Source organism: Loxodonta africana, chromosome 2 (assembly GCF_030014295.1).
Source record: "Loxodonta africana isolate mLoxAfr1 chromosome 2, mLoxAfr1.hap2, whole genome shotgun sequence".
Classification (NCBI taxonomy): Eukaryota; Metazoa; Chordata; class Mammalia; order Proboscidea; family Elephantidae; genus Loxodonta; species Loxodonta africana.
The window spans coordinates 162,266,221-162,338,309 of record NC_087343.1 but is presented as its reverse complement, the minus strand read 5'-3'; the positions used below and the strand labels follow the sequence as shown (position 1 = coordinate 162,338,309).

The 72,089-nt window shown below is 36.9% G+C and overlaps 1 long non-coding RNA gene across 2 annotated transcripts; it reads right to left on the bottom strand.

The window, feature by feature from the left end:
- Positions 1-23,243: 23,243 nt before the first annotated feature.
- On the bottom strand, positions 23,244-50,163 carry LOC135228841 (uncharacterized). 2 transcript variants are annotated; one of them, XR_010319721.1, is made up of 3 exons: positions 50,007-50,163; positions 49,526-49,602; positions 23,244-23,579 (listed from the first exon to the last, which is right to left on the bottom strand). It is a non-coding gene; the product is annotated as an uncharacterized LOC135228841 (long non-coding RNA). The 2 variants fall into 2 exon arrangements; XR_010319720.1 differs by lacking the exon at positions 23,244-23,579 and adding an exon at positions 45,809-46,141 and having other exon boundaries at positions 50,007-50,156.
- Between the last annotated feature and the right edge of the window lie 21,926 nt (positions 50,164-72,089).

Below are 72,089 nucleotides of genomic sequence, written 5' to 3'. Positions count from 1 at the left end.
AGTTGGTGATTTGTTTCTCCATCTCATTAAAGAATGTCCATGGGATTTGGATCGGAATTGCATTAAATGTAGAGATCGCTTTTGGTATTATAGACATTTTTTTTTTATTAACTTTTATTGAGCTTCAAGTGGACGTTTACAAATCAAGTCAGACTGTCACATATAAGTTTATATACACCTTACTCCGTACTCCCACTTGCTCTCCCCCTAATGAGTCAGCCCTTCCAGTCTCTCCTTTCGTGACAATTTTGCCAGCTTCCAACTCTCTCTATTCTCCCATGCCCCCTCCACACAGGAGATGCCAACACAGTCTCAAGTGACCACTTGATATAATTAGCTCACTCTTCATCAGCATCTCTCACCTACCCACTGTCCAGTCCCTTTCATGTCTGATGAGTTGTCTTCAGGGATGGTTCCTGTCCTGTGCCAACAGAAGGTTTGGGGACAATGACCGCCGGAATTCCTCTAGTCTCAGTCAGACCGTTAAGTTTGGTCTTTTTATGCGAATTTGAGGTCTACATCCCATTGATCTCCTGCTCCCTCAGGGGTTCTCTGTTGCGCTCCATGTCAGGGCAGTCGTCGATTGTGGCCGGGTACCAACTAGTTCTTCTGGTCTCAGGATGATGTAGGTCTCTGGTTCATGTGGCCCTTTTTGTCTCTTGGGCTCTTAGTTTTTGTGTGGCCTTGATGTTCTTCATTCTGCTTTGCTCCAGGTGGGTTGAGACCAACTGATGCATCTTAGATGGCCGCTTGTTAGCATTTAAGACCCCAGATGCCACATTTTAAAGTGGGATGCAGAATGTTTTCATAATAGAATTATTTTGCCAATTGACTTAGAAGTCCCCTTAAACCATGGTCCCAAAACCCCCACCCTTGCTCCGCTGACCTTTGAAGCATTCATTTTATCCCGGAAATTTCTTTGCTTTTGGTCCAGTCCAATTGAGCTGACCTTCCATGTACTGAGTATTGTTCTTCCCTTCACCTGAAGCAATTCTTATCTACTAATTCATCAGTAAAAAACCCTCTCCCTCCCTCCCTCCCTCCCCCCCTCGTAACCACAGAAATATGTGTTCTTCTCAGTTTATACTATTTCTCAAGATCTTAGGTATTATAGACATTTTTATAACGTTAAGTCTTCCTCTCCACGAGCAAGGTATGTTCTTCCACTTATGTAAGTCTCTTGGTTTCTTGCAGAAGTGTACTGTAGTTTTCTTTGTATAAGTCTTTTACGTCTCTTGTAATATTTATTCCTAAGTATTTTATCTTCTTGGGGGCTACTGTACATGGCATTGATTTGGTGATTTCCTCTTCTATGTTCTTTTTGTTGGTGTAGAGGAATCCAACTGATTTTTGTATGTTTATCTTGTACCCCAACACTCTGCTGAACTCTTCTATTAGTTTCAGTAGCTTTTTGGAGGATTCTTTAGGGTTTTCTGTGTATAAGATCATGTCATCTGCAAATAGAGATACTTTTACTTCTTTCTTGCCAATCTGGATGCCCTTTATTTCTTTATCTAGTCTAATTGCTCTGGCTAGGACTTCCAGCACAATGTTGAATAAGAGTGGTGATAAAGTGCATTCTTGTCTGGTTCCCGATCTCAATGGGAATGTTTTCAGGCTCTCTCCATTTAGGGTGATGTTGGCTGTTGGCTTTGTATAAATGCCCTTAATTATGTTGAGAAATTTTCCTTCTATTCCTATTTTGCTGAGATTTTTTTTATCATGAATGAGTGTTGAACTTTGTCAAATGCCTTTTCTGCATCAATTGATAAAATCACGTGATTCTTGTCTTTTGTTTTATTTATGTGGTGGATTACATTAATTGTTTTTCTAATGTTGAACCATCCCTACATACCTGGTATGAATCCCACTTGGTCCTGGTGAATTATTTTTTTGATATGTTGTTGAATTCTGTTGGCTAGAGTTTTGTTGAGGATTTTTGTATCTACATTCATGAGGGATATAGGTCTATAATTTTCTTTTCTTGTGGTGTCTTTACCTGGTTTGGTATCAGAGATATGGTGGCTTCATAGAATGAGTTTGGTAGTATTCTGTCCTTTTCTATGATCTGAAATACCTTTAGTAGTAGTGGTGTTAATTCTTCTCTGAAAGTTTGGTAGAACTCTGCAGTGAAGCCATGCGGACTAGGGCTTTTTTTTTGTTGGGAGTTTTTTTATTACGTTTTTAATCTCTTCTTTTGTTATGGGTCTATTTAGTTGTTCTACCTCTGTTTGTGTTAGTTTAGGTAGGTAGTGTGTTTCTAGGAATTCATCCATTTCTTCTAGGTTTTCAAATTTGAGTATAGTTTTTCATAGCAATCTGATACGATTCTTTTAATTTCAGTAGAGTCAGTTGTAATATCGCCCATCTCATTTCTTATTCGGGTTATTTGCTTCCTCTCCTGTTTTTCTTTTGTCAGTTTGGCCAATGGTTTATCAATTTTGTTGGGTCTTCAAAAAATCATCTTTTGGTCTTGTTAATTCTTTCAATTGTTTTTCTGTTTTCTATTTCATTTACTTCAGCTCTAATTTTTACTATTTGTTTTCTTTTGGTGCCTGTGGGTTTCTTTTATTGCTCTCTTTCTATTTGTTCAAATTGCAGGGATAGTTCTTTGATTTGGGCCCTTTCTTCTTTTTGGATGTGTGCATTTATTGATATAAATTGGCCTCTGAGCACCGCTTTTGCTGTGTTCCGAAAGTTCTGATAGGAAGTGTGTTCATTCTCATTGGTTTCTATGAATTTCTTTATTCCATCCTTTATGTCTTCTATAATCCAGTCTTTTTAGAGCAAGGTATTGTCCAGTTTCCAAGTGTTTGATTTCCTTTCCTGCTATGGATTTCCACTTTTATGGCCTTAAGGTCAGAGAAGATGCTTTGTAATATTTCAATGTTTTGGTTTCTGCTAAGGCTTGCTTTATGACCTAATATGTGGTCTATTCTAGAGAATGTTCCATGTGCACTAGAAAAGAAAGTATACTTGGTTGCTGTTGGATGGAGTGTTCTGTGTATGTCTATGGGGTCAAGTTGGTTGATTGTGGCATTTAGGTCTTCTGCGTCTTTATTGAGCTTCTTTCTGGATGTCCTGTCCTTCACTGAAAGTGGTGTGTTGAAGTATCCTATTATTATTGTGGAGCTGTCTATCTCACTTTTCAATGCTGATAGAGTTTGTTTTATGTATCTTGCAGCCCTGTCATTGGGTGCATAGATATTTCAGCTGGTTATATCTTCTTGGTGTATTGTTCCTTTAATCATTATATAATGTCCTTCCTTATCCTTTCTGATGGATTTAACCTTAAAGTCTATTTTGTCAGAAATTAATATTGCCACTCCTGCTCTTTTTTGATTGTTGTTTGCTTGATATATTTTTTTGTATCCTTTGAGTTTTAGTTTGTTTGTGTCTCTAAGTCTAAGGTGTGTCTCTTGTAGGCAGTGTATAGACGGATCTTGTTTTTTAATCCATTCTGTCACTCTCTGTCTCTTTATTGGTGCATTTAGTCCATTTACATTCAGGGTAATTATGGATAGGTATGAATTTAGTGCTATCATTTTGATGTGTTTTTTTGTGTGTTGACAGCTTCTTTTTCCCATTTGATTTTGTGTGCTGAGTAGATTTTCTTTATATATTGTCCTTTCTTCATATTTGTTGTTGTGGATTTTTTTTTCTGCTGAGTCTGTTTTTTTCCCTTGTATTTTATTTTGATGAGTAGGATAGTTTGTCTCCTTTGTGGTTACCTGATTATTTACCCCTATTTTTCTAAATTTTTAACTAACTTTTATTTCTTTGTATCGGTGTATCTTACTCTCCATATGGAAGGTGTATGATTACATTTCTTAGTCCCTCTTTATTATTTTAATGTTGTCTTCTTTTATATAATAACATCGCCGTTACCCTGTTTTGGGCTTTTTTTTTTTTTTTTGATTTCCCTGTCTGGGTTGACTTCTGGTTGCTCAGCCCACTGTCCTAGTCTTGGGTCGATAACTGATATTATTGATTTTCTAACCAAAGAACTCCCTTTAGTATTTCTTGTAGTTTTGGTTTGGTTTTTACGAATTCCCTCAACTTGTGTTTATCTGGAAATGTTTTAATTTCACCTTCATATTTAAGAGACAGTTTTGATGGATATATGATTCTTGGCAGGCAATTTTTTTCCTTCAATTTTTTAAATATGTCATCCCATTGCCTTCTTGCCTGCATGGTTTCTGCCAAGTAGTCTGAGCTTATTCTTATTGGCTCTCCCTTGTAGGTGACTTTTCTTTTATCCCTCGCTGCTCTTATAATTGTCTCTTTATCTTTGGTTTTGGCAAGCTTGATTATAATATGTCTTGGTGACTTTCTTTTAACATCTATCTTATGTGGAGTTCGATGAGCATCTTGGATAGATATCTTCTCATCTTTCACAATATCAGGGAAGTTTTCTGCCAACAAATCCTCAACAATTTTCCCTGTATTTTGTGTTATCCCTCCATGTTCTGGTACTCCAATCACTCATAGGTTATTTCTCTTGATAGAGTCCCACATGATTCTTAAGATTTCTTCTTTTTTTTTTCAATTCTTTTATCTGATTTTTCTTCAAATATATTAGTGCCAAGTGATTTATCTTCGACTTCAGAAATTCTAGCTTCTAGTACTGACTTTCTATTGAGTTGTCTAATTCTGTAATTTTATTGTTAGTCTTCTGAATTTCTGATTGCTGTCTGTGTATGGATTTTTCTAGCTTATTAAACTTTTCATTACGTTCCTGAATAATCTTTCTGAGTTCTTCAGTTGCTTTATCTGTGTATTCCTTGGCTTGTTCTGCATATTGCCTCATTTCCTTCCTGATGTCTTGAAGGGTTCTGTATATTAAACTTATATATTCTGGCTCTGGTAATTCCAGGATGCACTTTCATCTAAAAGATCCCTGGATTCTTTATTTTGAGAGCCTGTTGAGGTGATCATGGCCTGTTTCTTTATGTGACTTGATATTGACCATTGTCTCCAAGCCATCTATAAGTTATTGTATTAGTTTATGCTTGCTTACTGTGTCACAGCTGGTTGCTTTTTTTTTTGTTTTGGTATACCCCTATGGGTTGCTTGAGTGAGCTAGTTGATTATTTTCTCCTTTGGAGCTCTGGTGTCCTGTCCCCAGCTGTCTAGAGCTGTTAGCAGGTATATCAATCTAGGAGTTCATTCAGTTTTTTTGTATGAATTCAGCTCAGGTTTCCAGGTAGCTGATCATCAAGTGTGTGGTACAGGCTCTGTCCTACAGTTTTAGAGGGGTGATTGGCATATATATCAGTATCTGATTGTAGCAGGGGGTCATGCTCTGAACAAGGCAGGGGGCTGAGAACCGACCCCTAAGTATCTCTAAGGAAAACATGTCTCTGTTCCCTAGAGCATGCTGGTGGGTGGGCTCTGCAGTGGGACCATAGGCACCAAAAGTTTTTGTTGTAAGGACTGGGAGGTACCAGTTATCCCTGGACCCCTGTCGCAGGTAGCTGGATGACCCAAGTGGAGCCACCAGTCCTTAGGTCCCTCTTGTGGGTAGTTGAGGACCTTTAATAGGCAAAGCAATGTCAAACTTCAAATACTCACCTCTCCACCGCACCGCTGAAATGGTTGGAGTTTGCCAACAAGGGCCTATTCTCCTGAAATAGGCCCACACAGGTCCATGCAGAAGGGAAAGGTGCTCAAGGTCCACAGACGGTTTATGCCTGGACAGGAGCTGCTTCTGTCCTGAGCTCCCCCAGTTAATGGAGCTAGCAAATTATCTTTTTCCCCCGGTTGCAAATTTTTTCCTTCCCCAAGGCCGGGAGGATGGCTCAAAGTGCTCACCAGGGTCTATCTCAGGCCTAGGGATTCAGCTGCTGAAGCTGGCTTGGGGGTGAGGGGGAGCGCTGTAAAATATACAGAAGTATTAGCTTTTGCTGAGAGCACGCCGTTCTCATCAGGTTCCTAAGGTGTGATGGGCTGTGTGGCTGGCTGCTTCTCCCTGAGCCAAATACTAGTAACAGCCCACCGCCACCACCACCACTGCTCGGGGAATGGTGCCTGAGGGCTCCCCGTGATTCAGGGCGGTAACTCCTCTCCGCTTTTGAACAGTCTCTTCCTTCCCCTGCCCCTCAGTTCATTGTCTAAGCTTGCCTTTGATACTCAGGGCTCCTAGCTTGTCACAAATATACTCATTTCACTTGTTTTTTCGGGTCTTTGTTGTAAAGAGGGCTCCACTGAAGCGTCTGTCTATCGCACCATATTGGCTCTGCTCCGGTTTCTTTGTTTTTATATTTAAAGTGAATTTCTTGAAGATAGCACATAGTTGGAACTTTTTATTTTATTCATTCTGTTGGTCTCTGTCTTAGTTATCTAATACTGCTATAACAGAAATACCACAAGTGGATGCCTTTAACAAAGAGGAATTTATTCTTTCACAGTCTAGTAGGTTACAAGTCCAAATTCAAGGTGTCAGCTCCAGGGGAAGGCCTTCTCTTTTTGTCACCTCTGGAGGAAGGCCCTCATCTTCAATCTTTCCCAGGCCGAGGGGCTTCTCTGGTGCAGGAACTCCAGGTCCAAAGGACACGTTCTGCTCCTGGTGCTGCTTTTCTGGTGGTATGAGGTTCCCAACTCTCTGCTTGCTTCTCCTACCTTTTATCTCTTGAGAGATAAAAGGTGGTGCCACCACACCCCAGGAAAACTCCCTTTACCATGGATCAGGGAAGTAACCGGAGTAAGGTTGGTGTTACAATCCTACCCTAATCCTCTTAACATAAAACTACAATCATGAAATGGAGGAAAACGACACAATACCGGGAATCACGGCCTAACCAAGTTGATACACATATTTTTGGGGGGGACATAATTCAATCCATGACATTCTACCCTTCTCTGTCTTCTGAATGACATATTTATGCTGTTTGCATTTAAAGTGATTACTGATACACTTGAACGGATATTTGTCATATTTGTGGCTGTTTTCTATTTCCTGTCTTTGTTCTTTGTTCTTTTTTGTCTTCCACTATTTTTTTTTTCATTCCTTTCTCTTATTTAGGCATTTTGTATGATTTCATCTACTCTCTTCATTAATATATCAATTATACTTCTTTTTAATTTTTTTTATTACCCTAGAGTTTATAAAATAAATTTATAAATTATCTAAACTCACTTTCAGATAACACTGTACCACTTCATAATTAATTAATAGGGGTACCTTAAACAGAATATTCTCAATTACCGCATCTTGTTTCTTACAATACTGCTGTTGTACGTATCACTTATTCATGAGCTATAATCATCTAATACATTGTTGCTATTAATATAAACAAACTATAAAATATTTTTACTTCCATTTATTTATTTTGGATGTTCATCTTTCTTTAGAGCTGAGTTTCTGATCTATATCATTTTTCTTTCCTCTGAAGAATTTTTTTTTAACACTTCTTGTGGGGCAGGTATATTGTTAATAAATTCCCTCTATTTTTGTTTTTTCTGGTGAAATGTTTATTTCTCTTTCACTTCTAAAGGACAATTTTAATGCAGTAAAGAATTCTAGGGTTTTTTTTTTTTTAATCTCCCCAATACTTCACATATTTTATTCTGGCTTGAATGTATTTCTTATCTCACTATTCAGCCAAGAAAGAAAGGGAAGTTTTAAAAAGATATCATTATTGAACATTTTATTGAGTGAAATGTTAATGATTTTTAACTGCATTAAGTTTTACGTTATTGAACATACAATGAAGATAATAGTTTTTCACGCTATCATAGAATAATCAGACATAGAAATCCTGAAATCCCAGGATATTAGGATTGGAAAGAACTTTAAATATCCTTTATTTCATTATGTGTTTGATAGATGATACACTGATTATCTCAATATTTAAGGCTCTGATTGAGAAGACTGTAATTGACTGTAGAATCTACCACACAGTGGGATTATAGTAAGCACCAAATGGATGTGCAGCTTGATCAAAATTCAGCATGTACCATAGCAATCAAATCCAAATCTGTTACCATTTTCTCTGTAGAGAAAGGAGACAGAAAGTGAGAAAATAATTAAAGCACACATTAAATGCCCTAGAAATGTGCAAATGCCCTGAAATTGCTCAATGAGGAGGATTTGAATTCGGAACACAGTGGAGAAGTGCTCCACTTCTCCAAGCCACTGGGTCGTACCTGCTTCCAGGGCCCTGCACATGTCCTTCCTGCTGTGGGTACACTTGGCCTTTCCTATAAGCTCAGTATTGACTATCTTAGGACTTGCACTGACTGGGAAAAGAGAGCATTAGAGGTTATCTTGGTGGTTCTCCAGAATCATATTGCAATTTGAGAATTAAATCGATGAAGGATGTTTGACAGGAAACACATGTGAGAGAAAATGGGGTGGGCAGCAGGAACTGTGGACAAAACTTTAGACTACAAGCTCCTTCAGAGTGAAGAAGGCAGAGAGGGAGGCTGGGTGGAAGTGTCCTAGAATGCACTCTAAGGAAGATTTGCAAGGTTGTCATGGAGGTCATGAGACAAAGTCTACCATTAGAGGAGTCTGCTTAACATGAATCGGTCCATAGTGATGGATTCCACAGTGCAGCAGTCAGCCAGGGACTTTGCTCAATTGCACTCCCTGTAGCTGCAGATCTCCAAGAATCATTTTCAAGGCCATCACAGAGATCAAGACCTTAAAATTACCTCATATTGATCACTAGCCTGCCATTGAATCAAAAAACCCAGTGCTGTCGAGCCGATTCTGACTAATACCGACCCTACAGGACAGAGTAGAATTGCCGCATAGAGTTTCCAAGGAGCACCTGGCGTATTTGAACTGCCGACCCTTTGGTTAGCAGCCATAGCACCTAACCACTACGCCACCAGGGTTTCCAGCCTGCCATTAGTAATTCATAATTAAGTTAAATCAACTGATGTACATATTTGCAGAATATCCAGCATACCCGTTATCCAGCATAGTTATATTGAAAATCCAAATACAAAAGGATTTTGAGAAATGAGAACTTTGTCATGTAACTGTTATTTTCTGTATTTGCTGTGCCTAGGATATCAGCTACACAGATTATGCTATCATTTTGTGATTCGGTCTTTGTTACTTTGGAAGAACAAATATTTACTATAGTTTTCTTACATCTTTTCACTGCAGAATGTATGTGCATTGCTATAAGTTTGACCATTGGTTACACAGACTGAATTGCTTTCTGTGGTGCAAAAATGGTGCTGACAGGCATACACAGTACAGTCTGGCTGTTAAACAAGAGAGGCAACATAGAATTTATCAATCAGCCTTTAATAAAATCTTAGTACTAAAAGTCACACATCAAAATGGACAAATGTATTCTATACATAAGTTTAAAAACAAGCACCTGTGTACACATAAACCACCTACAAAATAATTGATATATATTTTAAATTCTGATTATTAAAAAAAAAGGGCCATACACTGACTGAATGCGAATTTATAATTTAACCACTACCACCCATGCCTTCTCATGCTGCGATCATAACTTCCCCCTTCCATCACACAAGAAAAAAATCAAGAAACCGAATTCTCTATTGATCATTCCCTTGTCCTTCTTGATAATTTCACATATGTATTTGCGTCTTTGTTTAGGTGTGTATAAATAAATATATGTGTGTGTGTATGTGTGTAGAGAGAGTGTGAGAAATAGAGAGAAATGTAATATGTTAAGTATTTTCAGTTTTAGTAACTTACAGAAATAAGTGATGCTATGTGTATTTTTATATCACCTGCTTTCTTTGTGATTGTTATCTATTATTCATTTGTTTGGATTTTAGAGTAAGAGTTCCTTTTTTTTTCCCTCTCTGATGAAATATACTACTATGTGGGCATTTTGTTTTTATGATTATTTTACTGAACCTCAAGCGGATATTTGGGTCAACCTCTAGACTTTATTTTTTAGAGTATTTCTATGTTTACAAAGAAATCATGCAGAAAGTTCCCATAAGCTCCCTCTGCCCCTTGCACAATTTCTTCTATTATTAATATCTTGTAATCTTGTGGTACAATTGATAGACAAATATTGATACATTATTATTAACTAAAGTTCATAGTTAACATTTGGGTTCACTGTTTGTGATGTAGAGTCCTATGAGTTTTGACAAATATGTGTTGTCATGTGTCCACCATTAGAGCATCCTACAGAGTATCCACTGCCTAAAAATGTCATGGGCCCTGCCTATTCACCCCTTCATGCCTCCCACTTAGCCCCTTGCAGCTGCTGATCTTCTTACTGTCTCTGTAATTTTGCCTTTTCCAGAATGTCATAGAGTTCGAACAATACTCTGTAAATTTTTCAGACTAGCTTCTCTCACTTGGCAATATGGATTTCAGATTCTTCTACGTCTTTTTGTAGCTAAATAATACTCCATTGCATTGATGCACCACAGTTGGTTTATTCATTCACTTGCTAAAGGACATCTTGGTTCCTTCTATACTTGGGCAATTATGAATAAAGCTGCTAAAAACATTTGTGTGCAGGTTTTTATACAGACATACATTTTCAACTCATTTGCGTAAATAACTAGGAGTACAATTGCTGGATCATATGGTAAGCCTATGTTTAACTTTGTAAGAAACTACCAGACTGTATTCCAAAGTGACTGTACCATTGTGTTTTTCCATCCACCACGAATGACAGTTCTTGCTGTTGCACATCCTTACCAGCATTTGGTGAGGTCAGTGTTTCCAATTATAGCCATTCTAATAGGTGTACGTTTAAGGAGCCCTGGTGGTGCAATGATTAAGCAGCTTGGCTACTCTCCAGAAGTTCAGTGGTTCAAACGCACCAGCTGCTCCAGAGGAAGAAAGACCTGGTGATCTGCTTTTGTAAAAATTCCAAACAAACCAACCCATTGCCATCAAATGATTCCAAAGATTACAACCTAGGAAATGCAAATGATGCAGTTCAGCTTTGTCATATAGGGTCACTATGAGCCGGAATGGACTTGATGTGATACAACAGCAACAGTATCTCATTGTTCTATGGTTGGTTACTTTTTCCCCTTGATTTTGCTAGAATGAACACACCTAAACACCCTTTAACATCTCTCAGACACTTTTGTGCAACAACATTTATGCTCACTGCTGTAATTTTTGGGTAATAAAATATGTTCCTTTCTACCTTCTCTAGGTAATGTCAAGTGGTTGTGTATTGCTGGAAAGTTTCTAATTATTTACCTTAGTGCAGTAATAATACATTTTTAACAAGCATTTTGAAGGATCTTTTTGTTGTATATTTTGCTTGGTGAATTTTACAAGAAAGTTAAAAGGCTGACATTTTTAACTTTCAAGTGAGTTGTTATTAATTTACTGCTTCTCTAAAGTCTGGGACAATTTCAGAGAAAGTTTCTGCAACCAACACACAGATGAAAAAGTTAAAAACAAGAAGAAGAAAAAGAGTCTCCAGGAGAAAATGCAAACATCTCGTAGTACGGGAAACCTGCACAAATTGGATACTTTGGTTACTGAAGACTCTGTAACTAATAAGGAAATGCTTCTGTGAAAGTAGCAAAACAATAAAATTACAAAATAAGTCCAAATGTGCCAATATTTTTTAATTCCCAAATTACTTTGTGTCTGTGAAAATCAATTTTATGTATTTAAAAATAATAATAAACTCAAACACTTGGCTTTGAAAATACCTTTTTTTTTCATCTTTATACATAAGACATTCTCATCAGAGAAGACAATGACTTGCATCAAGTTACTACTATGAAGAAATTAATAAGCATTCAATTAATCACTACTCTGTTCTAATTATGTACCTCTATTCTTTTTTTTTATTCAGTATGAGTCGGAATCAACTTGACAGCAGTGGGTTTATTCAGTAACACCCCCATGTGTCTGTCAGTTTATCATACTGTGGGGGTTTGCGTGTTGCTGTGATGCTGGAAGCTATGCCACTGGTATTCAAATACCAGGAGGGTCACCCATGGTGGACAGGTTTCAGCTGAGCTTCCAGATGAAGAGAAACTAGGAAGATGGGCTTGGCAGGCTACTTCTGAAGGAGTTAGCCAGAGAAAACCTTCTGAACAGAAGCAGAACATTGTTGGAAATAGTGTCAAAAGATGAGCCCCTCAGGTTGGAAGGCACTCAAAACACAGCTGGGAAAGATCTGTCTCCTCAAAGTAGAGTCTACCTTAATGACGTGGATGGAGTCAAGCTTTTGGGACCTTCATTTGCTGATGTGGCATGACACAAAGTGAGAAGAAATAGCTGCAAACATCCATTTATAATCAGAATATGGAATGTATGTAGTATGAATCTAGGAAAATTGGAAATTGTCAAAAATGAAATGGAACATATAAACATCGATATCTTAGGCATTAAAAAAAAAGGAAACAAACCTGTTGCCTTCAGTTGATTCGAACTCATAGTGACGCTATAGGACAGAGTAGAACTGCCCCATAAGATTTCCAAGGAGCAACTGGTGGATTTGAACTGCCAACATTTGGTTAGCAGCTGTAGTTCTTAACCACTACACCATCAGGGTTTCCACTCTAGGTGTTAGTGAGCTGAATGGGACTGGTATTGATCATTTTGAATCCAACAATAATATGGTCTACTATGCCAGGAATGACAACTTGAAGAGGAATGGTACTGCATTCATCATCAAAAAGAATGTTTCAAGATCTATCCTGAAGTACAATGCTGTCAGTGATAGGATAATATTCATATGTCTACAAAGAAGACCAGTTAATACAACTATTATTCAAATGTACTCACCAATCACTAAGGCCAAAGATGAAGAAATTGAAGATTTTTACCAGCTTCTGCAGTCTGAAATTGATCAAACATGCAGTCAGGATGCACTGATAATTGCTGGTGATTGGAATGCAAAAGTTGGAAACAAAGAAGAAGGACTGGTAGTTGGAAAATATGGCCGTGGTAAAAGAAACGATGCTGGAGATTGCATGATTGAATTTTGTAAGACCAACGACTTCTTCATTGCAAATACCTTTTTTCACCAACATAAACAGCAACTATACGCATGGACCTCGCCAGATGAAATACACAAAAATCAAATCAACTACATTGGTGGAAAAAGACAATGGAAAAGCTCAATATCATCAATCAGAACAAGGCCAGGGGCCAACTGTGGAACAGACCATCAATTGCTCATATGCAAGGTCCAGTTGAAACTAAAGAAAATTAGAACAAGTCAATGAGAGCCAAAGTACCACCTTGAGTGTATCCCACCTGAATTTAGAGACTATCTCAAGAATAGATTTGAGGCACTGAACACTAATGACTGAAGACCAGATGAGTTGTGATATGACATCAAGGACAACATACATGATGAATGCAAGAGGTCATTAAGAAGATAGGAGAGAAAGAAAAGACGTAAATGGATGTCAGAAGAGACTCTGAAACTTGCTCTTGAAAGTTGAGTAGCTGAAGCAAAAGGAAAAAATGATGAAGTAAAAGAGCCAAACAGTAGATTTCAAACGGTGGTTTTAGAAGACAAAGTAAAGTATTATAATGACTAGTGCAAAGACCTGGAGATAGAAAAGCAAAAGGGAAGAACACACTCAGCATTTCTCAAGCTGAAAGAACTGAAGAACAATTCAAGACTCAAGGCACAATACTGAAGGATTCTATGGGGAAAACATCAAACAAGTCAGGAAACATCAAGGAAGTTGGAAGCAATACTCAGAGTTGCTATATCACAAAGAAGTGGTCGACTTTCAACCATTTCAGGAGGTAACATATGATCAGGAACCAATGGTACTGAAGGAAGAAGCCCAAGGCGCACTGCAGGCACTGGTGAAAAACAAGGCTCCAGGAATTGACACAATACCAACTGAGGTGTTTCAACAAATGGATGCAGCTCTGGAAGTGCTCACTTGTCTATGCTAAGAAATTTGGAAGATAGCTACCTGGCCAACTGACTGAAGGAGATACATATTTTTGCCTATTCCCAAGAAAGGTGATCCAACAGGATGCAGAAATTATAGAACAATGTCATTAATATCACAGACAAGCAAAATTTCCCTGAAGATATTTCAAAAGCAGCTAAAGCAGCATATTGACAGGGAACTGCCAGAATTTCAAGCTAGATTTAGAACCAGAGATATCATTGCTGATGTCAGATGGATCCCGGCTGAAGGCAGAGAATACCAGAAGGATGTTTACCTGTGTTTTATTGACTATGGTAAGGCACTCAGCTGTATAGATCATAAGAAATCATGGATAACATTGTGGAGAATGGGAATTCTGGAACACTTAATTGTGCTCATGAGGAATCTGTACATGGATCAAGAGTCAATCTTTTGAACAGATGGAACACTGCATGGTTTAAAGTCAGAAAAGATGTGTGTCAGGGTTGTATATTTTCACCATTACCCATTCATCCTGAAAGCTGAACAAATAACCTGAGAAGCTAGATTATATGAAGAAGAGCAGGACATCAGGATTGGAGGAAGACTCGTTAATAGCCTGCATTATGCAGGTGGCACAACCTTGCTTGCTAAAAGTGAAGAGGTCTTGAAGCACTTAATGATGAGGATCAAAGACCAGAGTCTTCAGTATGGATTACACCTCAACATAAAGAAAACTAAAATCCTCACAACTGGACCAATAATCAACATCATGATAAGCAGAGAAAAGATTGAGGTTGTCAAGGATTTCCTTTTACTTGGATCCACAATCGACAACCATAGAAGCAGTACTCAAGAAATCAAAAGATGCACTGCATTGGGCAAATCTGCTGCAAAAGACCTCTTTAAAGTGTTGAAAAGCAAAGATATCACCTTGAAGACTAAAGTGCACCTGACCCAAGTCATGGTGTTTTCAATTGTCTCATATGCATGTGAAAGCTGGGCAAGAAAGACTGAAGAAGAATTGATACCTTTGAATTGTGGTGTTGGTGAAGAACACTGAATACACCGTGGATTGCCAAAAGAATAAACAAATCTGTCTTGGAAAAAGTGCAACCAGAATACTCCTTAGAAGTAAGGATGGTGAGACTACATCTCACATACTTTGGACATGTCATGAGGGATCAGTCCCTGGAGAAGGACATCATGAGTGGTAAAATAGAGGTTCAGAGAAAAAGAGGAAGACCCTTAATGATATGGATAGACACAGTGACTGCAGCAATGGGCTCAAGTGTAGCAGTAATTATGAGGATGGTGCAGTACTGGGCAGTGTTTTTTTTCTGTTGTACATAGAGTCTCTATAAGTTGGAACCACTTCGATGGTTCATAACAGAATAACATCAACAACATTCAATAACTCACATCTAACTAATTCGTGAACCCCTTGAGCTTAAAAGAAGGTAATGTGTCCACAGAGATGTCAATGGGTTTTTGCCTTACAAAGTCTTGGATTTAGAGATGACAAATAACAGATCAGATTATCAAGAAATACTGGATCTAGTATAGATCATACGTCCCATACGCAGAATTTAACAACCATAGAATCTGAGTTTCAAAAAGAATTTAGCTAAATATCTTCCATTATAGATGAGCTAAGGCCTAAAGTTCTGCTGCTCATTCCAGCCTACCACTCTGTCTCCACCTCTCTAATGTGGGAAACGAGAAAAAAAAAGTCTACTGTTGCAATTTCAAAAAGGCATCTGTAACATGCCCCCTTCATTGTACAAGTTTAAAGATTACTAACTCCAAAAAAAAAAAAAACCTGTTCATTTACCTGGGTATGAAAATTTACAGAATAATGAGGAAATACCAACACAATGATGCAGAGAGCTCTGATCCATGATGAGCAGAAAGGCATTATGGAAGAAAGCCTTCGGAGTAACACACGGCACAGGGAAGTAATTCCCATTTCCAAATGAAAGTTCCTTACCTACCAAGAACCTGCTCTACTCTCCTAGATTCTTAAGGTGGAATACTCCCTTTTTTCTCCCCCAATCCTCCAATTCATCAAAGCAAAACATGTGAACAGACGGTCCTCTAGAGGTGAGGAGAAACTGCAGAACACAAGTCCTCTTTGCACACATAATTAGGAGGTACATATTCTCCCAACCTTTTGGGTCAGCCTACAAGAAGCCTGGTTGCTTTTAAAGGAACATGCACGTTTCATTTTCAGTTTTATCTCAGAAAATAGACACAGTTATTTCGAAAGGATCTACCTGGAGCAGTCATCACAGTAATGCTATGTACCAGGTCTACTTCCCTAGATTCTCCACCTGACCTACCTCACACAAAGGGATAGTAAGGAGTGTGGTCAGCAGCTCTGGAGACTAGGCCTATCTTGCCCACCTTTCCTCCTCAGCCACTTCCAGACAGCTGTGCCTCCTTCATTTTGTTAGTGAGGAGTTGATGAAGGCAAGACACATGACCCAGGCCAGATAAGACAGAGATATTCTGTGTTCTGCCTGGAGGCTGTAAAGTAGCTTATGAGACATACTCCACAAAGAATCACCCACAGATCTTTTCACAGCAGGAGATTTAGGACAATTCGATGTGATGAACCAAGAAGTATGGGAGGACACTAGGTAACAAAAGTGAATTTAGATCCTAAGATAAAGAAGATATGTGAAAGCAAGTGAGTTGGAAACAAAAACAGAATTAAACTAACAAAAAAGAAAGAGTTTTGTATCTATAATTAGAAATGTGCCTAAAATCAAAGTAAATACTCTGTGGTGACAGTCAATTCTGAATTATGCCAATCCTTTTTGTTACAGAGTAGAACTGCTCCGTAGGGCTTTCTTCATTAATTTTTATGGAAGCAAATCTCCAGGCCTTTCTTCTGTAGCACCAATGTGTGGGCTGAACCATCAACCTTTAGGTTAGTAGTGGAGTGTAAACCACTTGTGCCTGCCAGGGACCTTGACATGTGCTTAGGCTCTTAGTATTTTGTAACAGTAGAACAGCATAACAGATTATGGATAATATTGTGAAGCATGCAAATTCCAGAACACTTAATTGTGCTTGTGAGAAACCTGTACATAGATCAAAAGCCAGTTGTTCAAAAAAACAAGGGGATATTGTGTGGTTTAAAGACAGAAAAGGTGTGGGTCAGAGTTGTATCTTTCACCATACTTATTCAATCTGCATGCTGAGCAAGTAGTCTGAGAAGCTGGACCATATGAAGAACATGGCATCAGTACTTGAGGAAGACTCATTAACAATCTGTACCGTGCAGATGACACAATCTTGCTTGATGAAAGTGAAGAGGACTTGAAGTACTTACTGATGATGATCAAAGGCTACAGCCTTTAGTATGGATTACACCTCAGCATAAAGAAAACAAAAATCCTCACAAATGGAACAAAAAGCAACATCATGATAAACAGAAAAACAATTGACGTTGACAAGGATTTCATTTTACTTGGATCCACAATCAACAACCATAGAAGCAGCAGTCAAGAAATCAAACGATGCATTGCATTGGGCAAATCTGCTGCAAAAGACCCTTTTAAAGTGTTAAACAAACAAACAAACAAACACGTCTCTTTGAAGACCAAGGCCTGTCAGACTCAATCCATGGTGTTTTCAATTGCCTCATATGCATGCGAAAGCTGGGCAATGAGTAAGGAAAACCAAAGAATAATTGACACCTTCGAATTGTGGTGTTGGCGAAGAATATTGAATATACGAAGGACTGCCAAAAGAATGAACAAACCTGTCTTGGAAGAACGTTTTCTTTTTGCTCCTTTGGTGAAGTGTTTTGATGACCATAAGTGTTTGATTTTCAGGAGCTCCCAGTTATGTAGTTTATCTTCTGGTGTTTGTGCAATGTTAGTTATGGTTTGTATTCTATCTATGCTGTGTATTAGGACCACTAGCATTTTCTTTATTTTTAATTGCATAATCTCTATTGTTTTATGTTTTATTTTTAGAACTTTGACCCATTTTGAGTTAGTTTTTATATATGAACATCCAGTTTTGCAAGCACTATTTGCTAAAAAGCCTGTTTTTTCCCCATTTAATAAACTTTCATAGATGGATGGATTTACATCTGGGTTCTTGATTCTGTTCCATCGGTCTATGTGTCTGTTGTTGTACCGGTACTAGGCTGTTTTGACTACCAAGACAGTATAGTAGGTTCTGAGATCAGATAGTGTGAGGCCTCCTACTTTGTTCATTTTTTAAAATAATGCTTTGCTCATCCAGGGCCTCTTTCCTTTCCATATAAAGTTAGTGATTAGTTTTCCATCTTGTTAAAGAATGCTGTTGGAATTTGATTGGAATTGCATTGTATCTGTAGATTGCTTTGGGTAGAATTGACATTTTCACAATGTTGAGTTTTCCTATCCATGAATATGGTATGTTTTTTAATTTATGTCAGCATCTTTTGGTTTCTTGCAATAGTGTTTTTTAGTTTACTTTGTTCTTTTATATCCCTGGTTAGATTTATTCCTAAGTGTTTTATCTTCTTAGGGGTTATTATACATGGTATTGTTTTCCTGATTTCATTTTCCAAGTTCTCTTTGTTGGTGTATGAGGATCCAACTGAGTTTTGTATGTTGGTCTTGTATCCTGCTACTCTGCTGAATCTTTCTATTAGTTCCGGTAGTTTTCTTGTGGGACTCATTGGGGTTCTCTATGTACAGTGTCATGTCATCTGATAATAGGGATAGTTATACTTCCTCCTTTCCAATTTGGATATCCCTTATTTCTTTTTCTTGACTTATTGCTGTAGCTAAGACTTCCAGCAAAATGTTAAATATGAATGGTGATAAAGGGCATCCTTGTCTTGTTCCTGTTCTCAGGAGGAATGCTCTCAGCCTCTGTCAATTGAGAATGATGTTGACTATTGGTTTTGTATAGATGCCCATTATTATGTTGAGGAATTTTCCTTCTATTTCTATTTTATTAAGGGTTTTTTTTGGTCAGGAATAGGTGTTGGACTTTGTGTAATGTCTTTTCTGCATTGATTGAGATGATCATGTGATTCTTTTGTTCTATTTGTGTGGTGGATTATGCTGATTGACTTTCTAATGTTGAACCATTCTTGCATGCCTAGTATGAATACCACTTGATTGTGATGCATTTTTTTAAATATATGATTCTGAATTGGCCAGAATTTAGTTAAGAACTTTTTGTCTATATTTATGGGAAATATTAGTCTGTAATTTCTTTTGTTGTGGTGTCTTTGCATGATATTGGTATCAGAGTTACAGTGACTTCATAGAATGAATTTGGGTGCATTCTTTCCTTTTCTATGCTCTGAAATTTTTTGAGTAGTACTGATGTGAACTCTTCTTTGAATATTTGGTAGAATTCTCCAGTGATGCTATCAAGGCCTGTGTTCTTTTTTGGGGGGAGTTTTATTTATTTTATTGTTACCTCTTCAATCTCTTCTCTTTTTGTGCATCTTTTCAGATTTTGTGTCTCAGTTTGTGTTAGTTTAGTTAGGTAGTGTGTTTCTAGAAATGTGTCCATTTCTCAAGATTCTCAAATTTGTTGAAGTACAATTTTTCATAGATTTCTGTATGATTCTTTTTATTTCAGTTGGGTCTGCTGTAATGTCTCCCGTCTAATTTTCATTTGGATTATTTGCTTCCTCTCCTGTTTTTCTTTTGTTAATTTGGCCAATAGTTTGTCTATTTTGTTGATCCTTTCACAGAACCAACTGTTGGTCTTATTTACCTATTCTTTTTGTTGTTCTCTGTTTCATTTGTTTCTGCTCTGATCTTTATTGTTTCTTTCTTCTGGTGCCTGTGAGCTTTTTTTTTTTTTTGCTGTTCCCTTTCTATTTGTTCTAGCTGTAGGGATAACGTTTTGGTTTTGGTCCATTGTTCTCTTTTGATGTGTGTGTTTATTGCTATAAATTGACCTTTGAGCATGTTTTGCTGTGTCCCAAAGGTTTTGGTATGAGGAGTTTTCATTCTCATTTGATTCTAGGAATTTTTCGATTCCTTCTTTGATTTCCTCTATTTTTTTTTTTTTTAATTTATTACCCAGTGGTTTTTAAGCAAGGTGTTATTCAATTTCCATGTATTTTTTTTTTCCCTTGCTCTTTCTGTTATTGATTTCTACTTATATGGCATTGTGATCGGGGAGAAAACTTGGTATTATTTTACTGTTTTGGACTTTATGGAAGATTGCTTTGTGCCCTAAAATATGGTCTCTTCTGGAGAATGTTTCATGTGCGTTGGACAAGAAGGTGTACTTTGCTGTTGTTGGTTGTAGTGTTCTCTTTTCTGTGCTGTTACCGTTTGTTTTATGTAATTTGGATCCCTGTCATTGATTGTATAGATATTTATTAAGGATATGTCTTCTTGGAGGATTGTCCCTTTAATTATTATGTAATGTCTTTTCTTGTCTTTTATGGTTGAATTTGTCTTAAAATCTATTTTATCTGAGATTAGTATTGCCACTCCTGCTCTTTTCGCAGATGTAGTCGATTTGATTCTTGTATATTCTATCTGGGAAGGTCCATGTGTATAGTCACCATTTATGTTGTTGGAAAAGGTATTTACAATGAAAGAAATCATTGGTCTCCCTCAGCACTCTCTGCTTCTCTGCTGAGATAAATAATTTGTTGCAATGGCCGCACAGAAATCACAGACCATACCCACAGTTATGGGTAATTGGTGACAATTCAGGTTCAGGAACACTAAGGATACAGTTCTTCAATCAGGACAGCCTCTTCCTAGCTGTGCCTGCAGGCACACCTCTCTCAGGTCTCTTAGCCTCTGCCATGCTCAAGCAAGTGTTACAAAGTTATTTTAACTCTACCAATAAGTTCCCTGAAGTGTCTTTGCCAATAAGTGCCCTGGGGCATCCCACTCCAACAATAAGCCTCATCCCAAAGGCACTCAGTTCTATCTCTGTGGGTTGGCAAACCTAGCTCCACCACATGCCCAGAGGCACCCTACTCCATTAGCAAGCCTCCTGCCTGAAGGCACTCAGCTTTCTCACTCCATGGGAAGGTTGTCTTCTAGTTCTGCTGCCGCCTTTTTCTATGCTGCTGCTTCTTGCCATCTTTAGTGTTAAAGCTTTCTCTCTTGGTTTCCTGGTTTCAGGAGCTTCTCAGCACAGAGATTCCTGGCCCAAAGGATGTGCTCCACTCCTGGCTCATCTTTCTTGGTGGTGGTGAGATCCCACCTCTGGGATCCCCCTCTGGGATGGCTCCCACCTCTGGGATGGCTCATTTTAAGCCTAGCCGGATAATAAAACTGACCAATTCCTTGTTAGGGTTCCATATACTTTATTCGCATCAATCACTGTGTGACAGTCACAAAGACTATGGCTAGAAGAGCCATATTAAGTAATGCACCACAGAGCCATTGATTACTAAATGGATAAGGAGTGGAAGATGCAACAGCAAATTTAAGCCTCAGTAATGGGTATTATCTCTCCTATAAATGCTAGGTTAGCAGCCTACATCTCTGATTAAGTCTTCACTCAGGAAGTATTCCAGAAAAATCAACCATGCTATTGCGTAGTGACTCTTAACTTGGGGTCCATGGTTCCATAAGTCTGTGAAAATAAATTTCATATATATGAATATCTACAGTTCTAACAAGTAGATGAGTTCATATATTCATTTTCTCAAAATATCTATGGCTGTGACCAAAAACAAACAAATCAGTTCTAGCATCTATTCATTAAGGATTTACTAAAGATCAGTCTTTCCTGAACAAATTTTATAGTTTTTTTTAGAATATGTACAATTTGTTCTATTAAGTACATATATTTTTTTACTTTAAATTGATCAATTATTTGTATTTAGGGTCATTTTAACCAATAATATTGGTTTTATGAGATACTTTTATTTTTCAGAATATACTTTAAAACAAATGCATAGCTATTAGCTTTTTAAAAAGATAATATTGAATATTGTATACCAGTAATACCTGTTCAGTACTTTGGAAAATATTTGTTAATTCTTTAACAACATTTTCCATGACTTTTAGGATGGTGCTTTTTTATTTCAACTCTCATGCACTGGTGAATACCTACGATACTCTAGGAGCTGTGGGATATATATATATATATATATGCGTATATATATATATGACTAAGTCACTGAATAATAGAACTATAAGATACCTTAGAGAACATCTAGCCCAAATATTTTCTTTTATATATGGGAAACTGAAGATCAAGAAGAAATCAGTGGAATTCCAAAAAACAAATGCCACTTACTCACTACACCATTTACTTGTTTCCTATTTAATGGCCATCAGGCTGTTTAAACTCTGTGGTTAGATAGGATACAGAATAGTGTATGGTCACTTGACGACATCACAACTTGAGACCGTCTTTCGATTGTGAGCTTAGGCTATGTGGGAGCTCAGTGTTATGAGAGGGAAAACACACTATCCAAGTACATAAAACTGGTCAGTTCCCATGCCTCCACATAACCTGATTCATTGATTTTTCACAATATTTTACCTCCAATTTATAGTAGCCTATATTGAAATAAAAACCAAACCAAACCAAACCTCTTGCTGTTGAGTTAATTCTGACCCATACTGGCTCTATAGGACAGAATAGAACTGTCTCCATAGTTTCCAAGGAGTGACTGGTGGATTTGAGCTGCCAACCTTCTGGTTAGCAACTGAGCTCCTAACCACTGTGCCACCAGGGCTCAGTAAGTTGAAATATTAAGATAGCTTATATTAATCAAATGCTTACTAAGGGCCGGACATTGTATTAAGTGCTTTACATGAATTATCTCATTCAGTCCTTAATAGGAGCTTATTATATAACTTATTATCTTCATTTCTCCAATGAGGAAATAGAAGCTGATGTCGCATACTGAAACTGTGGCAGCCCGTATTCTAAACTTTGTCTCTTAATCTCTATGAAATGCTACCTTCTCGTATTGGAGTTGAAACAATATGACTGGCTATAATTCATCTTTATGAGATGTTACCTACTTATTATGGAAGAATATCACATTCCAGTGTCTGTTGAAGAGTTCTTGAGTATTTCATAATTAGCATTTCAGGTTTAATCAATTAATCATTAGGCAAAATGTTTTTCTGAACCCAAACAAAATCAAAAACCTTTATTTTGTTCACTATTTTCAGTTCAATGATATTTTTCTTTTTGCAACATTTTATTGTGCTTTACATGAAAGTTCACAGAGCAAATTAGTTTCTCATTCAGTAATTTATACACAAGTTTCTCTGTGACACTGGTTGCAATTCCTGCAATGATGTCCGCACTCTCCCTTTTTCCACCCTAGCTTCCCTGTTTCCATTCACCCAGTTTTCCTCCCCCTTTCTGCCTTCTTATCTTTGCTTTTGGGCAGATGTTTCCCTATTTGTCTCATATAAATGATTGCTCTAAGGAGCTCTTTCCTCATGGGTGTTATTGCTTCTTTTATAAGCCTATCTATTATTTGGGTGAAAGGTGATCTATGGAAGTGGCTTCAGTTCCAAGTTAGAAGGGCGGGTGTCTAAGGGCCATAGTCTCAAGAATTCCTCCAGTCTCTATGGGGCCAGTAAGTCTGTTCTTTTTTAATGAATTTGGGTTTTGTTCTACATTTTTTCCCCCCATTCAAACTGGGACGTTCTGTTGTGATCCTGATTAGAGCGGTCGGTGGTGGTATCCAGGCACCATCTAGCTCTTCTGGCCTCAGGCTAGTGGTCCATTAGTCTTTTGGACTAATTACTTCTTCAAGTCTTTGGTTTTATTCACTCTCCTTTGCTCTAGAGAGAAAGATAAAAATAGTTGTATCTTAGATGGCTGCTTGCAATCTTTTAAAACTCCAGATGCTACTCACCAAAGTAGGATATGGAACATTGTCTTTATGAACTACATTACACTAACTGACCTAGATGCCCCCTGAGACTATAATCCTTAGCCTTGAGCTCAATAGCTGAGTCCAGTGAGGTGTTTGGTTATGTCTAAGAAGTTTCCATGACTGTGCCTCCTGTGTTCTCTCTCTATATGAATATACATGTAAAAAAAATAGCACATATAAATAGATATGTAGAAATATCCATAGCCAAACCTATACATGAGTGTGAGTGAACTACCATATGCTTTCCCACACCTTACAGAATCATATATTTTATAATATTTACTGTAGTTGCCTTTTATTCTTTCATACCTGTCAGTGACTTCCCTTGCCTTGATCATGTTATGATGACTTCCCCCTTATTGTGTATTGCCTTTCCCTTCATCAAAATTAGCATATATCTACTGTTTAGTTAGTGATTTTCCCTCCCTGTCACTCCCATTCCTGGTAACTATCAAAGAATGTTCCTGTGTGTAAACATTTTCTTGATTTTTTATAACAGTGGTCTTATATGATATTTATCCTTTTGTGATTGACTTATTTCGTTCAGCATAATGTCCTCCATATTCATCCGTGTTGTGAGATGTTTCACGGATTCATCATTAGTCTTTATCATTGCTTAGTATTCGGTTGTGTGTATGTACCACACTTTGTTTATGCATTCATCCTTTGATGGACATTTGGGTTGTTTCCCTGTTTTTGCTGTTGTGAATAATGCTGCAGTGAACATGCGTGTATATATGTCTATTTGTGTGATGACTTATTTCTTTAAGATATATACCTAGGAGCAAGATTGCTGGATCATATGGTATTTCTATTTCTAGCATTTTAAGTCAGTGCCATTCCGTTTTCCACAGTGTTTATATAATTTTTCATTCCCACCAGCAGTTATTGCTTTCTGTTTTTTTCAATCACTGCCTTGCTTGCCAGGGTGAGATGGCATCACATTTTAGTTTTGCTTTTCATCTCTCTAATGGCTAATAACTACTAGCATCTCTTCATGCGTTTGTTAGCAGCCATAATGTCTTCTTTGGTGAAGTGTCTCTTCATGTCCTTTGCCCATTTTTTAATTGGATCACTTGATTTTTTGTTGTTTAAGTTTTCTATAAATTTTGGAGATTAGTCTCTTGTGGGATATGTCATACCAAAATTTTTTTCTAAGTCTGTAAGTTCTCTTTTTACTCTTCTGGTGAAATCTTTTGATGAGCATACATGTTTAATTCTCAGGAGGTCCAAGTTATCAAATTTATCTTCTGCTGTTTGTGTATTTTTAGTTATGTTTGGTATTCTATTTATGCCATATATAGACTTCCATGATCTTTAGTTTTAGATTTCATATTTAGGTCTTTGATTCATTTTTAGTTAGTGTTTTTGTATGTTTAGAAGTATGGATCTTGTTTTATTTTTCTGCAAATGAGTATCCAGTTTCGCCAGCCCCATTGGTAAAGAGATTTTCGCTATCTCATTTAATGGATTTTGATCCTTTTTTGAAGATCAGTTGCCCATAGGTGATGGATTTACTTCTGGGTTCTCAGTTTTATTTCATTGGCCTATCTGTCTGTCATTTTACCAGTACTAGGCTGTTTTGACTACTATGGATATATAATAGTTTCAGAGATCAGGGAGTATGGGGCTTCCTACTATGTTCTTCTTCTTCAATAATGCTTCACTTATCTGGGGCCTCTCTGAAAGATAATTTTTAAGTTGCAAGCAAGACCACTGGACCATTTATGTTTGGTTTCCATCTGCTGCCCATGTGTTCTGAATGCTTCTCTGGCACAGGGCTGGTAAGGGCGCAGTTCATTGCTTTGGCAAGCCACTATGTGCAGCTGCAGCTATAGGTGATGATTGCTGTTATTTGAGACAATTCACAGGCCAGTCAGAGTTCACTATTTCCACTCCATGCTTGATCTCTCAAACAGTAATGTGAACTGTGACTACTGATGATGTGAGAAATGCTCAGCGACTGAGAACATCTATAGTCAGAAATCTGAAAGAGTTGGTCAAACTACATCGAGTCCTGAACAGTTTTAAAGGAACAAAAATTTGGCAGGTGAGTGTGAACATTTTAAATGTACATTATTCACATTTTTTTAAGTGTGACATCTAAATTCGAAATATAGAAAATAGCGTAAATTTTTGATGATTCCATCCTTGTATTCAATCTCTATTTAGAGGTACAATTTATACAATGGAACCCTGGTGGTGCAGTGGTTAAAAGCTCAGCTGCTAACCATAAAGCCAGCAGTTCAAATCCACTGAGCACTCCTTGAAACCCTATGGGGTAGTTCTGCAGATGACACAACCTATGAGTCACTGTGAGTCAGGATCGACTCAATGCCAAATGGTTTAGGTTTATTTTAATCACACATTATTTGTACTTACATGTTAAATTTGATATTTATCTCACAAATTGAAATGTTAACATATCAGCAACTAGCAGGAAGAAAATTAATGTTTCAATTGTGATGTATTGTTATTTCACTGAAAACAACTTGATGGGACCATCCTGAAGTGATATTTTCTTCAAAGGGTGCTAGATGAATGTATGAGAATGTTGTAAAGTAGAACTTCAAATGGAAGAAATCAGCAAACCTCATGAATTTGCAATAGTAGTTATTCTGGTTTTTCTAATATATCGAAGATACATTGCTAGCAATGCTTCTTTTTTTTTTTTTTTTTAAATTGTGCTTTAGGTGAAAGTTTTCGGAGCAAATTAGTTTCTCGTTCAAAAATTTTACAAAATTATTCCATGACGTTGGTTGCAATCCCAGTAGTTGTCAGCACTCTCGTCATTACCACCCTGGGTTCCCTGTTTCCCCCATCCAGGTTTCTTGTCCCTTCCTGTCTTCTCGTCTTTGCTTTTGGGTAAATGTTGCCCATTAGGTTTGGTGTGGTTGATTAATCTAAGAAGCACATTCCTCATGTGTGTCGTTGTTTGCTTTACAGGCCTCTCTAATCATTGGCTGAAAGGTGGGATTTGGGAGTGTCTTCAGTTCTAAGTTAGCAGGGTGTCTGGAGGGCCATAGTCTCAGGGGTTCCTCCAATCTCTGTCAGACCAGTCTAGTCTTTTTTGTGAATTTGAATTAATTCGACATTTTTCTCCTGCTCTGTCTGGGGGCCTCTATTGTAGTCCTTGTCAGAGAGGTTTGTGGTGGTAGCCTGGCACCTTCTAGTTCTTGTGGTCTCAGGCTGGTGAAGGCTGTGGTTCATGTGGTCCATTAGTCCTTTGTTCTAATATTTTCCTGGTATGTTTCATTTTCTTCAGTCTTCTTTGCTCTAGATGGAGTGAGACCAATAGATATATTTTAGGTGGCCACTCACAAGCTTTTAAGACCGTGGATGCTACTCACCAAAGTAGAACGTAGAACATTTTCTTTGAGAACAATGTTATGCCACTTGACCTAGATGTTCCTTGAAACCATAGCCTCCAGCCCTCAGCCCCAGCAACTTGGTTCCTAAAGATGTTTGGGTGTGTCTAGAAAGCTTCTGTGAAAGTGCCTCCTTTGTGTTCTATTCTGTATACGAATAGGTGTTCTATATACAAATATGTATGTAAAATTATCAATAGCCTAACTGATATATGTATGTGGGTATACTCCTATTTATTCCAAGATGGATTTGTTCATTCTTTTGTCAGTTCATGGTCTATTCAATATTCTTTGCCAACACCATAATTCAAAGGCATCAATTCTTTTTTGGTCTTCCTTTATTCGCCGTCCACCTTTCACACACATATGAGGTAATTGAAAACACCATGGCTTGGGTCAGGTGCACTTTAATCTTCAAAGTGACAGCGTTGCTTTTTAACACTTTAAAGAGGTCTTTCGCAGCAGCTTTGCCCAATGCAATGCACCCTTTGATTTCTTGACTGCTGCTTCCATGGGCATTGATTGTAGATCCAGGTAAAATGAAGTTCTTCGCAACTTCAGTCTTTTCTCCATTTATCATGATGTGGCTTATCGGTCCAGTTGTGAGGATTTTTGTTTTCTTTATGTTAAGGTGTAATCCATACTGAAGGCTATGGTCTTTGATCTTCATCAGTAGGTGGTTCCAGTCTTTTTCACTTTCATAAAGCAAAGTTGTATCATCTGCATAACACAGGTTGTTAATGAGTCTTCCTTCAATGCTGATGCCACATTCTTCTTCATATAGCCCAGCTTCTCAAATTATTTGCTCAGCATACAGATTAAATAAGTATGGTGAAAGGATAAAAAAATGGTGAAAGGATACAACCCTGAAATATGCCTTTACTGACTTTAAAACACACGATATCCACTTGTTCTGTTTGAACGACTGCCTCTTGATCTATGTACAGGTTCCTCATGAACACAATCAATTGTTTTGGGATTCTCATTCTTTGCAATGTTATCCATAATTTGTTATGATCCACACAGTTGAATGCCTTTGCATAGTCAATAAAACACAAGTAAACATCTTTCTGGTATTCTCTGCTTTCAGCCAGGACCCAGCTGATGTCAGCAATGATGTCTCTGGTTCCATATCTTCTTCTGAATCTGGCTTGAATTTCTGGCAGTTGCCTGTCTATGTATGGCTGCAGCCACTTTTGAATGAACTTCAGCAAAATTTTCCTTGCTTGTGATATTAATGATATTGTCCAATAAATTCTACATTCAGTTGGATTACCTTTCTTGGGAATAGGCATAAATATGGATCTCTTCCATTGGTTGACCAGGTAGTTGTCTTCCAAATTTCTTGGCATAGACAAGTGACCACATCCAGCACTGCATCCACTAGTCGAAACATGTCAATTGGTATTCTGTCAATTCCTGGAGCTTTGTTTTTGCCAATGCCTTCAGTGCAGTGTGGAACTCTTCCCTCAGCACCATCAATTCCTAATCATATGCTACCTGCTGAAATGGTTGAACTTCGACCAATTATTTTTGGTATAGTGACTGTGTGTATTCCTTCCATCTTCTTTTGATGGTTCCTGTGTCGTTTAATATTTTCCCCATAGAATTCTTTAATATTGCAACTCCAAGCTTGAGTTATTTCTTCAGTTCTTTCAGTTTGAGAAATGCTGAGCGTGTTCTTTCCTGTTGGTTTTCTAACTCCAGGTCTTTACACATGTCATTACAATACTTTACTTTGTCTTCTCTAGCAGCCCTTTTGAAATCTTCATATATATGAAAAGACATGCTGTATATACAAACATATATAAATGTATATTTTGTCTTGGAAGAAATACAGCCAGAATGCTTAGAAGCAAAGATGGTGAGACTTTGTCTCACATACTTTGGAAATGTTCTGAGGAGGGATCAGTCCCTGGAGGACATCAGGCTTGGTAAAGTAGAGGATCACTGAAAAAGAGGAAGACCCTCAATGAGATGGATTGACACAGTGGCTATAACAGTGAGTTCAAGCATAACAAGGATTGTGAGGATGGCTCAGAAACAGGCAGTGTTTTGTTTTGCTGTATATACGGTCGCTGTGAGTCAGAGCCAACTTGAAGGCACCTAAAAACAACAACAACATAATCCTATGTACCCTCCTTTCCCTATTCAACATATGTGTCTTCCTATTTATCTGCTCGTAAGTTATTGTTTGTATTTACTGTTTTTGTAGGGTTGTATATGCTATTTTTTTTTTTTATGCTATAGTATTTACTATGGTTGCCTCTTTTTTTTTTTTTTTCTTTTGTTCCTATGTCTTCTTTTGCTTTGGTCAAGCTATGCTGATTTCTCCTATATTGTGTGTTGTCTTTTCCTTCACAAAAGCTAACACTTATCTACTATCTAGTGAGTGATTTTCCGTCCCCAAACCTCTCCTTCCTCATAACCATCAAAGATTTTTTCTTTCTGTGTTTAAACCCTTTCTTGTGTTTTATAATAATGATCTCATACAATATTTGTCCTTTTGTGATTGACTTATTTCACTCAGTATAATGCCCTCCAGACTCATCGTGTTGTGATGGTTCATCATTTTTCTTAATTGCTGTGTAATATTCCATTGCATCACTCCTCCATCAGTCTGTTGTACAGTGGTGGCTTGCATGTTGCTGTGTTGCTGGAAGCTATGCTACCAGTATTTCAAATACCAGCAGAGTCACCCTTGATGGACAGGCTTCAGTGGAGTTCTGGACTAAGCCAGACTAGGAAGAAGGATGTAGTTGCATACTTCTGAAAAAATTAGCCAATGAAAACTTCTGAATAGCAGGAGAGCATTGTCTGAAAATGAGCCCCTGAGGTTAGAAGGCAATCAAAATACAGCTGGGGAAGTTCTGCTGCCTCAAAGTAGAGTCACCTTAATGCCATGGATGGAGTAAAGCTTTTGGAACCTTCATTTGCTGATGTGGCATGACTCAAAATGAGAAGAAACAGCTGCAAACATTCTTTAATAATAGAAACCTGGAGTGTACAAATTATGAATCTAGGAACAATGGAAGTCATCAAAAATGAAATGGAACACATAAATATCAATATCCTAGGCATTAGTGAGCCAAAATGGGCTGGTATTGGCCATATTGAATTGAATAATCATATGGTGTACTATGCTGAAAATAACAAATTGAAGAGGAATGGCATCACATTCATCATTAAAAAGAACATTTTAAGATCTACCCTGAAGTACAATGCTGTCAATGATAGAATAACATAGATATACCCACTACAAAAACCAGTTAATGGGATTATTATTCAAATTTATGCATCAATCTCTAGGTCAAATTTGAAAAAAATAGAAGATGATTACCACCTTCTACAGTCTGAAATTGATCAAATATTCAATAAAGATGCATTGATCATTACTGGTGACTGGAATGCAAAAGTTAAAAATAAAGAAGAAGGGTCAGTAGTTGAAAAATATGGTCTTGGTAATAGAAATGACACTAGGGATTGTATCATGGAATGTTGCAAGACCAATGACTTCTTCATTGCAAATATGTTTTTTCACCGACATAAACAGTGATTATATACACAAACCTCACCAGATAAAATACACAGGAATCAAATCAGCTACATCTGTGGAAAGAAATGATGAAGAAGCTTAACATCATCAGTCAGAACAAGCCCAGGGGCTGATTGCAGAACAAACCATCAATTGCTCATATGCAAGTTCAATTTGAAACTGAAGAAAATTAGAACAAGTCCATGAGAGCCAAAATATGACCTTGAATATATCTCACCTGAATTTAGAGACCATCTCAAGAATAGATTTCATGCATTGACTATTAATGAAAGAAGACCAGACAGGTTGTGGAATGACATCAATGGCATCACACATGAAGAAAAGAAAAGTTCATTAAAAAGGCAAGAAAGAAAGAAAAGATCAAAATGGATGTCAGGAGAGACTCTGTAAGTTGCTCTTGAAGGTAGAGTAGCTAAAACAAATGGAAGAAATGATGAAGTAAAAGAGCTGAATGAAAGATTTCAAAGGGCAGCTCAAGCAGACTGAGCATTATAATGAAATGTGAGTTAGAAAACCAAAAGGGAAGAAGAAGTTCAAAATTTCTCAAGCTGAAAGAACTGAAGAAAAAAATTCAAACCTAGAGTTGCAATATTGTATGATTCTATAGGGAAAACACTGAATGATCCAGGAAGCATAACAAGAAGATGGAAGGAATACACACTCACTTTACCAAACAGAATTGGTTGATGTCAACCATTTCAGGAGGTAGCATATGATCAAGAACCGATGATACTGAAAGAAGAAGTCCAAACTGCACTACAGGGAATGGCAAAAAACAAGGCTCCGGGAATTGATGGAATACCAAGTGAAATGTTTCAACAAACGGAGGCAGTGCTGGAGGTGCTCATTTGTCTGTATCAAGAAATTTGGAAGACAGCTTCCTGGTCACTCGACTGGCAGAGATCCATATTTGTGCCCATTCCAAAGAAAGGTAATCCAACAGAATGAGGAAATTATCAAACAATATAACTAATGTTACACACAAAGTTTTGCTGAAAATTATTCAAAAGTGGCTGCAGCAGTACATCGACAGTGAACTACCAGAAGGTCAAGCTGAATTCAGAAGAGAACGTAGAATGAGGGATATCATTGCTGATGTCAGCTGGGTCTTGGCTGAAAGCAGAGAATTCCTGAAAGATGTTTGTCTGTGTTTTATTGATTATGCAAAGGCATTCAACTGTGTGGATCATGACAAATTATGGATAACATTGTGAAGAATGGAAATTCCAGAGCACTTAATTGTGCTTGTGAGGAACCTGTACATAGACCAAGAGGTAGTTGTTTGAACAGAACAAGGGGATACTGTGGATTAAAAGCCAAGAAACACATAGGTGTTCATCAGAGTTGTATCCTTTCACAGTACTTATTCAGTCTGTACACTGAGCAAATAATCCAAGAAGCTGGATTATATGAAGAAAAACGTGGCAATCAGCATTAGAAAGAGATCCATTAAAAACCTGTGATATGTAGCTGACAGAACCTTGCTGACAGAAAGTGAAGAGGACTTGAAGCACTTACTGATGAAGATGAAAGACTACAGCCTTCAGTATGAATTACTCCTCAACATAAGAAAACAAAAACCTTCACAACTGGACCAGTAAGCAACATCATTATAAACAGAGAAAAGATTTAAATTGTCAAGGATTTCATTTTGCTTGGATCCACAGTCAACGCCCATGGAAACACAAGTCAGGAAATTAAACAATGCACTGCATTAGGTAAATATGCTGCAAAAGACTTAAGGTGTTCAAATGGAAAGATGTTACTTGAAGACTAAGGTGCCCTTGACCTAAGCCAGGGTATTTTCAATTGCCTCATATGCATGCGAAAGCTGGACAATGAATAAGGAAGACTGAAAAAGAATTGGGGCATTTGAATTATGGTGTTGGCAAGAATATTGTACACACAATGGCCTGTCAGAAGAATGAGCAAATCTGTCCTGGAAGAAGTACGGCCAGAATGCTCTTTAGAAGCAAGTATGGTGAGACTTCATCTCACATACTTTGGACATGTTATCTGGAGGGACCAGACCCTGGAGAAAGACATCATGTTTGGTAAAGTAGATCAATGAAAAAGAGGAAGACCCTTGATGGGATGGATTGACACAGAGGCTGCAACAATGGACTCAAGTATAACAATGATTGTGAGAATGGCAGAGGACAGGGCAGCATTTTGTGCTGTTGTACATAGGGTCATTATGGGTCAGAACTGACTCGACAGCACCTAACAATAACATGAAATTGCCATGGTAGTTTTGGGTGCACCAGCTACTCAGGACAGTGTTGAGAGGCCTTTCTCAGGTTTGAAATTCATCTTGCAAGACAACAAGAATTATTTAAATTATAAAATATTAGAGTATATTTTTTAATTAGGTGTAGGGTTTATTGCAATATATGTTTTCTAAATGAACTGTGTAGTTGTGTACAAATTAAATCTATATTTGTAATAAAATGTTTATTTTATGTAATTTTTTTGCAATTCTTCAGCTTAGAACTGCTGTGATATTAAAGTATTAAATATTCTGTTGCACTATGCCTTTATGTATTGATGTATTAAGTATGATAGTATACTTTGTGTTTCTAGTATTTTGTGAATAAATTCTTATCAATTTTACATGACTATTAAGTTTTAGTAGTGAAATGTCACCGACATCAAAAATTAAGTTTGTTTTCAGTGTATCATATACAGTATTAAGTTGAGAATTTCCTACTAAAAAAACTATTTTGAATCTTCATGTTACTATTTATACAGTATACTAAAAAAAAAGTATTTATATCACAACACTATTTTAAAGTGACTCAGGGCTACAGAGAATTCTAGAATATTTAAAAATAAAGAATTTTTAAAAATAATATGTTTTATATCATCTTTTTCTTTGTACTGAAATATTTTGACACAGTGATTAAAATTGAACATTATTATCACTTTATACTTAATTATTAATGAATGTATAAAAAGAAATACTTTAATGTTTCTATTTTTAAAGTAAATTACAAAATGTTGGGAGGAACAAAATTTGAGTTAATATAAAAATGCAATATTATTTGCAATGTAAGGAACAAATTTAGTAGCCATATTTCTTCAGATGAAATTGATCTTTGATCCATTTGCATAATATAAATTTGGGATCAAAGAGTATAAAACAGTTTTGAACTGGTTCAAACTGGTTCAGTCATGGTCAAAGAAGTGAACTTGAAACAAAATGAAATTTAAAAAAATTTTTTGAAGCCAAATGATAACAAGAACAGAAAAAAAAATACAGTTCAAAGCCCTATAAAAAACTTTGATGTCTATATGCTTGTCTCTTCTAGATATTTCATATAAGTGAGGTCATATAATATTTGTACTTGTGTGACTGACTCATTTCATCTAGTATGTTTTTAAAGTTCACCCATGTTATGGCATGTTTCAGAAATTTATGACTGAGTGATATTCCACTATGTGCATTTTGTTTATCCTTTCATTTGTTCACTTCATTTGTTGATGGGCCTATAGGCTATTTCCACCTTCTGGCCACTGTGAATACTTCTGCTATGAACATTGGTGTACAAGTATCTATTTGTTTTCCAGCCTTCAATCATTTTTAATATATACCTAGCAGTGAAAATGCTGGGCCATAAGGTAATTCTGGGAGTCCCAGGATGGTCAAATAGTTAAAGCACTCCACTATTAACTGATAGGTTAGAGGTTCTAGTCAACCAAGAGGCACCTCAAAAGAAAGGCTTGGCAATCTATTTCTGAAAAATCAGCCCTGGAAAGCCCCATGCAGCACAGTTTTACTCAAACATATGTAGTGTCTTTATGATTTGGTGTCGACTTGACAGCAACTGGTGTACTAGTTCCATGTTTAATTTTTTGAGGAACTACTAAACTGTGATTCACAGTGGCTGTACCAGTTTACAGCTCCACCAGCAAAGGATATTTCTCCATATTCTTGCCAGAATCTGTTGTTTTCCATTTTTTAAATCATAGACATCTTAACAAAAACAAACAAACAAACAAATCTGTTGTTGTCGAATCAATTCAGGCGTGTAACGACCCGATAGAGCAGAGTGGAACTGCCCCATAGGGTCTCCAAGGCTACAATAATCTTTACAGAAGCCAGTTGTCATATCTTTCTCCTGCCAGTGAGTCCCAATCACAGACCTTTTGATTAGCAGCCAAGCACTTAACCACTGCACCACCAGGTTCTCCTTATAGCCATTTGGTAGGTGTGAAATGTATTTTCCTGTGGGAATGATTTGGTTTTCCTAATGACTAACAACACTGAGTACCTTTTCACGTGTTTGTTGGCCATTTATATTTCTTCTTTGGTGAAATGTTTACTTTAGTACCTTTCAAAATAATTTTATAATTAATAGTTATCTATTGAGATGATCAAAAAATTTTGTCTTTTACTCTGTGTGATGTTTAACATTATGTGACATCTTGGCTAGGTTATAATTCTCAGTGGTTCTAGAGGTCTTAATTCTAAAGGGAGGAATGCTCCCACTAGGAGAAACATCACTGAATCAGGGGAGCTGAAAGTTAATAATACCACTCAGCCACTTTGGGCTCCTTATATCTCTGGATCAGCAGTGAAAGAAGAGAGTTACTGAGATGGCTGGTGTGACTGATCCTGAAGGAAAATTGGATTGATATTACATAATGGAGGCAAAGTAGAGTATGTCTGGAATACAGGAGAATTCTTATCCATGCCCTGTGACTAAAATCAGTGGAAAACTACAACAACCCAATTCAATTCTAACATGATTATCAATGGCCCTGATCCTTCAAGAATGAAGATTTTGGACACCACACTAGGCAAAGAACCATGACTAGCTGAAGTGCTTGCTGAAGGCAAAGAGAAAATGGAATGGGTGGTAGAAGAAGGTAGTTCTAAATACCAGCTATGGTAACATGACCAATTGCAGAAATGAGGGCTGTAACTGTTGAAAGTATTCCTTCCTTGTTTTTTTATGCACATGTGTACATAGATGTGTATACATATTAAATATTTTTGTTTTCTTCCTTATTCCATTACTCATAAAATATAAGATGGAAATGGGGCTAGTAGGTTTTCAGTTGTATCATGTTAGGCCCAAGTATGACACTATAATTGTGTTTATTTAGAGATTGTATATGGTTTAAGGAGATGTGTACAGGTGTCAGGTTGACAAGACATGGACTTGGATGGTTACTGTTATGTGTCAACTTCTCTAGGGTACAATTCTCAGTGGTTTGGCATCACTATGTATCAATTCCTATTTTGTGTTCTGGTGTGAACAGCCAATTGGTTAGAAGGGGATTTTCGTTCAGGGAGTGGCCTGCATTTACGATAAAAATGAATGTGCTGGCAAAGCTCACTCTGTTTCAGATCCTGCAATAGTCTCAGTGTCTGACTCCAGTTCCAAAGACATAAGGCAGCAGGGGCCTTCAGCCTATATCTTGATCTATGGATTTTGAATTCATCAACCTTCACTACCCAATGAGCCAGTAGAGGACCCCAGCCTGTCACTTGACCTGTGGTTTTTGGTTCATTAGCTTCTACAACAACATAAGCCAGCAGAGGTCATCAGTCTGTTGTCTGACCCAAGGATTTGGGACTTGCCAGCACTCACAATTGTGTGAGCCATTTCCTTGAAATAAATCTCTCTCTCTGTAACTACATATGTTTCAATAGTTTTGCTCCTCTAGAGAACCCAGACTAGGACACTCTGTTAATTTAATGAATTAGATTTCATAATTTTCAAATGTAGAAATAGCCTTGTTTTTCAGAGGTAATCCATAATGAATGTGTGTGTGTGCTGCTGCTGAATTCAAAATGCTTGCATTTTCTCATTGTTGACACAGTTCTTTGAGTCAACATGTTTTCATTAACTATTTAAAGATTCTCAAGTCCCTTCCAAGGTCAATTCTACACTTGTTGTTGTTGCTAGGTTCTCTCAAGTCAGAACCCGACTCATGGCGACACTATGTACAACAGAAGAAAACGCTGCCTGGTCCTGCATCATTCCCACAATCGCTGTTATACTTGAGCCCATTGTTACAGCCACTATATCAGTCCATCTCATTGATGGTCTTCCTCCTTTTTGTGATCTTCTATTTTACCAAGCATGAGGTCCTTCTCCAAGGACTGATCCCTCCTGATAACATGTCCAAAGCATGTGAGATATAATCTCTCCACCTTTGCTTCTAAGGAGAATTCTGGCTGTACTTTTTCCAAGACAGATTTTTTTTGGCAGTCCATGGTATATTCAACATTCTTCAACAACACCATAATTCAAAGGCGTCCATTCTTCTTTAGTCTTCCTTATTTATTGACCAGCTTTTGCATGCATATGAGGTGATTGAAAACACAATGGCTTAGGCCAGGTGCACCTTAGTCTTCAAGGTGAAAATTTTGTTTTCAACACTTTAAAGAGGTCTTTTGCAGCAGATTTGCCCAATGCAATGTACCTTTTGATTTCTTGTCTGCTGCTGTCATGGGTGTTGATTACAGATCCAAGTAAAATGAAACCTTGGTGGCATAGTGGTTAAGTGCTACAGCTAGTAACCCAAAGCTCGGCAGTTTGGCTCCATCAGGTGCTCTTTGGAAACTCTATGGGGCAGTTCTACTCTGTCCTATAGGGTTACTATGAGTAGGAATCAACTCAATGGCAATGGGTTTGGATTTGTTTGGTACCACCTCGGTTCTAAAAGAAAACAGAATAAAGCAAATGCCCATTGTTATATCAGGGATATATATATATATATATATATATATATATATATGTATTCGATACTTACAAAAGGAGAGAACCATTATTTTAGGTGAAGGGAAGGACAATAAGCAATACAGGGGAAGTCAGCACAACTGGACTAATCCAAAAGCTAAGAAGTTTCCTGAATACAACCAAACACTTCGAAAGACAGAGTAGCAGGGATGAGAGTCTGGGGACCATGGTTTCAGGGCACACCTAGGTCAATTGGCACAACAAAGTGTATTAAGAAAATGTTCTGTATCCCACTTTGGTGAATGGCATCTGAGGCCTTAAAAGCTACCAAGCAGCCATCTAAGATGCACCAATTGGCCTCAACCCACCTGGAGCAAAGGAGAAAGAAGAGCAACAAAGACAAAAGGAAAATATGAGCCCAAGAGAAAAAAAAGGGCCGCATAAACCAAGGACTCCCTCAGCCTGAGACCAGAAGAACTAGATAGTGCCTGGCTACCACTAATGATGGCCCTTATAGGGAACATGACAGAGAACCCCTGATGGTGCAGGAGAAAAAGGGGATTCAGACCTCAAATTCTAGTGAAAAAACCAGACTTAATGGTCTGACTGAGACTGGAGGGACCCCGTAGGTCGTGGCCCCTGGACTCTCTGTTAGCCCAAAACTAACAGAAGCCACCGCTTAGGACAAAGATTAGACTGGACTATAAGACATAAAATGTTACTGCTGAGGACTGTGCTTCTTAGCTCAAGTAGACACATGAAAATATGAGGACAGCTCCTGTCTGGAGGTGAGATGAGAAGGCAGAAGAGGACAGGAGCTGGTTGAATAGGCACAAGAAATACAGGGTGGAGAGAAGGACTGTGCTAGTGTGCTGTCGCATTGTAGGGAGAGCAACTAGGGTCACATAACAATGTGTGCTTAAGTTTCTGTACGAGAAACTGCCTTGAATTGTAAACTCACTTAAAGCACAATTTAAAAAAAAAAGAAGAGGAAAGAAGCAGTGTAATGCATTTGAGTGGCCACCAGATTTAGGAGCAGAGAATTTTTCTCTTTCCACATCTCTACAACTGAAAATACTTGAACTAAGCTCTTTCCCTGTTGTCGAGGTAAAAGTCTATATTTTCAAAGTAAAATCCATTAGAACATTCTTTCTATTCTGGTGTTTGTTCATTTTCATTCCTAACATCAAAACATGTCAGGTGCGTGCTAATTGATTATTCTCAGGACCCAGTGATAAAATTGGAAAATTTGACTGGCAGTTTTGATTCATTCCCTTCATATTTGATTAAGTTTGTACAAGTTCTCTTCCTTGACTTTCAGTTTCCTTAATTATAAAATGAAGAAAATTCTGTCTTCAAGGGAGAGTGTTATCGGTTTTAAGCAAAATAATATATTTGACTGTGCCCTGTTTCTTGTTTTGCAATCTGATTTTCTATACACATTTAGTGCTAGAGAAGGCTCATTTCCTGCTTCGTGGTTTCTGCAAGGGACCTGCATCCTTGTCTTCCCACAATGTCATAGAAGACATTAAAGTATTTGATATTTTTCATTTGTGCAGAAACAGTCTTGTCTTGACCACCAAATAATAGGATGAAAGTAAGTTCACAATAATTCATAAGAAAACTGATGCCCTTTAATATTAAAAAAAAAATTTTTTTTTACTGCAAAGTAAAGTGTTACACAAAAATTGCTCACAATAATTAGGATGCATTATAAAGCAAAATCTTGAGTAATTAACCTCTCCTGGAGAATATATAGGAATTGTAGACATCCAAAAGTTCTTTTTTCCATGCAGACATTTCTCCTTTTTTTTTAATAAATGCACATTGTTGCTCTTTTCCCATTTTCTAGAAATAAAGTATCATAAAATTCTTATATTTCTATGGTTAAGTGTCTTCCAATATTTTAAAATTACAGATAATGGTTTAGCAAATAACTTTTTAAATATGTATTTTTAGGGTAAATCACCTGTAGAATAAAAAGACAAATAGACAAATTCCTAGAAAAACTATTTTACAAAAGAAATTGGAAAATATACTGAAAAATAAATAAAGTCACTTACAGTGTTGTTTCTGATTTCTGTGATTTTGTAGTTGTTGTTTTCTTCACTTTCCCAGACCTAGTGGATGTCTATGATCTATCTGCAAAAGAGCAAGCCCAAAAGCTATTTCTGAAGAAGAGCAACTGGAATGGAGTCTCAAGAAGGCTGAGTACATTTAATAGAACTATGGGACAATAAAGAGAGACCTAATATACTCATCATCGTGGGGAACCAAGAAGGTGATGAGAGAGAGAAAGAGACAGAAAGATTATTTGAAGAAACAATGACACAAAATTTTCCCAATCTGACTAAAGACATGAATCTAAAAATCCAAGAAGCTCTAAGAACCCCAAGCTGGATAAACCCCGAGAGATCTAAGCCAAGAAATATCACAGATAGCCTCTCAAAAAGTAAAGATAAAGAGACAATCCTAAAAGCAGCAGAGAGAAAACAGTTACATACAAAAATTCCCTAAAAAGACTAAGTTTCGATTACTTCTCAGAAATATTGGGGTCCAAAAGGCAATAAAACGATATACCTTCTCCTCACTTATCAACTATTTCATTACCCAACATTTTATATTTACGACAACAGTAAAAAATCTACTACCTATTTTGTGCATTAATGATGTATGATCAGTAGCAATGAAGGCTGAGGTGTGAGACGAGAGTAACACTGGGTTTGATGGTTAAGGGTATGCGTCAACTTGGCTGACCATGATTTCCAGTGATTTGCAGTTATGTAATGATGTCATTTGGCTGTTTAATGATGTCATTTGGCAGTTATGTAATAATGTACTCATCCTCCATTTTGTGATTTGAGGTGGTTAGCCTCCATTGAGATAGTACCAATTTCTCAGAACTACCTTCTCTTTGGAACCTAACCATATCAATAAGGGAGGAGAGGATGTATTTAAAGAAAGAAGAAAAATTTGTCAGCCAAGAATACTACACTGAGTGAAACTGTCCTTCAATAATGAAAGTAAAATTAAAATATTCCCACATAAATATAACCTGAGAGAGTTCATATCTACCAAACCAGAACTAAAAAATATGCTAACTGGAGTTCTGTAGATGGAAGGGAAAGAACACTAGAAAGTAATTCAAATCTGTACATAAAAAAAAAAAACCTCTAAAAAAAGAACTGCATGAGCAAGCATAAGAGATAAGTTATTCATGACTGATAATTTTGTTTTGTCCTTCATGATTTTTGAAAACAAGCATGTAAAACAAATAAAATTATGTTACTATGCACATGAAATACAAGGATGTATTTAGTGATAACCACAACAAAAGGCAAGGAGACAGGAATAGCATAGGTATAAAATTTTTTGTGTTACTAAAGCTAAGTTGGTACCGACTTAAGATGTTATAACTATAACCTCTTAAATGTAATAACCATGGTAAACACTAAGAATATATCTAAAAAACATACACAAAAGGAAAGGCAAGGGGGACAAAAATGTCTCACTAGAATAAAACCAACATAACAACAAAAGCAAATGGTAGTAAAGGGCAAAGAGAAAGAGGAAAAAATAATCTGCTGGCTCCCCTAAGCTGGGAACTCTGGGCTGGCACAGCTCCTTTGCTTAGGCATAGGCATAAGGGGTCCATAGACTTTGAAAGAGCAGGTGTGGCAACATTAATTTCTGACAAAATAGACTTTAAAGTTAAATCCACCACAAAGTAAAAGGAACGACACTATATAATGATGAAAGGTCAATATACCAAGAGGATACAACCATAACAAATATTTATGCACCCAATGCCAGGGCTTCAATCATAAAACAAACTCTAAAGGCATTGAAAAGTGAGATCGACAGCTCCACAATAATAGTAGGAGACTTCAACACACCACTTTCAGTGAAGGACAGAACATCCAGAAAGAAGCTCAATAAAGACAAAGATCTAAATGCCATGATCAAACAACTTGACATCATAGACACATACAGAAGACTCCTCCCAAGAGCAACCATGTATACTTTCTTTTCTAATGTACATGGAACAGAATAGACCACATGTTGGGTCATAAAGCAAGCCTTAGCAGAATCCAAAACATTGAAATATTACAAAGCATCTTCTCTGACCATAAGGCCATGAAAGTGGAAATCAATAACAGGAAAAGAAATTGAACACTTGGAAACTGAACAATATCCTGCTCAAAAAAGACTGGATTATAGAAGACATTAAGGATGGAATAAAGAAATTCAGAGTATCCAATGAGAATGAAAACACTTCCTATCAGAAACTTTGGAACACAGCAAAAGCAGTGCTCAGAGGCCAATTCATATCAATAAATGTACACACCCAAAAAGAAGAAAGGGCCAAAATCAAAGAATTATACCTACAACTTGAACAAACAGAGAGTAACAAAAGAAACCCTCGGGCACAAGAAGAAAGCAAATAATAAAAATTAGAGCAGAATTAAATAAAATAGAGAACAGAAAAACAATTGAAAGAGTTATCAAGACCAAAAGTTGGCTCTTTGAAAAGATCAACAAAATTGATAAACCATTGACCAAACTGAAAAAAGAAAAACAGGAGAGGAAGCAAGTAACACCAATAAGAAATAAGACGGTAGATACCACAACAGATCCAACTGAAATTAAAAGAATCATATCAGAAAAACAAGATACGATTATCAAGATGTTATCAAGATAAACATACAAAAATCAGTAGGATTCCCCTACACCAACAAAGAGAATGTCAAAGAGGAAATCACCAAATCAATACCATTCACGATGACCCCCAAGAAGATAAAATATTTAGGAATAAATCTAACCAGAGACATGAAAGACCTATACAAAGAAAACTATAAGACACTACTGCAAGAAACCAAAAGAGACCTACATAAGTGGAAAAACACAGCTTGCTCAAAGATAGGAATACTCAACATTGTGAAAATGCCTATTCTACCCAAAGTGATCTATAGATATAATGCAATCCTGACCCAAATTCCAATGACATTTTTTAATGAGATGGAGAAACAAACCACCAATTTCATATCGAAAGGGAAGAGGCCCCGGATAAGTAAAGCTTTACTGAATAAGAAGAACAAAGTAGGAGGCCCTGCATTACCTGATTTTAGAATCTATTATACCATCACAGTAGTCAAAACAGCCTGGTACTGGTAAAGCAACACATACGTAGACCGATGGAACAGAATTGAGAATACAGACATAAATCCATCCACATATAAATAGCTGATATTTAACAAAGGCCCAAAGACAGTTAAATAGAGGAAAGACTGTGTCTTTAACAAATGGTGCTGGCATAACTGGATATCTATCCGCAAAAAAATGAAACAAGACCCATACCTCACACCATGCACAAAAATGAACTCAAAATGGATCAAAGGCCTAAATATAAAATCTAAAACAATAAAGATCATGGAAGAAAAAATAGGGGCATCACTAGAAGCCCTAATACATGGCATAAACACTTTACAAAACATTACTAACAGTGCACGGACACCAGAAGGGTAACTAGATAATTGGAAGCTCCTAAAAATCAAACTTCTGCTCATCCAAGGACTTCACCAACAGAGTAAAAAGCCTACTTACAGACTGGGAAAAAGTTTTGGCTACAATAAAGCCGATCAGTGTCTGATCTCTAAAATCTACATGATACTGCAAAAACTCAACAGCAAAAAGACAAATAACCCAATTAAAAAATGGAAAAAGGATATGAACATGCAGTTCACCAAAGAAGACATTCAGGTGGCTGAAGGATACATAAGGAAATGCTCACGATCATTAGCTTTCAGAGAAATGGAAATCTAAACTACAATGAGATACCATCTCACCCCAGAAAGGTTGGCATTAATCCAAAAAACACAAAATAATTAATGTTGTAGAGGTTGTGGAGAGACTGGGTCATTTACACACTGCTGTTAGCAATGTAAAATGCCACAACCACTTTGGAAATTGATTTGGTGTTTCCTTAAAAAGCTAGAAATAGAACTACCATACTATCCAGCAATACCACTCCTTGGAATATATGCTAGAGAAATAAGAGCCCTCACACTAACAGATATATGCACATCCATGTTCATTGCAGCACTGCTTACAATAGCAAAAAGAAGGAAGCAACCAAGGTGCCCATCAATGGAAGAACTGATAAATAAATTATGATATATTCACATAATGAAATACTACACAATGATTAAGAACAAGGATGAATCCGTGAAACATAACATGGAGGAATCTGGAAGGCATTATGTTGAGTGAAATTAGTTGCAAAAGGACAATTATTGTATGAGACCACTATTATAAGAACTCAAGAAATAGTTTAAACACAGAAGAAAGTACTTTTTGATGGTTATGAGGGTGGGAGGGAGTATTAACTAATTAGATAGTAAAAAAAAAAAAAGAACTATTTTAGGTGGCGGGGAAGACAACACACAATACAGGGGTGGTCAGCACAACTGGACTAAATCAAAAGCTAAGAAGTTTCCTCAATACAACCAAACACTTTGAAAGCCAGAGTAGCAGGGATGGGGGTCTGGAGACCATGGTTTCAGGGGATATCTAGGTCAACTGGCATAACAAAATATATTAAGAAAATGTTCTGCATCCCACTTTGGTGAGTGTTGCCTGGGGTCTTAAATGCTAGCAAGTGGCCATCTAAGATGCATCAACTGGATTCAACTCAACTGGAGTAAAGGAGAATGAAGAACACCAAAGACACAAGGTAAATATGAGCCCAAGGGAAAGAAAGGGCCACATAAACCAGAGACTGTATCAGCCTAAGACCAGAAGAACTAGATGGTGCCCGGCTACCACCTATGACTGCCATGACAGGTGACACAATAGAGAATCCCTGACGGAGCAGGAGAACAGTGGAATGCAGACCTCAAATTCCCATAAAAAGACCAGACTTAATGGTCTGACTGAGATGGGAGGACATCAGAAGTCATGGCCCCCGGACTTTCTGTTAGCTCAAGAATGAAACCATTCCCAAAGCCAACTCTTCAGAAAGGGATTGGACTGGACTATAGGACAGAAAATGATACTGCTGAGGAGTGAGCTACTTGGCTCAAGTAGGCACATGAGATGATGTGGGTAGCCCCTGCCTGGAGGTGACATGAGAAGGCAGGACAGGAGCCAGTTGAATGGACATGGGGAATACAGGGTGGAGAGGAGGAGTGTAGTGTCACATTAGGGGGAGAGCAGCTGGGATTATATAGCAAGGTGTGTATAAGTTTTTGTATGAGAGGCTGACCGCTGACTTGAACTGTAAACTTTCACTTAAAACACAATTAAAAAAAAAAAAAATCCTCCTTTTTTCCCACAGACAATGAATGGTACGTTAAAAGTTTCTAGAGGACAGTGACCGTATCTGCTTTTGCCTACCATTTTACCCGAAGCATCTGACATTGTTCCCGACATATAGTAGGCTTTTAATTAATGAACTCATTGTTGTTTAGTCAATTCTGACTCATGGTGACTCCATGTGTTCAGACTGAATTTCTCCATAGGGTTTCAAATGGGTGTAGTCTTACAGAAACAGATCACCAGGCCTTTATTTCAGGGTGCTGCTGAGTAGATTTGAACTGCCAACATTTCAGTGAGTAGCTGAGTGCAAACTGTTTGTACCACCCAGGGACCGCTTTTATTTAATAAATGGTACTGAAAATTCACAAATGAATACAAAAATAAACTGAAGTTTGTTGTCATTATTTTTAATTAACAAGTAACTGGCTCAATGCATTATTATAATGTGACTCTAAAAATGTACATTCAAATGGATATTTTCATTAAGAACTGATACTGAAGATATCAAATGAACAAGTAACCCCTAAATAGATTAACTTTTCGATGTGAAAATATTTGTTTAAAAGTATAGCATGCCTGGCATAGTGTGTGTTGCAGAAGGCTAGTTGTCTTCCAACAGTCGAACTACATTTCAAGCAGTAAATCGAAGATTTAAGGAGTATTTGGGCATGCAGCTACAGCCTGCTACTTGTGGCTGGAAGATGGACAGAAATGAAAATTCATCTAACTCTGATCCAATAAAGGAAGCCATAGGTTGTGAAAGGTATTATTGTTGCCATCCCAGGAAAACCCATCTACCTCTTCACTAAATTTTAAGTGAGAAAGAAAAATATATCATAAATTTATAAACATATTGTTTTTGTAAAGATTCTACAGTTTGTTCATCCAATTATGGACAGATTGTAAGTCTTAGATTCTAAGTCAGTATTGTTTAACGTTTGTAATCATAACAGCCTGGATGTTTGTTAGTATTTAAATTCCCAACCAGTCTCCTAGAAGTTCTGATTCTTTAGGATCCATAGGAACCCTGGTATCTGTACTTTTGTTAAGCATCCCAGTAAGGTATTATTAAGTCACCTTTGAAAACATTTGTCTAACACAGATGGCAAAGTACTCACGTATCTTAACATATTATACAGCCAAGAAAGAAAGGACAATTTAAAAAAGATACCATTATTTAACATTTTATTGAGTGAAACGTTTATAATTTTAAATTGCATTATATTTTATATTTGAGATACTAGTTATCGAACTGTCATTGAATAATTGAATACAGAGAACAAAATTCCTGAATACACAGGATTGTAGAGTTGGGAAGAACTTTGAACGATCTGTATTCCATGTTGTGTTCCATGGAAGGCTACACCTCATCATCTATGAAGTTAAGGCCCTGATTGAGACGACTAATTGGGTGTAGAACCCTCTGCAAAATGGGATCACAATAAAAGTCATACTGGTATGCAGCTCCATCAAATTTCAGCGTCTACCATAATAATAATTATAATCAAATCCAAACTGGTCACCACTTTTTCTGTAGATGTGGAAAGAGACAGAGAGAAAGAAAAAAAAAATTGAAGGAACACATTAAACAAATTAAAGTATACAAAGAGTTTCTCAATGAGGAAGACTTGAACTTGGCACACAAGGAGAGGCTGTGCTTTTCTTCTCCAAATAGCCGGGCCCCAGCTGCTCTCTTGTCCCTGCATACTCCCCCTAGCAACAGAGGGGCCACTTAACTCTTCCTACACGCTCGACCTTGACAGTTTTGCCATCCAGACTTGAGAAAGGAGAGCATTATCTTAGCGGTTCTCCAGAATGAATTTTGGGATTAAATGTGCATACCCAAAACCCAAATGTGTTGCCATCAAGTTGATTCCAACTCATAGCAACCCTATAGGACAGAGTAGAACTGCTCCGTAGGATTTCCAAGGAGGAGCTGGTGGATTTGAACTGTTAGCAGCTGAGTTCTTAACCACTGCATCACCAGGCCTCCAAATGTGCATAGAGTTTATGAAACACCTGAGAGTGAAAATGGGGAGGGAGGAAAAAGTGTGACTGAAACTTTAGTCTACAGACTCCTTCAGAGTGAAGAAGGCAGGAAGGGAGGCTAAGTGGAAATGTCCTAGAATGAGCTCTAAGAAAGGTTTGGAGGGTTGTCTTGGAGGTCATGTGACAAAAATGACCATCAGAGGATTCCCTGCCTAACATGAATGGGGTCCATAGTGATAGATTCCACAGCACAGCAGTTAGTCAGGGTCCTTGCTCAGTTCTGCCCCCTGCAGCTAGAGGTCTGCATGGCCTGTTCTCACGGCCATAGCAGAGATCCACTCACATCTGGACTGCAGAGTTAACTCAAATTGATCCCTAGGCTGCCATTAGCAATTCACAATTAAGTTAAACTAATTTACATAGTTGAAGAATATCTAGTCTGGTTATAATGAAAGCTCAAATACGAAATTACTTTCAGAATTTAGAACTTCAGGAATAGGTGCAAGTGTGGGTTCTATATCATTTTCCCACCCACTGCCATTGGGTCATTTCTGACTCAGTCACTGCATAGAATTTCCAAGGCTATAAATCTCTAGGGAAGTAGACTGTCACATCTTTCTCCCACTGAACCCCTGGTGGTTTCAAGCAGCTGACCTTTTGGTTAGCAGTCAGTTGCTTTAACCACTGAGCCACCAGGGCTCCGTACATCATTTACAGATGTAGTAAAGTTATTTTTGTATATGTTCTGCCTAGGTTTTCAGCAACACAGATTTTGCTGTCTTTTATGATGGATTCTTCATTACTTTGGAAGAAGAAATATTTATGAGTGTGTTCTTACATCTTTTCACTGCAGAAAATACATTTATTGTTATCAGTTTGACCATTGGTTGCACAGACTGGAAACATTTCTCTGGTGCATAAATCTAGCTGGTTTGCATACACAGTACAGTCTGGCTGTTAAACATAGAGAGTCAACATAACATTTATGAGAGAATGAACCTTCGAATAAAATATTCCTTGATCTTAATACAAAATGCCATACACCAAAACAGGATAAATGTATCCCATATAGGTTTAAAAATGAATCCTATGTACCCTCAACACACTTTAAAAATTAAGCGTTATTGATATGTTTTCAAAGTTTCCTATCATTAAACTATAAAAGGCCATACAACTGGCTAGATGTGTTTTTGTAATTTAGCCACACCCACTCACTTCTTCTCATACGCAGGTCACATATTCCTCCTTTCATCACACCAGAAGAAATCAAGGGGCTGAATTTTCGATGTATCACTTCCTCATCTTTCTTGATAATTTTTTATCAATATTGTATATATACGTAAGTATGTGTGTATTAATATATATGTGTATAAATGTCCACGTGTGTGTCTTTATGTGTATGTAAATATACATGGATAATGATATAAATATAGATATATATGTAATTTATTTAACGTTGGTTGTTTTGATAATTTATAAATCAACAATAGTATGCATATTCTTATATCACCTGTTTTTATACCTCTTGTGACCTATATCTATTCAAATGTTTAGAAATACAGTTCATTTTTTTCACCTTTATGTAATATATCACTATGTGAATATATAGAAAATAAGTGGGTATTGTGGTTGGTTCTTTTTTTTTCCTTTGGTATTTCAGGGATAAACAATTATACTCAAAAAATCCTACAACCACTTTCAAATGCCTTGTGTGCAACAAAGTTTATGCCCATGAATGCAATTTTGGACAATGGCATATTCACATTGTAATTTGTTTGGATCATGTCAGATAGTTTTCTATTGCTGGCAAGTTTCTATTTCTTGAGCTTAGTATAATAATGATACTTTTTTTTTAAAAGAGTCATTTGTTGCACATTTTGCTTGATGAATTTGGATGCTAAAGTTTACAATATAAAAAAAATTTAGAAGTTTACCTTTTTCAATTTCCAAGTGAATCAGTGTTAACTTACCAGATTAAGGAAGTCTGTTCTAAAAGTTTCTTTAAACAACATACAGAGGAAAATGTTAAAAATTAGAATAATCATTTTTTAATTATATAGATTCTGGTAAGAAGTGTTCATGACGTTTATTAGCATAAACCAATGTCAACTGCTTACTCAAAATACTGCAAACTATGAGGTGAGCCTCTTGAGGCAGTAGCAAAACAATAAAATCACAAAATAACTCCAAATCTGGAAACATTTCTTCATTCCCAAATTAATCACACTCTGTAAAAAATAACTTTAAATATTATTTTTTTAAATATTCCTTAAAACCATGCTTTGAAGATATCATTGTTCTATTTCATTTTTAATGATAAGACATCCCAGTCAGGGAAGACGTTGGCCTGTATCCTCAGTTAATAGGAAGAAATAAATTAGTACTGAGTTAATCTATGTTCCACTCTAATTTCTGTCCTCTATCCAATATCTTAAAAAAAAAAAAGCTACCTAATTCTCAAATTCATAGGTCACCCTGAGTTTTAGGATGACAGCTTTGTCCTTTGAGGTTTCAATAACTCTCCCATCAGGCCTTGATTTTAAGGACTCAGAGCAGGTAAATAATAAATCAGACTGTCAAGGAACATCATATCTAGAAGAGATCATTCCTCCCCACACTTAGCCTTTAACAACCATGAAATCTGACCTCCAAAGAAAGCCAAAGAACTTACATAAATTTCTTTGCTTATAGATGAGCAGAAAGCTAAAGTTTACTGTCCATACCAACCTACCACTCTGTCTCCAGCTCTCTAATGTGGGAAATGAGAAAAAGAAATCCACTGATGCAATTTAAAAAAGGCATTCGTAACATGCATCCTTGTTTTACCAATTTAAGGATTATTCACCCCATAAATAAGCCCCTCCATTCCTAGCAGCTGTTTCCTGTTTTTAGGAGTGTTTCACCAGGAACTAGAAAGTTTACTCACCGGAATGAGGAGGAAATGCCAACACAATGATGCAGAGAACTTGGATCCATGATGAACAGAAAGGCATTTTATCAATTCTGTGAAAGAAATCCTTCAGAATAACATACGGCACAGGGAAAAAATTCCCATTTCCAAATGAAGGTAACTCACTGGCAAAGAACATGCTTTATTCCTCCTAGATTCCTAATTAACATGGAATTAATTTTTTTGTCCTCCATACCTTCCAACTCAACATGACAAAATATGTGAACATATGGCTCCTGTGATGAGAGTGAAACACTAGGACAAAATAAGGAGCTGCGTACTCTCCCAATTTTGGGGTCAGCCAAAAAGAAGCCTTCTGCATTTAAGGAAACACATGCATTTGAATCACTTTTTTTTTTCTCAGAAAATAAAAACAGTTATTTCAGGAAGAACCAGCCTTTAAAGTCCCTACAGCAATGCTAGGTAGCAGAGTTACCTCTCTAGATTCCGCACTTACCTACCCTCACACAGAGAGTCGCAGAGTCTGGTGGACAGCACTGAGACTGTGGCTCTCTTGTTTACCTTTCCTACTCAGCCACCTACACCAGCTGGGGAGTCTTCTTTATTTATCTGTTAGTGAGGAGCATGGTGAGGTAAGACAGGAGGCCAAGGGAAGGTAAGGCATAGAGGTATTCTGCCTTCTTCCTCTAGGCTCTAAAGTTGGTCATGAGACATGCTTCACAAAGAATCTTCCATAGTTCTGTCCTCAGGGAAGATTTCAGGCAATTTGATATGATGAACCAGAAAGCAAGGGATTGCTTTCGGGTAATAAAAGTGGCTATAGATCTTAAGGTAGAGAATATATGTGACAGTTTTCCAAGCAAGTGGGTGAGAAAGGAAACGAGAACTAAAGGGAAAAAAGGAGAATGAGTTTTAGGGACTGTAAATTAGACTTCTAAGGAGGTCTAGTGGTGCAATGGTTAAATGCTTGCTGTTAAGTGAAAAGCTGGTATTTTGAACCCCCAGGTGGCTCTGGGGGAGAAAACACCTGGTATTCTGCTCACATAAAGAATTACAACCTAGGCAACCCTAAGGGACATTTCTACTCTGACCTATAGGTCACTATGAGATGGAATCGACTCAACAGCACACAATAACAACAATTAGACACATACCTATCCCCTTAGTATTTTGCAACACTAGAAGTGCATGAGACCGAATTGGAGATTTTTTTAAACTTTTTATTTTGAAACAATTGTAGATTTATATACAGTAGAAATAAATAATACACAGAGTTCCTGTGTACTCTTCAACCAGGTTCCCTCAATGGTGATATCTAGTTACAAAAAAGAACATGCTCACAGCCATGAATTGACATCAGCTGGAGAACATTTTACCAAAGCCCATTCCCACCAAACTGTGAAACAATTGTTAGTAATGAGGCCTTGGCGTTGGTTTGTTTTAAAACCTCGCAGATGGGCCCAAGTACAGTCAGCTTTGAGAAACACTGCATACCCACTGCCGTCGAGTTGACACCGACTCATAGTGACCCTATAGGACAGAGTGGAACTGCCCCATAGATTTTCCAAGGAGCGCCTGGAGGATTTGACTTGACAACCTCTTAGGTAACAGCTGTAGCACTTAACCACTACGCCATCAGGGTTTCCAAACACTGGATAGAGGATATAAAAAACAGTCAAACAAACAAAAAACGCCACCACTCTGAGCAATTGCATGTAACATACCAACTAAGCATGTAAAACACCAATTCAGACTTGCCTGGGCCCTCCCTACCAAAACCAAACCAAACCCACTGCCATTCTTAAGTCAATTCTGACTCCTAGTCACTCTATAGGACAGAGTAGAGCTGACGTAGGGTTTCCAAGGAGCTGCTGGTGGATTCGAACTGGTGACATTTTGGTTAGCAGCCGAGCTCTTAACCACTGCGTCATTAGAGCTCCAGACACTCCCTAGGACCCTGAATAGGGCAAGTACTTTTTTGGAGATGATATACTCTAAAAAAAGAATTCCAGAAACTCTTCAATGATACCAAGTTCTTCCAAATAGCCTGGTGACTCAAAAAAGGCTGTAGTATCTTGATTCCATATACCCTGCTTTAAAAGATGTCTGACCAACAGATACGTGAGGAAATGCTCACAATCATTAGCTGTTAGAGAAATGAAAATCGAAACCACAGTGAGATAGCATCTCACCCCAACAAGGCTAGCATTAATGCAAGAAACACAAAATAAATGTTGGAGAGGTTGTGGAGAGACTAGAACACTTATACACTGCTGGTAGGAATGTCAAATGGTACAATCACTTTGGAAATCGATTTGGTACTTCCATAAAAAACTGGAAGTGGAACTACTATACAATCCAGCAATCTTACTCCTTGGAATATATCTTAGAGAAATAAGAGCCTTCACACGAATAGATATGTGCATGCCCATGTTCATTGCAGTACTGTTTACAATAACAAGAAGATGGAAACAACCAAGGTGCCCATCAATGGATGAATGGATTAACAAATTATGGTATATTCACACAATAGAATACTACGCAATGATAAAGAACAACGATGAATACATGAAACATCTCTTAACATGGAGGAATCTGGAAGGCGTAATGCTGAATGAAATTAGTAGCAAAAGGACAAATATTGTATGAGATCACTATTATAAGAACTCAAGGAAAAGTTTAAACACAGAAGAAAATATTCTTTGATGGTTACAATGGTGAGGAAGGAGGGAGAGGGATATTCAATAATTAGATAGCAGACAGAAACTATTTTAGGTGAAGGGAAAGAGAACATACAATACAGGGGAGGTCAGCACAACTGTACTAAACCAAAAGCAAAGAACTTTCCTGAATACAACTAAATACTTCAAAGGCCAGAGTAACAGAGGCAGGAGTCTGGGGGCCATGGTTTCAGGGGACATCTAGGTCAATTGGCATAACAAAATGTATTAAGAAAATGTTCTACATCCTGCTTTAGTGAATGGCATCTGGGGTCTTAAACACTAGCAAGCAGCCATCTGAGATGTATCAATTGATCTCAGCCCACCCAGAGCAAAGAAGAAGAAAGAACACTAAAGACACAAGGTAAATATGAGCCCAAGAGACAAAGAAGGCCACATAACCCAGAGACTCCATCAGCCTGAGACCAAAAGAACTAGATGGTGCCTGGCTACCACCAAAGACTGCCCTAACAGGGAACACAACAGAGAATCTCTGATGGAGCAGAACAGGGGGATTAAAAAAAAAAAAACACAGACCTCAAATTCTCCTAAAAAGACCAGGCTTAATGGTCTGACAGACTGGAGAGGCCTCAGAGGTCATGGCCCCAGCCCCTCTTTTAGCCCAAGGCTGGAACCATTCCCAATGCCAATTCTTCAAACAGGGATTGAACTGTACTATAAGACAGAAAATGATACCGATAAGGGGTAAATTTCTTGGCTCAAGTAGACACATGAAACTATGTGGGCAACTCCTGTCTGGAGGCAAGATGAGAAGGCAGAGGGGGACAGGAGCTGGTTGAATGGACATGGCAAATAGAAGGGTGAAAAGAAGGAGTTTGCTGTCACATTAGGGGAAAGAAGCTAGGGTTACATAACAAGGTATAAGTTTTTGTATGATAGACTGGCTTGATTTGTAAACTTTCACTTAAAACACACACCCATGCACACAAAAACATGTCTGAGGCAATCATGAATCCAAATGTAGCTAGGCAAGAGTCCTATAACTCAATTTGTCCAGAAAAAACAAAAATCTAAAACGTCACAACCAGATTGTTCTATAACATGACATTGCACTTATAAGCTCTATATCCATAAGGAAATAACATTCTATAGAAGAATCACTTGACTGCATCTAGTACGCAACCATTTTATAATAAGTCAATGCTAAGATAAATTATTTCAGAAAACAAACAGCAAGAGCCAAGGCAAAACAGGCAAACAGAGGTGACAGTGTTACTGGTCCAATGAACAATTTGCCCTCCGTAACAGGAATCATCCAACCCTTATATTACTAATTATCAAAGAAAAAGAAAACAATCAAACCAAAAATAAACACTAAAAAATATTCTGCTAAAATGTATTTGGGACACAAACTTCATTTAGGAATTTAGAAATTCTGGCAAACACTTTTAGTTGTGAAGAACAGCTATGGGTTGTTATAACCACAGAAAGTTATTCAATAAAACTCAGCAGGCCTAAAGCTTATTAATCCTATTGCTTTAAGCAAAAAAAAAAAAATTATTTTAGAGTATATGTAGATAATATACTGATGGAATTAAGTATAGGAGTTATACCTATTAAAAATGTGACTGGCTTTTTAAAATGATTATTCAGGCATATTGGTATAGAATATGCACATAGTAAAATTAAACTTTATCAGTGTACAGTTCAATAAAATTGGAGAAAATTATTTAAACATGTGTCACCATAATCAAGATATAGAATTGTTCCCCAAAATTCCCTTGGGCTGAGTCGTATTCAAGTTTTTCCCCTTCTTTCTCCCTTCTGAGGAGGATGGTCAGACTTCCTCTTACATGCTTTGCAAATGTTACCAGGAAGGATTGGTCCCTACGGAAGGACATCATTATATAACCGCCAAATTACATCATTACATAGCTGCCAAACCACTGCAAAACCTGCCGAGTTGACACATAACCTTATCCATCACAGCTTGCATTACTTTTCCTCACACTTTGCATTCCTTACTGCCAGATGTATGTCGTTAACATACAAAATAGTTGGGTAGTAGATTTTTTAGGATTGTTGTAAATGCAAAATGTTAGTATTTTAGCATGTATAGATTATTTTCATTGAGAGTTTTTATAATTATTTACTAAGATAACACAATTTTCTAATCTTTAATACATTAATATGTTAAATTATCATATATGTCTAATTCAAGTCAATCATGTATTGACAGTAAAGGAAATTTGGTCATATTTTCACAAAGTTTTTGTACACTGCTAGGTTTTACATGACAAGACTTTATTTAGTATTTTTGGATCAATGTTTTTGACAGAGACTGGTAATGTTACTTTATTGCGAGATTCCCTGCCTGAATCCAATGTCAGAGTTAAATTAACCTTTCAAATTGAGTTCCAAAATGTTCACTTTTTGTACTTTCTTTCTCTCTTTTCTATAGTTCTAAACCATTTAGGCAAGGAGTTATATTTTATGAGAGAAATTTAAATTCACAGATTTTTTTTTCTAGTTTTCTGTATTTACTTGTAGTTCATTTTGTAAAATATATTTTCCTGGTGGTGTAGTGGTTAAGAGCTATACCTACTAACCAAAAGGTCAGCAGTTCAAATCCAGCAGAACTGGATGGGGTGGTTCTACCCTGTCCTATAGGGTCACTATGAGTCAGAATCAACTCGAGGGCAACTGGCGTGTGTGTTTAAGGGTTTAACTGTTTCATATAATACTTTAACCTGTCAGGAAGTCATTTGTCATGGTCCATTAACTTTTCAATAAATGACATTTCAATAGATGACTTTTTTCTTTTAATATTGTTATCAAGTGCCTTCTCTTTCTTTTCTTTGATATTTCTAGCAGTTAACAATATTATTAAATGTTTAAAGAACCATTGGTTGGGATTGATGAGATATTCTATTCTGTATCTGTTTTCTATTTCACTAGTTTCTGCTCCTATCTTATTTTTGCATTTCTTCACATTCTAGGGTTTATTCTATTACTTTTATAACATCTTGAATTGACTATTTAACACCTTAATTTTTTTCACTTTATTTCCAGCATGTAGAATTTAAGTACACATTTTATCTTAATATAATTTTACCTATACCCCACAAATTTTGATATATAATATATAGTACCATTATTATTGTTCTTTTTTAAGTATCTTCTAATTTCAATTATAATTCCTTCTTTGTCCTATGATTATTTAATCTTGTATTTTAAATGCCCAAATATAGTTAGATAGATAGACACCGTTGAGTCGACTCTGAATCATGGCAACTTTATGTACAACACAATGCTGTCAAGTCCTGCATCAACTTTCCACACCCACTGCCATCAAGTCAATTCAAACTCATAGTGACCCTTACAGTCACCAGTATATTCAAGTCCATCATTGCAGCTGTTGTACCAATTCATCTACCAAGGGTCTTCTCCACCATCATTGGTCCTGTACTTCACCAAATGTGATGTCTTCCTCTAGCACCCAAATATATGAGGTGTTAATTATCTTTTTTTACTGTGATTATTAATAGCATTTTGATTAGAGAATCAGGACCCTATGGAGTGCAGTTTTACTCTGTAACACTTGGGGTACCTATGAGTCAGAATTGACTAGATGGCAACTGGAAATGGAGTTGAAAACCTGTTTCTCTTTTTGTTTTTTCTTGGTGGTGTTTTTATAACCTCATAATATTTTATTTAGCCTGAGGATTTAGTTCATGCAGATTTATTATAATATCTGAGATATTCAGAACTATTTTCTACCTCCCTTTATGTGCTTTTTTTACTACTAATGTTTTGTTTGTTATTTATTTTTATTATAATTTAGATGATGGTTTACAGAGCAAACTAGCTTCTCATTAAACAATTAATACCCCTATTGTTTTGTGACTTTATTTGCCAAACCCATGACATGTCAGCACTCTCCCCTTCTTGACCCTAGGTTCCCCATTACCAGCTTTCTTGTCTCCTCCTACCTTCTTGCCCTTGCCCCTGGTCTGGTATGCCCATTTAGTCTCATTTTGCTTTATGGTCCAGTCTAACCTTTGGCTGAAGGGTGAACCTCAGGAGTGACTTCATTACTGAGATAAAAGGGTGTCCGGGGGCATACTCTTAGGGTTTCTCCAGTCTCTGTCAGGCCAGTAAGCCTAGTCTTTTTTTGTGAGAGCAGTTGGTGGTAGCCAGGCACCATCTAGTTGTGTTGGACGCAGTCTGGTCTGAGGCTGTGGTAGTTGTGGTTCATTAGTTCTTTGGACTAATCTTTCCTTTGTGTTTTTTGTTTTCTTCATTATTCCTTGTTCTAGATGGGGTGAGACAAGTAGAGTATCTTAGATGGCCACTCACAAGCTTTTACGACCCCAGACGCTACTCACCAAAGTAGAATGTAGAACATTTTCTTTACAAATTATGTTATGCCAGTTGAGCTAGATGTTCCCCTAGACCATAGACCCCACAGCCCTCAGCCCAGTAATTTGGCCCCTCAAGGAGTGTGGATGTATCTATGGAATTTCCATGACCTTGTATTCATCAAGTTGTGAATAGATGGCAAATGGAACTGTAACAGAAAACTTGTTTCTCTTTTTGTTTTTTCTTGGTGTTGTTATTTTCACAATCTCACAATATTTTATTACCCCTGAGGATTTAGTTCATGCAGGTTTATTATATCTGAGATATTCAGAATTATTTTCTGCCTTCCATTATGTACTTCTTGTCACTACTAATGTTTTATTTACTTTCGTTTTCCTCTTTTGTGGTAACTGGGCTGTTTATCTGTTATTTATGTTCTTTTTTCATGTCAAGTTTAAAGTTTTTACTTTATGTTTACATACTTGATATAATTTATTTATTCAAAATCCATTAATAACTGGCAATATTTCAAGTTAACCATTATCTTTCCCTCAACTCCAAACAGAAGAGGTATTTAGAATGCTGTAACTTTGTATGTCTTCTAACTTAAATGCCTTGAACCTTGATTCTTTCTTTCCTTGTTAACTTTACAAAGTAGGCACTATGTTTGCATTTCATTCTGATATCTAATGAATTTATCGACATGTCTAACATTTTTTGTACTCTCCATTGCTTCTTATATCTAAAATCTTCCTTCCGATAACACCTCCCTTTTTTTAAAAAAAAATATCTACCTAAAAATTACAAGAACTTTAAATCTCTTGGCGGTGATTTCTGTTTGCCTGAAAATGGAACTATTTAACATTGTTCCTTAAAAGGTATACGATTCTAGGTTGGCAGCCATTTTATTTCAAACCTCCTAAGTTATCATTCCACTTAGTTTTTACATTTTACATTGCTAAAATTGAAGATTTAACTGATAGTCTAACTGTAATATCATTGTAGATATTCAATCTTCTCTCTGGCGACTTCTAGGACAGCTGCTTTGTCTTCATTTATCTGTAGTTTATTACAATGTGTTAGGTATGGGTTCTTAAATAAATATTTCTTGATTAACGCATTGGGACCCATAAATCTAATCATAAGGGCCAAAAAGTGTGTGGGGGGGCAGAAAATCCACATCAACTGATGATTGGATATATAAATGTGATATATCTGTAAAGTGGAATATTATTCAGCAATAACAGAAATAAAGTATTGAAACTTGCTACAAGATGAATAAACCTTTAAAACATTCAGCTAAGTGAAAGAAGTCAATCGCAAAGGCGACACATTCTATGTTTCCATTTACATAAAATTTTCCACATAGGGACATCTGTAAAGACAGAAACCACATTAGTGGTTTCCTGGGATGAAAGGTAGAATTTTTATTAGCAGTAAATTGTCATATAGAGTCTAATTGTGGTAGAGAAGATGTTATAAAACCCATTTATGATGACGGTTGTACAACTTGGTAACTTTAATGAACAATTATTGAATTATATACTTTTATCTGTTGATTGTTATGGTATACAAAATATGCTTCAATAAATTTATTAAAAAATACACTCATATCAGCAGAAACTAAACTAATCTTTTAAAATAATGCCATTTAATATTCAGGGAGTCCAAAATAATGGAGGCCAGCTAAATCTGTCCATGAATCCTCCAAAAATTATGCCAATTCACAAGGAGAACTAATAAAATCACATAAATAATTTAAATTCAGTGTAAGTACAAGAGAGAAAAAGCTACTAACTTAATATTACCTGCGTGTACAAAAAGTTATCACCAAATTCAAGTACAGTTATTATTTGAGATTAGTGAAAGTAGGGAAACCCTGGTGGCATAGTGGTTAAGTGCTACGTCTGTGAACCAAAGGGTCGGCAGTTCGAATCCACCAGATGCTCCTTGGAAACTTTATGGGGCAGTTCTACTCTGTTCTATAGGGTCTCTATGAGTCGGAATCGACTCAATGGCCCTGGGTTTTTTTGTTGTTGTTGTTTTTTAGTGCAAGTTAAGTTTTTTGCAGAGCAAGGAGTAGGGGTGGGGTACAGGAAAAAAATACCAAAAAGTATAAAGAAGGGGGAAGAGGACAGAAACTAAAGTCCTAAGATTAAGCTAAAACATCCTGAGAAAGAGATAACTCATCATTCATTTAAAAATACTGCAAAGGAGTCCTAGCAAACAAGTATATATTTATAGAGAAGGAAATTAAAATTAATTGAGTCCAGTGCAAATCAATTATAGAAATGTATAATTCCTCTATTAGTTTTTTCAACTTTTTTTCTTAATTATGAGCGTAAGTTATATACAACCTTCACATACTTATTAAAGTCACTGTTGCCCAACATGTGCAGTTATAACATTAACTTGGGGAGTTTGTTAGAAAAAAAATTCTCATCCCCCTCTCCAAGAGGTTCTGAAACTTTAGAATATACAGGAGCACAAGTTTCTGTCCTTTTGTTAAATATCCAAGTAAGGTATTACTAGGTCACCTTCAAAAATATTTCTTTATTCATACATGCCAAAAGTGTACATGAATCTTTACCGACTACTAAGCACAGAGAGACATGAGAATTCAGTAAAGGCAACATTAGTTAACATTTTATTGAATGAGCTGTGCATGATTTAAAATTGAATTAAATTTTACATTATCAGAAATACTATTAGCATATTCATTTTTTAAACCGACAATAATAATTGAACACAAAGAATAAAAATCTTGAAATCACAGGACCTTAGAGCTGGAAAGGACACCGAATGACCTATACCCCATGATGTGTTTCATAGAAGAATCCACCTCATCACTTATGGATTTAAGGGCTGATTGAGAAGACTCTAATATTTTATAAAACTGCCAAAAATGGGATCACAATAAAGGCATATTGATATTCAGCTTCATCAAAATTCAGCATCTACCATAAAAATCAAATTGAAATCTGTGACCACTTTCCCTGCAGAGAAAAAAAGAGGCAGAGAAAAGGGAAGATAATTGTTAAAGTGCTTCTCAGTGAGGACTGGAACATGGGACAAAATGGAGAGGCTGTGCTCCCCTTCTCGAAGCAGCTAGGTTCGACCTGCTCCCCAGCCCTGCATATGACCCCTGCGTCCATGGGGCCACTTAACCCTTCTTACATGATCAGACCTGAGCCAGCTTTGGAACCCACCCAGACATGAGAAAGGAGAGACTTAGAGGTTGTCTTGGCTGTTCTCCAGAATTAGATGCCAATTTGGGATTAAATATGCCTACAGTTTATGAGAAGAAACATCTGTGAGAGAAAGAGGGGAGGGAGGCAGAAGTGTGGCTGAATCTTTAGATTGCAAACCCGTTCAGAGTGAAGAGGGCAGGAAAGGAGCTGGGTGGAAGTGTCCTTGAATGTACTGTAAGGAAGGCTTGGACGGTTGTCATGGAGGTCATGAGAACAAGTTGACCATCAGAGAAGTCCTGCCTGTGAATGGTCCATGGTGATGGATTGCACAGTGCAGCAGTCAGTCAGAGTCCTTGCTCAATTCTGCCCTCTGCAGCTGGAGTTCTGCAAGGCTCATTCACATGGCCATTGCAGAGATCAGCTAATCATCTGGACCTAACGATCATCCCATACTGGTCGCTAGCCTGCCGTTAGTAATTCATAATTAAGTTAATTTATTTACACATTTGTAGAATATCTAGCATAGCTATTTTGAGAATTCAAATACAAAACTACTTTGAGAAATGGGAACTGCATCATGTACAGAGATGTTACTTCTATTTTCTGTATGCACTGTGTCTAGGTTATCAACAGTATGTATTTACCTATTATTTTGTGATGGATTCTTCACTATTTTGGAAAAGTAAATATTTTTTTACTGTGTTCTTACATCTTTTCACGGCAGAAAATACATTTATTTTTGTAAGTTTGATGATTGGTTGCACATATTGGATCCATCTGTCTGGTGCAAATATTTGGTAGATGTATATATTTTTGTACATCTCTGTATCTATCACAGTTTGGCTGTTAAATATAGAAAGAATAGAAAATATACATTAGAACAAAGCTTTGAATGAAATGTTTCTCAGACTTAACACAAAATTCCATATATCAAAACAGGATAAATGTATTCTATATATAGGTTTAAATATGGACACCTGTGTGCCAATAGTCCATAGAAAACATGAAATATTATTGATAAGTTTTTATAAGCCATATATTATTTTTTTTTAAAGGCCATATAACAGGCTGGCTTTGTTTTTATAATTTAGCCACACCAGCCATTCTTCTTACTGAGATCTTCTTACTGAGATCACATCTTCCTCCTTCCATCATATCAGAAAACATCATGAACTAAATTTTATGTTTCTTATCCCATTGTCTTTCTTAATAATCTGAATACATATATAGACATAGACATGGATATAGATATAGATATGTGTAAGGTTCCTGGGTGGTGCAAACAGTTTGGCAGATTGAACCCACAGAAGAAAGGTTGGTGATCTGTTTCTGTAAAGAGGACAGCTAAGAAAACCCTGTGGAACTCAGTTCTACTCTGTAACACATAGGGTCACCATGATTCAGAATCAACCTCCCTGTAATGGCTAGGGAATAGATATGTATACATATATGCATATGTATATACACACACATATACATACACACACACACGTGTATGTATCTTTAAGTTTGTGTAAATATACATAGATATATGCAATTATTTAATGTTGGTAAGGTTAACAATTTATATAAACAAACAACATTGTGTGAATACTTAGATCACCCACTTAAAACTCCTTGGGAACGTATATCTCTTCATATGTCTAAGACAATTGTTCTTTGTTTTCAATTCTATGCCATGTACCACTATGTGAATATATGCAAATTACAATTATTTTATCAACCCCTAAGTGGATATTTGTTGCTAAAATTTACAACTTACAAAATTTAAAAGTTTGTAACTTTTTCAACTTCTAAATGAATCAGTATTAACTTACTGGATGTCGGGGAAATGAATCTTCAAAGGAGGTTTCTGCAACCGATTCACATACGTAAAAGATAAAAAGAAGAATTTTAAAAAATGCATAGCCTTTGGTAGGATGTGACTATGTCATTTATTACCATAAACTAATGTCAACTGCTTACTCAAGACCCTGCAATTCATGAGGCGAGCCTTTGAGGTGGTAGCAAAGCAATAAAATCATAAAATAACTCCAAATCTAAGGACTTTGTTTCATTCCCAAATTAATCACACTCTGTAATAAATAATTTTTATGTTTTTAATAATCCATAACACTACGTTTTTAAGATACCATTACTTTATTTTCTTTTTATGAATGAGACATCCTGATGAGAGAAGACAGACACTCGCATTGCCAGTGAATATGAAGAAATCAACTAGTTCCGTGTTAATCAATACTCTCATTGTGTGACTCTATCCATCTCTGGGTGACACAAACAGTTTTCACTGTTACTAACAGAAAGGTTAGCATTCAAACCTACCTAGTAGTGCCGTAGAAAAAGGCCTGACAATCTGGTGCTTTACAGATGAACAAAGAGCTGGAACCTACTGCCCATACCAACCCACCATTTTGTCTCCAGCTCTCTAATGTGAGAAATGAGAAAAAGAAATCCACTAATGCAGTTTTAAAATGTCCCCCTCATTCTACCAGTTTAAGGACTACTGACCCCATAAAACAAACCCTTAACATCCCTAGCAACTGTTTCTTGCATCTTCTAGCATATGTGAAGTATTTCGCCAGAGACTAGAATGTTTACTCACCAGAATAAAGAGGAAATGCCAACAGAATGATGCAGAAAGCTCTGATCCGTGATGAACAGAAAGACATTTTATCAGGTCTGTGGAAGAAACCCTTCAAAATAACCAGTGGTATCACTAGAGTTGGTGTCACCCAGGGTGGTGACTCATGGACTTCCTTCTATACCAGGTTTGCAAATACTAATTACCACAATGCTGTAGCTAAAACAAAAGAAAATTGGACAAAATCAGTGGCTATAAAAACACTGGCAGCAACAACAGCAACAACAAAAATAGCACACACTTATACCTCGTGTGGATGATACCACATGATTCAAAGCATCATTGTAATTGGATAATAATGACAGCTCTGACTGGAGCATATTCAGACCAAACCAAACCCACTGCCGTTGAGCTGAAGCATATTAGAAGGTTCAAAAAGTAAATTAGCATAGAGTTTTAGCCTTGTATGTATATTCACACATGAAAGCTGGGCTTATAAAAATGTTTGTGTTGTTACAACTAACTACAAGAATTTTTTCATAAAAATAATAATTTTCTGTTGAAACACTGCACAAAAAATTTATAGGCAGTCATTTTGGTATTACCTCTCTGACAGTGTTACCCAGTATGGTTTGTACCCTCCCCACCCCCTCCCCACTAGAATAACACATGGCACAGAGATAAATATACCGTTTCCAAATCAAAGTTCCTGACTGGCAAAGAACTTTCTCCTCCCCACCTAGCTGGTGTTGTTGGGTGCCATCGAGTTGATTTTGACTCATAGTGTCCTCCCATGCACCACATAATAAAATGTCAGTCCTGAGTCATCCTCACAATCATTGCTATGCTAGTGCCCATTGCTGCAGCCACAGTGTCACTTCATCTTGTTGAGGTTCTTTCTTTCTTTTGCTGACCCTCTACTTTACCAAGCATGATACGCTTCTCCAGGGATCGGTCCCTCTTGATGATATCACGTGCCAAACAAAGCAAACAAAATATCGCCATCCTCACTGACAAAGAGTATTCTGGCTGTACTTCTTCCAAGACAGATTTGTTTTAGAATATACTCCCCTAGACTCCTAATTAACATGGAATTCTCTGCTATCATCCTCCAAATTTCTCAATTCAACATGACAAATCATGTGAATATTTGTCCCCCATAGATGAGAGAGAAACACTAAGACAACATAAGGAGCTACATTTTCTCCCAATTTTGGGGTCAGGTCGCAAGGATCCTGGCTGCATTTAAGGAAACATGCGTATTTGCATCTCAACTTTTTTCTCAGTAAATACACACAGTTATTTCAGGAAAGACAGTCACCACAACAATGCTACTCATCAGGGCTACCTTCTTGGATTCCATATTCTACCTACCTCACATAGAGAGAGATCCAAAATCTGTTGGACAGCTCTGAGTCTATCTTATTTACCTTTCCTCCTTGGCCATCTCCACCACCTGAGGAGTCTCCTTTATTTATGGTCGGTGAGAAGCTTGATGGTAAAATAGATGGCCCAGGGCAGATAAGACACAGAGATATTCTTTGTTCTTTCTGTGACCCTATAAAGCAGCTATGAGACATGTCTCAGAAAGAATCTTCAATAGCTCTTTCCTCAGCAGGAGGTTTGGAACAATTTGATCTGATGAGCCCGAAAGTATGGGAGGAGACTAGGTAACAAGAGTGATTATAGATTCTAAGATGGAGAAGATATATGAAAGCCTTGCAAGTAAGTGAGCAGGAAAGGACAAGAAAATCAAAAGAGAAGAGGTACTGAGTTTTGGCAATTGTAATTAGACACATACCTATTCTCTTAGTATTTTGCAATATTAGAAGCTTATTAGGGGTCACCATAAGTTAGAATGGACTCAGACACACAACAACAACAAGCACCTCAGACTCAATGGGAGTATTTTGTTTATAAGTTTTTATTTGGGATAATTGCGTATTCATGTAGTTTTAAGAAATAATAGAGTTTATAGGTACCTTCTAACCAGGTTCACCTAGAGAACATATTGAAAGAAAGAAGACTGGGTAAAATAGGAGATCATTGTAATAGTTCAAGTGAGAGAATTCATTAGCCTGTATTATGTAGGTAGTAGTAAAGATATAGAGCGGTAATTGGATTTGAAAGACGCACAGAAATAAGTTGTTGGTGAGTTTGGTAAGGGACTACATAGAGGAGAACCTGCACTTTGTTATTATATAACCAGCTGTGTGGTTTTTACTGAATTATAAAACCTGTAGGTGGAACAAATTGGAGTGAAACATGAGAAGAATATAAATTAAGTTTTGACATTTTGAGTTTAAAGAGCCTTTGAAACTTCTAAGCGGAGATATCGTAAGTAGGGAATATACAGTTTTAGACTCTAGCTACAGATAAAAACCTGTGAGTGTTCTTGGTATGGATGGTGATTGAAATCATTTAATTTATGAATGGCATAATTAATGAGACAGAGTCAGAGTCTAAAGAATATAAGACAGAGACTGGTGTAATCGAGAATTAATGTCTGGCAGACAAAAAATTGGGACTGAAGAAAAAGCAATAAATAAATAAGTAAATGAATAAACCAACAACAATAATTTTTTTTTTTTTTCCAACAGTTAAGAAAGTTGTATTTTGTTTGCACCTGGGAAGCTTGTGTAGGGGTGATTAAGGAAAGGAACCTCACTGTTTGCATTGCCAGACACATTTCTTGTACTTTATGTGAAACGGGCCACAAAACCCAAACGTTTTAAAAGCATTTATGAGACTCCTTTCCATTTAACAGATGAAGTAAGGCCTAGAGAAGTAAAATATTCTCTAGGCCTTAAATGTAAAGCCAGCCCAAAAGGTCTAATATGTTTTCATAAATAATACATAACTCCACTGTAATCATGAGAAAAATGTCCTAAAAATTCCGCTGGAGGGGCATTGTACAAAATATTGGACAAATACTTCTGAAAACTGTCATTGTCTTCAAAAATAAGGAAAACCTGAGAAACTGTTACAACCAAATATAATGTAGTAACCTGGATAAGATCCTGAAACATAAAAAACACGTTAGGTCAAAACTAAGGAAATCTGAATAAAATATGAACTTCAGCTAATAATAATTTATTAATATTTGTTCATTAATTGTTACAAAAATACCACAGCAATTAGATGTGGGTTATCGGGGTACTCTCCTTATTATCTCTGCAATTTTTCTGTAAATCTAAACCTGTACTTTCTGCACAAGTTTCTTTCTAAACTTTTCTGTAAAGAAAAAAATTCTTTTCTAAACTGTTTATAAGAGTTTTGTTTTTTCTTTTAAGAAATTAAAACAATCTTGAAATATAAAGAGTAAAATCTTAAAGTCCTTCTGGTACTTATATTACAGGATTTCAAGTTTTACTTAAACCCACAGTAGATCTTAAAAAAAAAAAAAACAACTGTGATATTGGAGCAAAAATAGAAAATAGATTGACTGGACACAAGGGAGTACAGAAGTAGGGGCAGGCATAATTTATTCATTTATGGCAAAGAAATCCCTGATTTTCAATGTAGAGGAATTTCTTTTTGAGTATTTTGTCCTGGAGCAATCATATCCTGGTATTTAAAAAAACAATCTACCTTGATCCTTACTACACATAAAAAATATTAATCAGAGGTGGATAGCAGGTCTAAATCGGGAAGGGAGCCAATCAAGTATTAGATGAAAACAAAGAAGGATATCTACTACCTTGGGTTAAGCAAAGATTCCTCAAACAACAGAAGTAGCATTAGCCATTAAAAATAATAATAATAAACTGGACTCCATTAAAATCTTAACAGGAGGTTCCCAAAAATGGCAAAGTTAAGAGGTAGATTGTGGAATGGACTTCGAGAATGGCCAAATGGGGAGTGCTGGGAAATCCAGGGGTAAATAGATTAAGCTATTCAAAATGAGTGAAGGCAATTATTCAATATTTCTAGGAATTTATCAAAGGGCTTACAACAAATTGAGGAACATTTATTCAATAATATCTACAGAAACTCAGTAAAAACAGAAGAAGCCATGTCATCTAACCAGGGGCTATGCCCATTCCTCCAACTTCCACCAAGTAGATATGATATCGGATGCACAGCCAATGACCAATAGTCTTTCATGCTAGTATGTCTGCCTTGGTGTTGCAGAAGAATTCAAAACATTTATTAGAAAGCTAATAAAAAACATAAATAATAATGTTTAAAAAGTTAGAAAGTATAAAAATGTCTCATCGAATCCATAATATTAAGGATATGAACTTTTTTTTGTAAAAAAAGAAGCAAATGGAATTTCTGGCTGTTGATTGTGGGTCCAAGTAAAATGAAATCCTTGACAACTTCCATCTTTTCTCTCTTTGTTGTGATGTTGTTTATTGGTCCATTTGTGAGGATTTTTGTTTTCATTATGTTGAAATGTAATCCATACTGAAGGCTGTGGTCTTTGAACTTCATCAGTAAGTGCTTCAAGTCCTCTTCATTTTCAGCAAGCAAAGTTGTGTTTTGTCATCTGCTTAATGCAGATTGTTAATGAGTCTTCCTCCATCCTGAATCCAAGTTCTTTTTCATATAGTCCAGTTTCTCAGATTGTTTGCTTAGCACATGGATTGAGTAAACATAGTGAAAGGATACAACCCTGAAGCACACCTTTCCTGACTTGAAACCAGGCAGTATCCCCTTGTTCTGTTTGAGTGACTGCCTCTTGGTCTATGTACAGGTTCCTCATGAGCATAATTAAGTGTTCTGCAATTCCCATTCTTCCCAAATCTATACATAGTTTGTTATGATTCACTTAGTCAAATGCCTTTGCAAAGCCAATAAAACAAAGGAAAAAATTTTTCTGGCATTCTCTGCTTTCAGCCAAGAACCATCTGACATCAGCAACGATATCCTTGATTCCACATCTTCTTCTGAATTCAGCTTGAATTTCTGGCAGTTCCCTGCCAACATACTGCTGCAGCTGCTTTTCAATGATCTTCAGCAAAATTTTACTTGCATGTGATATTAATGATATTGTTTGATAATTTCCACATTTCATTGAATCACATTTCTTTGGAATGGGCAAAAATATGAATCTCTTTCGGTCAGTTGGCAAGGTAGCTGTCTTCCAAATTTCTTGGCAGAGACGAGTGAGCACTTCCAGCACTGCTTCTGTTTGTTGACGCTTCTCAAATTGATATTCTAACCTTTCTTTGAGCCTTGCTTTTGGCCAATGCCTTCAGTGCAGCTTGGACCTCTTCATTCAGTACCATCAGTCCCTGATCATAAGCTACCTCCTGAAATGGTGTCAATCAATTATTTTTGGTATAGTGACTCTGTGTATTCCTTCCATCTTCTTTTGATGCTTCCTGTGTCATTCAATATTTTCCCTGTGGAATACTTCACTTTTGCAACTTGAGGCTTCAATTTTTTTCTTCAGTTCTTTCAGCTTGAGAAATGCTAAATCTGTTCTTCCCCTTTGGTTTTCTTTCTCCAGGTGTTTGCACATGCCATCATAATACTTTGTCTTCTCGGTCCACCCTTTGAAATCTTCCGTTCAGCTCTTTTACTTCGTTATTTCTTCCTTTCACTTTAGCTACTCTCCATTCAAGAGCAAGTCTTTTTTTGTGTGTGTGTTTGGTTATTCAAAGCCTATTCGTATTAAAGGAGATAATACAGAAAGGTAGAAAGGAAAAAAAAAAAATCTTCCCTCATTCTGAAACAACCACTTTTTACACTTTGGTATACTATCTATTATTAATTTCCACCTTTGTTTTCTTAATTATGACCATATGGCATATACAGAAATTCCAATATATTTATTATTAAAGTGTCATTTTATGGTTATAAAATAAATAAATTCACCACCTAGAATGGTTATAATTCAAAAGGCAGATAATAACAAGTGTTGATGAGGACATAAAGGAATTGGAAACCTCATACATTCTTGGTGGGGATATAAGAAGGTTCAACTACCCTAGAAAATAGCTTTGCAATTCTTCAAATGCTCCACATACACCTATCATATGAATCATCTATTCTATTCCTATGTACTGACTCTAGAGAAATGAAAGCGTATGTTCATACAGACATTTCCACTAATATTCATAGTGGCATTATTCACAAAGAAGACAAAATATTGTTTCATTCTATCTATATGCAAATGCCCCAAAAGGGCAAAAAGTAGGGATAGAATGTAGATTAGTGGTTTCCTGTGGCTAGGAGTAGAAAGAGGGTGTGAACTCCAAAAGTACGAAGGACATTTTTTGGATGATGTCATACTTCTAAAATTGAACAGAATATCTCTGTATATTTGTAAAATTTATTTTCTTATTCCTAAAAAATTATGTTTTTTGTAGGTAAATATCACACTAAAGCTGTTTTTTTAAAGAATGAAATAGAATGTGTTTTTTAATTTAAACTTTCTTATGACCAAAATATCAGATTTTAAGTATTGTTAAATTTCCTGAGTCTCATTGTCATTATGGCTAAATTATACAGCTGATGTCTACCCAGCAATATCTCATAAGACAAAAATTAGATCAGATGTTGGAAACTTCTTCACCAAACTTCTATGGGAAGTGATGAGTGACTCAAATGAAAAGAGTTCCCATTTTCCGACGGAAGATAACTGGTACCTCGAAAGTTTCTAGAGGACAGTAGCCACATCTGCTTTTGCCTACCATCTTACCCTGAGCATCTGAGATTGTTCCTGACACATAGTAGGCTTTTAATTAATAAACCCAGTGCAGTTTAGTTGCTTCTGACTCATGGTGACTCCATGTGTTCAGAGCAGAATTTCTCTATAGGGTTTTAAATGGGTGTATCCTTACAGAAGCAGATCACCATGCCATTCTTTCAGGCTGCCACTGGGTAGAATTGAACTGCCAACTTTTTGGTTAGTAGCTGAGTGCAAACCATTTATGCCACTCCAAACCCATTGCCGTCGAATTGATTCGGACTCATAGACCCACCCAGGGACCTTTTTTATTTAGTAAGTGGCATTGAAAATACACAAGTGAATATATTGGGTACACCGAAGTTTTTTGTTGTCGTTATTTGTAATGAACACCCTCTATAGGATCACTGTGAGTTGGAATCAACTTGACAGCAATGGGTCGTGTAACTGGCTGAATGCGTTTTTATAATGTGTCTCTGAAAATGTACATTCAAATGGATGTTTTCATTAAGAATGGATACTGAGGATGTTAAATGAACAAGTAGTCCCTGTACAGATTACTTTTAGATGTGAAAATATTTATTTAAAAGTGTAGCATGACTGGCATAGTATGTGTTGCGGACTGCTAGCTGTCTTCCAGCAGTCAAACTGCCTTCCAACATTACATTGAAGGTTTAATGAACATTTGGGAACACAGCTACAGCCTGCTTCTTGTGGCTGGAAAATGGAGAGAAATGGAGACTCGTCTAACTCTGACACAATGAAGGAAGCCCTGGGTTGTAGAAGGCATTGTTGCTGCCCTCTCAGGACAACACATTTACCTCTTCACTAAATTTTAAGTGAGAAAGAAAAACATATAATACATTTATAAACATATTATTTTTGTAAAGATTCTACAGTTCATTCAACTATGGACAGATGGTAAGTCTTAGATTCCAAGTCAGTATTGCTTAACAATAGTAATCATAATATTCATTAGGGTATTTGTTAGAATTCAAATTCCCAGTCTTTCATGAGAGGTTCTTATTCTTTGGGATGTAGAGAGCCTACGTATCTGTTGAAGATCATTCAAAAGTGGTTGCAGCACTACATCAAAAGGGAACTGCCAGAAATTCAAGCCAGATTCAGAAGAGAGCATAGAACAAGGGACATCATTGCTGATATCAGATGGATCCTGTCCAAAAGCAGAGAATACCAGAAAGGTGTTCACCTGTGTTTTATGGACTATGCAAAGGCATTTGGATCATAACAAATTATGGATAACATTCAAAGAATGAGAATTCGAGAAGACTTAATATCGCTCATGAGGACCATGTACATAGATCAAGAGCAGTAGTTGAAACAGAACAAGGGGATGCTGCCTGGTTTAAAGTCAGGAAAGGTGTGCTTCAGGGTTGCAGCCTTTAACCATACTTATTCAATCTGAATGGTGAGCAAATAACCAGAAAAGCTGGACTATATGAAGAGGAATGCAGCATCAGGACTGGAGGAAGGCTCATTAACAACCTGTGTTATGCAGATGACACAACACAACCTTGCTTACTGAAAGTCAAGAGGACTTGAAGCACTTACTGATAAAGACCAAAGACCACAGCCTTCAGTATGGATTACACCTCAAGATAATGAAAACAAAAATCCTCACAACTGGACCAATAAGCAACATCATGACAAAGAGAAAAGACTGAAGTTGTCAAGGATTTCATTTCACTTGGATCCACAATCAACACCCATGAAAGCAGCGGTCAAGAAATCAAACAACACATTGCACTGGGCAAATCTGCTACAAAAGACTTTTTTAAAGTGTTAAAAAGCAAAGATGTCTCTTTAAGAGCTAAGGTGCATCTGACCGAAGCCACGATGTTTTCAATAATCTCATATGCATGTGAAAGCTGGACAATGGATAAGAAAGACCTAAGAAAAATTGATGCTTTTAAATTATGGCGTTGGCAAAGAATATTGAATATACCATAGACTTCCAAAAGAATGAACGAATATGTCTTGGAAGAATTACAGCCAGAATTCTCCTTAGAAGCTCATTCATATTTTGGACATGTTGCAGGTGGAACCAGCCCCTGCAGAAGGACATCATGCTTGGTAAAATAGACAGTTAGTGAAAAAGAGGAATATCCTGCATGAGATGAATTGTCACAGTGGCTACAACAGTGGGCTCAAGCATACCAACAATTATGAGTATGGTGCAGGACCTGGCAGTGTTTCCTTCTGTTATACATAGCATCACTTTGAGTCAAAAGTAACTCAACAGCACCCAACAAAAACAGCAGCAACACTTATCTGTAATTTTGCACCCAAGTAAGGTATTAAGTCACCTTTGAAAATATTTCTTTAACTATAGATGACAAAGTATTCATGTATCTTAACATGCTATGAGGCTAAGACAGGAGAATTTAAATGAGATACCATTATTATTTACCCTCACGTGTCTGTTGGTTTATTGTACCATGGGTGCTTGTGTGTTGCTGTGATGCTGAAAGCTAGGCCACTGGTATTCAGACACCAGCAGGGTCACCCATGGAGGACAGGTTTCAGCTGGGCTTCCAGACTAAGCAGACTAGGAAGAAGGATCCAGCAGGCTACTTCTGAAAAGAATTAGCGAGTGAAAACCTTATGAATAGCACCGGAACATTGATATAGTGCCGGAAGATGAGCCCCCCAGATTGGAAGGCACTCAAAAGACTACTGGGGAAGTGTGGCCTCCTCAAAGTAGAGTTGACCATAATGACGTGGCTGGAATAAAGCTTTCAGGACCTTCATTTGCTGATGTGGCATGACTCAAAATGGGAAGAAACAGCTGCAAACATCCATTAATAATCGGAACCTGGAATGTATGAAGCTTGAATCTAAGAAAATTGGAAATCATCAAAAATGAAATGGAATGCATAAACATCAATATTCTAGGCATTACTCAGCTGGAATGTACTGGTACTGGCCATTTTGAATCGGACAATCATATAGTCTACTGTGCCAGGAATGACAACTTGAAGAGGAATGGTGTTGCATTCATTGTCAAAAATAACATTTCAAGATCTATTCTGAAGTACATTGCTGTCAGTGATAAGACAATATTTATTTGCCTACAAGGAAGACCAGTTAATACTGCCATTAT